Source organism: Papilio machaon, chromosome 6, assembly GCF_912999745.1.
Source record: "Papilio machaon chromosome 6, ilPapMach1.1, whole genome shotgun sequence".
NCBI classification, from domain to species: domain Eukaryota; kingdom Metazoa; phylum Arthropoda; class Insecta; order Lepidoptera; family Papilionidae; genus Papilio; species Papilio machaon.
The window spans coordinates 7,519,104-7,591,192 of record NC_059991.1 but is presented as its reverse complement, the minus strand read 5'-3'; the positions used below and the strand labels follow the sequence as shown (position 1 = coordinate 7,591,192).

Genomic DNA, 72,089 nt, shown 5'->3' with positions numbered 1-72,089 from the left:
TATATAATCTACGACCATTTGATTGTTAAAATCACGAGAATTTTTATCCATTTCCGAGATTTATTTCGTAATAAACAATGTGCTAGAACTATAAATTTTAAATCAAAATAAACAGAATACAGAACTGTACATCAATTATAGTTATAGCAAACGTCCTTGATCATATGTTCAATTAAAATGCTCCTTTAGTCCAAACATTAAAAGCTACTCGTTTTTTAGACTATAACATGTAAATGTTTGATTGGCTATATTTTTGGCACAATGCGCGGTCTCGCGGTCCATTGCGGTAGGAAATTGCTCGCAAATTGATACGTCTCGGAAACAATTAGACCATCGAGAGTCGAGAGGGCGCGTAATGACGCCGTAATCCCCGCGAAGACCCAGCCCTAGCGATCCGACCTTTGAAAGTACGGTTATAGGGTTCCTCACGATATAAATATTTTATTAATTTTTAAGAGCCTTGAGAACACTTTGATATTTTTAAAAATATTTCAATAAGCGATTAAATTAAAAATATAAATGGGAGAAATGGAGTAAAACTTTTTTTTTCTTTTGAATAATTAAATTAAGCAATCTTTAAAAAAGGTCATTAATTTTTTATTACGGCGGGAATTGAGACAAAAATATAAAATAATTTACTATCACTCCACTGAAACGAAATATCTTAAGATACAGTTTTATAAATTTCATATAAAAATTTAATTTAATCTAAAATACTGAACCCGCTCAATGATTATATGTTGTACTTAACTCGACATCATTATATCTATTACATAATTGTATGTGTAAGCATACGTACGACGATTTCCTTTGTAAGAAAGGTTCTGCTTCTTTGATATATCCGAGATAAGAGGATTACAAAATAAGACTTTCTTCAAAAAGTTCTTGTAACAAAAAGAATTAATATAGACAAAAACTTAAACTATAGAAATCGTTAAATACACAGTACGTATGGTATGTATGTAGAACTAACTACTACTTAGTTATTAATGAACTATTTAAATTAGTTCTTTAAACTATTTAAAAACTCAACGTCAAACGTCACATTTACGTTATTAAACTGAAATTTTGCTATAGCGCAAAAATACCTTTTTCTTTTCGTCATGTAAATGTTATGTAAAAATTACCAACCCATCATTCATCGGCAATCTTTTGCTTGCATCAAAACGGTCCCATTTACAAGTTGTTGTGTAAAAAATGTGGAAAGTGAATGAAAAATGAAAACATCACAACATGAATTTCCCCTCTCTCCCCTCGGCCCGTATCCCGCGGCGCATTGTCACACTACCCACCCGTCGAGCACGAAAATGATAATCCTCAAAGATGATACACATACAGACTGGAACGGAATATTGGAACGAAGTTCCTTATCGCGCGTTGTGAAAGGGGGCTAGAAGGAAAAAATTCTTACGAAAAGTTGTCACGACACTTTTTGCTATAGTAAATATGTTAACGAAGAATGAGCGCTACTTCACCATGGCAACGACGTGACAATATATAACGAAAATTCATAGAAATAAAATGTACTTCTTGTGAAGAATTAAGTTTTTTTTTATTCATGGAATAAACATTGGTTCCTTCACTAATTAATCGAAAGGGACTTCGTTCCATCCTGGTGTCCCTTGACACCTCTCAAGTTTTTTTTTGGTTATAAAATGTGTTCTACTAGTAATAGTTCCAGATAACACCCGCTCATTCCTATTGCAAGAGCAAGTTGCCACTTTGTTGTATATTTCGTAACCTCTTTGATGAAGTAAAATGTCGCATTATAGGTTGAGGGTTCGTTAAGGATTCCTTGGTAAAGCCATTTATTCGATTTACTTTGAGAACTTTAACTTACTAATAATTTTTAAATTATTAGTAAACTATATATGTTCTTAGTAAATTTTATGCACACTACTCTTTGACAGCTGGCGAATGCCGGATATGGCGGAAATTTTTCAAAAGTTTGTCGTTTCCTGCTTGTTGATTGTATGCATCCAAGTGGAAGAGCGATTCTTTGTGTGCCTCTCCCCGCTGCCTACTGAATTATAATAATACCAAAAAAATATAAAAACACTACAAAATAACGGCTATAATATTTTTGAAAAACAAGACAAAGGCGAGATATTTTTGTGGTTATATTTATCAAAATTGAAATACTTTGATACTAATAATTCGTGTATCATTTGTAAACCAATTTGACAACAAGTCCAAGATGCAATTTTGGAAAAGTCCCGCGTTGATAGTAGAAAAATATAGGTCTAAAAACTTCAACTGAACTAAATAAAATCCGCGAATCAATAATTTCATTTATATAAATATAACTTAAACAATACTTAAGTTACCCACAAAACTTAAGTTTGCCGACACGCATCATCTGACGCAAAGTTACACGGATGTTATCCCTCGCGAAATGTTCTGCAAAGGGTTACTGCCAGATGTTGAGAAATGTCACAAACTTTCCTACCCTTCAGTTAACTTTGTAACTTAAAATTAATAATATCAATGACTGTTATAGCAATTTTTATCGTTTTATGTGACATGAGTATAGCAACTGTTACTCATCTATATATATAAAAGAAAGTCGTGTTAGTTACACTATTTATAACTCAAGAACGGCTGAATCGATTTGACTGAAAATTGGTGGGCAGGTAGCTTAGAACCAGGAAACGGACATAGGATAATTTTTACCCCGTTTTCTATTTTTTATTCCGCGCGGACGGAGTCGCGGGTAAAAGCTAGTCAGAGTATAAACTATACAATACGAGAAAAAAAGCTTTTCCTGTTAAATATTGTATAGTTCTATGTGACGCACATTTTGTTATTCCTTGTAATACATATTTTAGTTTATCAAATGATATAAGAAAGCGTAACTTTCTTAGCGCTTGTCTCAGCATTTCTTCTCCCCCAGGGACATTTTCTATAATCCATTAAGTTGTCAAAAGGGAGATTGATATAACAAGATCGAGATCAAGTTACGTGGGTGCATTATTAACAAATTTCCTTGATCTTCAATGTCAAAAAATCTGAATTATATATGAGCTTTTGCCTATTAAGTCCAATCGTAGTACAGAACAGAAAAAAAATCTGCTCACTCAGTTTCTTATGACTATAAAGGAAATAGATTTTACGCATTAAGGCCACAGATTAAGTTAACAACAAGATAAATTGCTCAAATAAACATCTTAGAAATTAAACTCTTGTTTTTCTCTCTATTTCCACCCCGTTAACTAAAATCTTTACTAAATGTCGAAGTTTGAAACCGCATATGCGTTTCCAATTCATATATCTTCATTAAACCGTTAAACTTTCAGACGATGTCTAATTTCATATCAAATTTATCGTCTTTTAGATCCGGGATCGGTATTCTCACATAAATCTCGTCCGGCGCCGCTGTGGCGACAACGCAAATCGTTGTTTTGTGTCTATCTAATAAAGAAAATACTTGAGATATTATTGACCAAACAATAAAAAATAAGACTTTCAACCACACACATGTGTTAACAGAAGCTGTTTTGATGGTACATATTCTCTGTTGTAGCCACATTGACATTTAACGAAGGTCAAACACTTGTTGAACTTAACGTATGTTACTGTATTTTTTGAGTAATAAAGTATATTTTAGTTAACAAAAACATGAGCCAAAAATGCAGTATAGCGTACATTTTTGTTTAGTTCTATAAAAGATCTAGAACAAGTTTATGATTATTGGTTTTACTACTCTATTGTGTATTGTAACTTTGATCAGGAAAAATATATAAGCATCAAATTGCCGCATAGTTAAATGAGATACAACAATTATATTTTCTAGATTCAGATACAAAGAAAACAAATAAATTTGAACTTTCATTTTAATATAAGGCAGTTTTTTTTTTCGGAGGTTAACATGAAATATATAATAAATTATTTCTGCTCATCTAAATTTCATGTCGTGTGACAGACAGGGTTCATACATAATAAACTCTTCTCTTAACCTTTAACCTTTTACCGTAACCTAAATTTAGTGTTTTTTTTAAATATCCCATTTATATGTTAAATATTTGTATAAACAGCTATCAAGTAAAGAAAGGTCTACCTTTGTATATCAAAATTCATTCATGAAAATTATAACAAAAAAAAAAACATCAAAATGTTTTACTAGTTTTAATAATCTTGGGAAATTAATTAACTGTTTATTATTGTTCTGTATTACTTCTTTTTATTTACTTTTTCAAAGTTATTTCGAAAAAAAACCTTAACATTTGATAGATTGTTTAAATGAGAGCAACAAGATTGTGATTAATTCTTTCTGTCATCTTCTACGGCACCTAAAGAACGATATAAAGCAATGGACACTTTTAGATAAAATATCTCGAGACAACATAAAGAATAGACTATTTATTCTCTAGTATTTATTTCTTCCGAAATCAAGAAGAATCAAGAATCGAATGTTGATACATCGGACCTACTAAAGCAAAACAAAATTAAAAGAAGGTTTTTTTTATTGATTAATTTATTATGTTTCATTTACAAATTAGAAATCGTCTTCTTCAAAAATACCGATGACAATTTTTAAATTGCCTAAATCAAAAATAAGACGTGAGCAAATATTAAACAGATCTACACAAATTCTGAGACTGTGAAGTTAGCAACGAGTTTTACTATCGACTTTGATTCTTTCCGCGACATAAAATACGAGCGTTAAATGATAATTATTTTATTGTTCAAGTACAACGGGGCTGAGGATATAACATAGACTGTATTAACTAAGGAACCAAGTCACAGACGGTAGAGAGAAGTAATTTAGCGTTTTAGCAAAATGTTACTTAATTTTATTATTAAAATGTACTAAGGGCCTAATACGAGAGTTTGCGAGAAAGAATTCGTAACGTCGTCGACATTAAATTTATACAACACCCAACGACATATTTAGTTACATTACGAAAATGCATATCACATATATTTGTAACAGATTCTCTAATAGTATAAACTGTATATAGCATCTTGAAAAAAATACACCCTAAATAAAATAAATACCATTTATTTCAACGGTAACAAGTTTTACATCTTATTGGGAGTTAAAAACATGGCTAGAAATGTCGATCAGTATGTTAATATAAATTTAAGTTACTTTATAAGTTATATAAAATTATAATTTTACTGAAAATACTATTATAGGCTAAAGAAGAGAGAGGTCAACATAATGAAGATAAAATTATCTTAATATGGAATTTCTTAGGGACTTGTACCACAGCTCAAGTCGCCTGTCCTCGCGCTTCAATGAACACGAAATAGACAGGACCGAGGGGAATATTTTAAGGGGAGGGCTGATTTTGGACACTTTAATGCGAGTTTTGATGTTCATCGCTAATACCGAAAAGTTTCGCGACTAGTCATCGGAATGTACGCGATTGTACCAATACTATTGTTTTCGATAACCATTCAAACTTTTAATATATTAATTAAAATTGTATTCATTGAATTTTGTTGATGACTGTACTTTTTGGCCAGATAAGTGAAAAGTCGAAGTGGTTTTAAGTTGGCACGGAAATAATTAATGACGAGTATTTTATAGATTTACGATCAGCATTAAATTGTTATTATTTTGGCAAGCGACTTTACTTCGTTAATAGGCGTGGTATTAAAGTTTGATGATAAATACCTTCGCGCTCGAATTTCGCAGTTACTAAAGATTTCATGCATTAAACTTAAAAAGCCTTTACTAGACACCAACTAATTATGACTGGAAATTAAATCAAAGTTAGGACAAACAACGTAACTTGTTAAATTGGAAATCCATCCGAAGATTATCGTGAGCTAAAATAATTCTGTATTAAAACTGAATGGAAAATGACTTCTAAATCATTTCGAATGTTAGAAATACGACGAAGTAAACACAATGATAAATGTAAGAAGCCAAAAGTCAACTCGATATACCTTTTCTAGTCCCTGCGTATAACAAAAGTAGCAATGCGTCTGTAATCGCTGCAATCATCGTCGGTTCCGCGGCGCTGCACATATCGTGACGTCAGACCTCCCGCCGGCTTTCTTGCGCTTTTGTCTGCTGAGGGGACGCGCCCCGGGAAGTCAGCTCACATGTCGGAACATCGTTCACTGCCTGTTTTAAATGTCAAGGAATATATATCTAGTCAGATATGAGGAGATAACATGTTTTTTTTAAATACCATTTCCAATGTTCACATAAAGTAAATAATGTTTTTGTGCAGCTGGAAAATATTTAGGTGTTATGTGTGTATTTTGTTGTAGTTGTAAGTTTAATTATAACCTTGTCTTTCTTTGTGCAGTAATTGGAACTTGACATGTTATTTTTTTCCTCTATTCTTTCCTGGAGAGTCGTATGAAGCATCAAAGCATTTAAAAAACAATTGAACTCTTATTTGGTTTTTTAAATGCTTTAGTGCGTCATATCTTTAGAAATTTCCAGTAACAGCACGCTCACTAATCGTGAGTATGAAGATTTTGGTGTGTTTTATACCGAGATTTACTTCTTTAAAACTAACGGTAACAAGAGAAACATTATCTTCTGTCTACATATACCGTTGAAATTTGTACTACGGACAGTTTTGCTAGGAGGGTGTACAAACAAGTGTATCATAGCATCAATCGGGGTGGGCAGGCTCATGACAATCGGCGGTAGGGGAGCAACGAGTGCGTTTTCGTGTCGACTCCACTGAGCCGAGTTTTCGATCATTGAATGCGCCCTGTCTTATAACAATCCGCTTGATTATTTTTTTAATTCTCAAATGGCACCGATGGTTATATCCCAGATTTTTATAATGGAACCTATGTTAATACTTTTATTTTTTGTTTTTAATGTGTTAAAAGCTCTGAGGTAGGCTTCGATTGTAAATGCTTTACTTGTTTGTCGTTCTTATCTGAAGTGTGATGAGCTTTTAAAATTCTGAAAAGGAAATAAATACTAAAATATTTATTGACAACAAACAATTCAAGATAAAATAGGTAAGGAATATAGTGAAATTTAAATGCTCACTGTTAAAATTAAAGTTGCAAAAATTCAAGCGTCTTTCGATTTCTTACAAAATCAGAGAATTTGATTTTTTTTAGAATTAAAAGCGAAATGTCTTCGAGCCCCGACGTAAACATAAAGTTTCCGACGCCCGCTAAGTACGCTGTTAAGAGGTTTTTAAATTTATTCACCCTTCGATTTTCGAAGTTACTTCTCGCAAGTTTAAGGAAACTCGAGCGATTAAGTCGAAGTGAGTGCACAAAGTTAAGGGTTGAATTTGCATAAAGATCGACCGGAGGAATGTGTTATGTCCCAGCTCTCGCCCTATATTAGTCTAAGAGCTTACGTTAGTGCCTTGGCACAACTAACGATGGGTATTCGGTCTTAACACTTGGATAAGAAAATTTTGATTTTTTTTTTAATTACGAGGGTACAACAATAAGTTTTAATACAAATGCGGCAGTAGAATTAGACGGTTAGACGTATATTATGCTTTTTGTACACTTAGAGCCTTATATATTAGTTATCTATTTTCATAATATATTTTGACAGGTGATACTCTTAGATATTTATTGTTCATTCTTGAACCTTTCTTATCCTTTCCGCAACACTGATCTGATTGCATGATATAAATCAGCCAAGACCCGACCATAGACACAAAAGTACACCCTAATGGTGCAGAATAAGGTGTTAAAAGCACGATTTGTTATGCCATTGTACTCTCTATGGGAAATTATCGCACTTTGTCTACTGTCAAGAGCTATGATATTATAGATTTACGATATTTTCGGTTTTGTTACTAACAATTTATATTGCTTACTATTATTCTTAACTATAAATAGCGTTAATAGTTGCATTAAATACTTGTTAACCATTATATTCTTTCTTTTAAATATTCATTGACAACTGTGTTACACTTATTGAAACAACTAGCTCTCGCGCGTAACTCATCTCGGAATTAAAAAAAAATCTTCTAAGAATGTGTATGTGTTCCAGACTATGTTCTACATCTGTGCAAAATTTATCACGATCCAGTTAGTCGTTCCGGAGATACTTTCAAACAAACATCCATCCATCCATCTAAACTTTAGCATTTATAATATTAGTCAGATGAAAATGAAAATGAAAAATTATTTATTTACATCCAAAAAGATACAGTAAAATGTGTTTTTAAAAACAAAAGCCAAACTTACTGTACACAGAATAGTCGTCATTATTTTTCTAAAAATATTTTTGTCCTTTTCAGACTATTTAGGAAATAATTGAGAATACATTTTTAGTGATTGCTAGAAATATAAAACTAAACGGTGTGTAAACGTTTTTGCCAAATAATTTTATTTTGTTCAACAGTTTTCCATAGTTGAGAAATTCTTCTGTAATTATAAAACAAGCTTATATCAACCACTGTTGTTGTTCAACAAAGCGCAGGGTAAGGGTTGATGAATGCAAGGGTACACATTCACTAAAGTGATAATATTTACTAAAAAGTTTTGAATTAAACTACTTTTTTATTTAATTAATAACTTTCCTGTTTTATTGCACTTAACAAAACTTCATGTATTGGTACACCAGCATTCACCACATAGGCATAAAACAAGTTTGAAATCGTCCCTAAAACAATGTTTTCATGTGTTCTCTTTTTAAACCTTGCTATCGTAGAAATAATAAAACAATAGTAGTTTTTTATCAGTAACTACAAAATGCGTTAATTCACAATATTATCATGCATAAAAAATATATTGGAGGGAAACACTGTAATGTGAAGACAGCTTTAGAACGCCAACTATTGCTGGTTCTTTATAAGAAGTAGAGGGCTCGTGAACTAAGCGCTCTCCAATTAGAGGCCTCCTCGTGGATCTCTCACTAACAGGAGGACTTCAAATAGCGCCGCAGTCGACCGGTCAAGGTGCAGACACCTCGCAAGTACGGCCCTGAGCTTACATACCACTTGTTACAAGATTGCAAGATTGCGGCAACTCATCTGTCACTCTATGTTTCAGCATAACGTCATAGCAGACTAAAGTTACAACGTAGCTATTTAGATATGACTCTTGTATAGGGTATATATTTTTTAATTACGTCACATAGTTTACACCATGAAATTTAATGTATCGATATCAATTATGGTCATACCAAAACCGTTATATGATTTTTTTTAATTTAACATACCTACTCGTATATAATTGGAGTTTTTTTATGATATGTAAGTCATACAACGAGTAAGTCCTTTTGTTGTTCGTGTGATATGCCCCCGGCTGCAGCGTTGTGGAGTACTTAATGAGTATAATAAGTAAAATGTAGGTTATGAGCACCCAAATAATTGCTACGATGAAAATTAAAACTCGAAACAATAGTATTCGTATGCACAATAAGGCTTGTTAAGCCCCCTACGCACGCTTGGCAAACAACGGTAAACAGCAAACAGCAAACACCAAACATGAACGTGTGGATTGGTGTTTGCCTGTTTCGTTTTGTGCCAATGATCAGCGTCTCGGTGGTTTTTCTACACAAATCAAAGAATGTTCGACAAACGTAAGGATGCCTGCATATATAGGGTGTTTGTGTTCGGTGTTAGGCACGCGTTTGGCTGTTTGTAGTAAACACCAAGCGTCTGGAGCAGCCATTATATATTTTATAATTTTCTACTTGATATAAGTTGCTGTTTTAATTATACTTAATATGTCTCGAGTACATTTTATAAAAAATGTTTGTATCATTAAAATAGCGTAGTACAGGCGGCGTTGGCAATCTCTCATATCGGAGGCCAATACCCACTCTAGGTCGCTACGCCAGCGTAATATATAGCGTATAAAAATATTACTAAAGTAACTATTACATCAGGTTAGTGTGTAACTTTAAGAAAAGATATGTTAAGAAAAATATATAATGAAGAAGAAGAAGAAGAAGAAGAAGATCTTCTTCATAATGAAGAAAGATAAAAATTATATAATATTACTTATAGGTTAATTTTCTTAAATTCCTTTTATCTTTTATTTCAATCCAGTTCCTTTCATCAATTGCCTGGCGCCATTTCGCAACAACTTGAACAGGATATCCGGCGCGGGCACACAGACTGATTGTTTGATAGAACTTTCAATTAACTCGATATCGACGTCTTTGAAACTTAACTTATTTCGTATCTTTACTCTTTGATTACTTTAAATTATGAGGAAATCCCTTTTTTATAAAAATCTTGTTTTACAGAAATGTTTTTCAGTGAAATATATGTCATGTATGAATATTACAGATATTCAATTTGGCCCCGACGCACAGTTAGGGCATCGGCGTAACACCCTCATCTTTATTAAGGGCATTCTTTAGTGAAATGGAAAAGAACACCTGAAACTTTTGTCTCCTTTGCAAGTTATAAGCGATAGCGTTTAGTTTTACCCCACTATGTCTTTTTTTGCAGAATGTATAGTTTACGTCTGTCGACCGAACAAGAAAATGGGTTTTATCGAATGAGGTGTAACTGGACTCGTAATTTTTCCTGAAGGGTCGTAAAGGACATATAGTTACAGTTAATCTTTACTCGTTAGCGTTTTTTAAAGGCGACCGAAATGCTTACAGTTTTTCCTGTCGTTGTTGTTTAATTCCGTCGAGGTAGTTTCTTGATCTTGGTCTTGGTGTTGAAGTAACAGAAGATGACTTACCAAAACATAATGTCAACCTTTTTACGGAGGCGTGCGTTGATAATACTTCCGTATAATATTTTATTTTTGCATATAATATTTAAAGAGCGCTCGTGGCTCAGGGGTTAAGCACTTGACATGCAATCTGCAGGTCCTGGGTTCGAATCCCGCCATGTAACATGTGTTTTTCGATTTTCCATTTACACGTTCATTTATTCGACGTTCTTATAGTGAAGGAAAACATCGTGATGCAACCTGAACATATCTGAGAAGAAATTCAATGATATGTGTGAAGTCAACCAACCGGCACTTGACCAGCGTGGTTGACTATGGCGTAGTCACCCCTAACTTGGAGTAAGTTTCGAGCCCCTCAGTGGGGACGTATAGTGAGCTGATGATGATGATGATAATATTTTTATTCCTAAAATTAAAATGATTGAAACGTGCCGCTTGTAAATTGAGCGGTTTCAATACGTAGTAATGCAGAGGTGAGATCTCAATTATTAACCGATGCAATCGCCGCTGCTCGCACCGCCCTTACGTTAATACTTGAATACTGAGCAACTGGGTCAGGATACGTGAGAATATTTGAGTATGGTGCGTCGTAACAGGATGTTATTGAGAGTTTAGTTATTTATATATTTGAGATGATATACGAATATTGATGTTAACTCATCATATAAAAGTTTTTTTTAGAAAATATTCTCGCTTATATCTTTATCTTTTTAAAATGGTTTTGAATAAGTCCAACAGTCGTCGTATACAGGTGATTATTTTGACAGTGGTCATCCGTTCATATCCATACATCCATACAATGTATGAAAAACGTATCGTTTCTTTCATTTTCAAAGAGAGTGATAATTATATTTTTTTCAGGGGTGCTTCAGCAATGTAATCTCATGATAGATTCTGAGTGTGATTTTAATATAACAGCATCGGTTAATCATCAGTTAAAATATACAACAATAAGGATTGTAGTTAATTGTAAAATAATACTTTCTAGTGTAATTAACAAATCTGTCGTAGATCTTTATCAACGGTGTTTGCCCATTTAACATCATAAGTTGGACATACTCGTACTTGTGAATTAAAAAAAAACTCATATAATTATAATTTTTTACTTGAAAAAATGTTTAAACCACTACTAAAATCATTTTCCAATAATCTTATTTAAACAATACATTGGTTCATTTACAACACTAATGTTTTTCAAACATATATGTACCCTTCTGATAAAATATTAAGTTTCTATACAGCGTGCTACAAAACAATAAGTTTCCCTGATATTTCGTTATATTTATTAATGTTTTTTTTTTATTATGTGACTCATATTTTTATAGAACAAAGTAAACATCAGAAAAACACTCATATAATTAAAAACGAGAGAATTTTGTTGTTTTGACTTAAATTTTTTCTATTTCCCTTGATTATAATTAACATGATAATGTCACTACAACGAGAACACTATAACATATCTTAGAACCTTTTAAAATAATTCAATAAATCTAGCATTAGCAGTTTAGTCGTAAAAAGAGCTGTGTGAAATATTTACTAATAAAACTTTGTTTTCATCTAAATAAAATCTATTTAATTTTTTTAAATATAAAAGCATGTTATTAGAAACATCTGTAACAATTTTGGTTATGGACTTTTTACAGAATACAATTTCAAAATTATAGACATTTTTATCTTAAAAAAGTTAAACTGATTAGTATTTTTTTTATCGATTGACCGTATTACATTGACGTTATTTATTCTTTAATTTTCACTCAACTCTGCAATTACGTTAGTGTTCAATGTGTAAATTACTAAGTACATGTTTACACGTACATAGAAAAAAAAAACTAATAACCCTATTTTATATTTGATTAACAAATTATTGATCACAATTTTAATCGAAAAAAAAAAGGTTCAATTAGTAAAGCAACGCCTTTCAACAACTGTAGCACAATCGATTCTAGACATTTCTCTAAAGATTCTCGATAAATTGACAAGCATGTTGACATCATTATTCCTGCACATCCAAAGATTGAGGATGTTTTCTGTCGGCGAGCAAGTATTTGAGAAATAGTAATAATACGATGTGATCTTCAGCTTGTCCGCCAACAGCCGCCAGTCGTTACCTTTCGACGATTGCGTATCAAGAAGCTTACACAATATTACTCTATCAGATTTAGTCAGCATGTTACATCTATAATAATTATTGTCAGTATGTAAATTATTCCTTAAAACACTATTATTCTTGTAAACGAAATCATATCGACCTTCCTTCTTAGACAGCGATGAGTAGTTAAAAGGATTCTCTACGATGTTAACGGTATACCCATTTTCTAAGCCGGAGTAACTATAACGTTTACTGCTATAGAAATTTGAATTCAAATCGTTCGTTTTAAGATTGAAATTGACCGAATTCGATTGTTTTTGTTTCTGGTAAATCGATATACTCAATTCCAATGAGTTTATCGAATCTAATTGTTGTAGGACAAACATGCAATGCAACGAACGCACCGTCATATTCCATATGTGGGTGTACGATATTTCCTGATACGTCCCCCCGGTCTGTATCTTCCATCCGACGCCGACATCTCTGATGTTTAAACACAGATCGGAAGCGTTCTCTTGAAAGTGTACAGTCTTTGGTTCACAAAGCAAATAACCACCAGTACGTCTTTCGTTTTCAACACAATCGTAGAACGCGAATGGAGTATCATTAAATACGTGAACGTTCAAATTATAAAAACTATCGTCACTTCGTTTAGCGATGAAGAGTCCAACTCTAAGCAACTTCGCATCTAGTCCGTTGAAACTTTGTCCGATCATAACGAAGTCAGTCAGGAATTCGCATACTAAGTAAACTTTAGTGGGGTCGACTTGTGCGAATATCGGGCTGCCAGGTGTTTCTTGGCCGAGCGTCAAAACTTTCCTCCACTCCCTGGAGTTGGTGTCTTCGGGTCGCTGCAGGATCGATAGCAGCCAGCTGGTACTCTTGAGGGCGGCGCAGTGCGGGAATGACAGGATGACGCCTTTTCGGAAGTGGAAATTCTTCGGACAGCATCTTATAACCGGGCTTAGTTGAATCTCTCCTGTTGTGAAATATTTCAAGAGTTACAAACAGTATTAGTTAAGTTAATTAAATGAATTGTTAGGGATTATTTTATATCGTCAATAAAGAACTGTGAAGGAAATGAGTTATAATGAAAAGGAAATTGGCGATGTGCCAAATAAAATGTGGTGTTATTAATATCTCGTTTTAAATGTATCAATTAGACTACATAATAGATGAACAAATGTCTATAAATATTTTTCGTTACCTTTAGTTAATAAAATAACTATTTCTAAAGCAAACTCTACGTAAAGGTCAAATAATTTGACCTAAAATCAAAATATCTTTTGCGCCAACATAAATCGGAAGCTGACATTCAAAATTGAGGTCATAATGTCCGCTCGCAAGCCCGTTCGAGTTTCGACGACAAACTTAACAATAGACAAGAATATAGCAAACTTATAGTAGACCAAACTATTCAAGTTATTGCTATACTTAGAATTGTTCCTTTTTAATATTTCACGTACATTCTAGTCTGAGTCAGTTTCAAAGTTAGATATGTACTGAAGTAAAATAAAATAAATATTAATCAATTTTATAATATTTTCAGAAGATAAATCAAAATAAATCGTGTACATTCCAATTATCAAAATCAGCTTAAACGAAGAAAATTAACGACAACAATTTCCATCAATCTTCTATAGAATAAATCTAGAAGCATGGATCTTTGCAGGAAAATTGTGATAGTTATTGTCTTGATCTTTCTAAAGTCGAGCAGAAAATATTATCAAATCGAAACTACTAAACAATCCATCATATTGTATTCTGACATTTTCATTTCAACTTGCGAATGGGCATTGAAGCTAGTCCGATTCGCTTTAGACATTTGTTTGAATGCAGACCTCCGAGCAAACACTCATCGTGCACTGCTATTCACATCGCAAGTGAAAAGACATTCAACAAATAAACGTCTGAGTCCGACCTTTGTTGAATCCTTAATAGTTTTTCTACAATCAACTTGAATACCAGATATAATTTAATTGTTTTTAATATTAGTCGATTGCTAGGATTTTTCACGTTTTTTATTAATAACATTTTGGCATAAAATTTTGCTTTATTTAAAAAAAAATATGACTACATTATTATTTGAAATTGGTTGTTGAAACTGCTTTAGATAAGCCTTATATACGCTTATACTGTCTTATCACTTCTTGGGTATGGGTTTAAAAACATCCTTCACTCTTTTATCTTAATAGAACAGTAAATTAAAATTGTTTTACTGACGAATAAATAAAATATTAATAAATTTAACCTTCTTGCAGTAACGGTCGATTCCATTCTTCGTCAATAACTTCTAAAGAAAATAATTCCTCTCCCTTATCAACGATTCCATCAGGAACAAATAAGCTGACGCCACATTTTTCTAAATTCAACCAATCACCGTCACTTGTTATCATTTTCGATGTAGCTGTCTCCAAATAATTTATACTTAGATATTTTGAATCGACTGAAGCGTTATTTTTTAAAGATGGCGACATTTCTATACTCTCATTACCATACGATGAACCGGCTGAAATTAAAAGTATTAATTCATATATGGAAATTATAATTGAAGATATTGAAAAGCTTAAAGCAGTTAAGTAGACAAAACATCAATTTGAAAAATTAATAATAAAATGAACTTTAGTTTGATTCTTTTCGGCTAAGTAATTTAAAATAATTAAACGAACAAAAATCAGTTAATAAAAAAATGTCAAAGAAAACACTTTTCGTTATTAGGATTCCCAAAGAATCTTCTTCGCATAATAAAAAAGTCGGTGTAGCTTGTTGGTAGTTTAGATGTTCAGTCTACTTATGCATGGCTGGTGCAAAGTCCAGAACTCACAGCTCAAAAAGCAGCTAGAATCAGACCGATCTGACTCCACGTTATCCTTGCAAGCGTAATTCCTTTCGCTGGCGGTACACTCGGTTCTTACCTCGTGATCGATAGGTGATATATAGCTGAAAATATTCAATACTTTAAAGAAAAGTTTTTTTTTGTTGACTAGATATTTTAAAAGGCAGTTGTTTAGAATGTATACTGGAATATCTGTATTTTAAATTTTCTTCATTAATTCATCCTAATGTTTGTGGATACTTGTGAACATATATTCTATTCAGTTTAAAATTTGAATTGTTCAACGGACAATCTAAAGGCAGTGTGCAGTTTATATGAAAATTTCTTCAACAAAAGCTTATTTATAATTTAATTAACCGTCAAGCAATTTGTAATTAATTATTAAAAATATATATCAGACAATACTATTTAACAATCACAACCAAAAATGCTTTCAGCGTTAATACAATCGTTTAATTAACATTTAAACAAGTCGCGATAAAATAAATCCCTCATTAGGACACGTCGGTATTGCGCAGCAATCCGCCGCAGAGATCCATATCGCCATGCAGCGTATTCAGTAATTAATTACAAGTATGGACTATCGCTGGCCGATCGTCATTTGCATATGGAAACATGAATATTGAATGGCATTTGAATCGTACTATCAAGATCGTAATAACATGCAAATTTTCAATCTGATCCTTCAATAACTTAATGTTTTGGGATTGGTTGATGCAGCAAAATGAAATACAATATGGGATATTTAATGGAAGTGGAATGATCATACGTTATTTTGCAATATATTACATCATGAACCTTGTAATAACACTGTATTCCACACTGGAATAGTACATAAGTAGCAATAATTACAATAGAATGTAAGTACGTTCATTATAGATGCCTTTCGTTATTGAATGAAGAGTGAAGAAAATGAACTAGGAGAGTTTTCGTTATGATTATGTAATGTAATGTATAGATTAATATTATAATAGATTACAACTAATAAAGAAGTAATAACAGAGAAGTAAGAAGAAAGAAGAAAAGAAAGAAAGCAAGGAAGAAATGATTTTTATGGGGAACTGTTCATTGTTGAATTTACTTTTATAATACTAATATTATAAATGCGAAAGTTTAGATGAATAGATGGATGGAAGGATGTTTGTTTGAAGGTATCTTCAGAACGGCGCAACGGATCTCGATGAAATGTGGCATAAATGTAGAACAGAGCCGGAAGAACACAAAGTTATTAATAAAGTTTTTTTTTTAATTCCGTGCGGACAGAGACAATAAATTTTCATAACTAGACAACAATTTTTAAAAAAAATGTCCAACGAGTGTCGTACGGCGTGCACTGTCCACGCAACTCCGGGGACGCAAAAAAGAAAAGACTGTATGAGAATGTATGACTTACCTATTAGCTAACTGCGGCACTTCATACAAATGTTCATTGCGTGGATTACTAGAAGCACTTGTATGGCGGCGAGTCCGTCTAGAGTCCAATGTATGAAACTCTTCATGTATTGTCAAATCCGGTTGATTGGTCAATGTTCTTTTTAGTACGCTACCAAAGTATTGTGTACCTTGATAAAAAAGGAATCACTGATAAATAACTGCGTTAAAAAGTTTCTTAAATTAGTAAAATAATACTGACTTAAATTAAATCAAGATAGAAAAAAAATTAAGCTGCTACGATACGAATCATAGATTCACAACCTTTGGTACATCAAGTCGAAATTGATAATCTAATATTTAAAATAACTCATCATTATTTTCTGATACCATTTAAGTATTTGGTTACAATCAACCCTAATGCATTTAATACCGCAACAATTACGGAATAATCTATACAAAATGGTAGCGATTACAACCCTTGTTTACATTAGAATATACGTTCGTATGTTTGTTCATTATCATGACTCATAATAAAGTGAATCAGTAGCAGATCTACCCCATTACAATATTATAAACAACAAAAAGAACAAATTATTTTGATTAGTCATAAAGTAGGGTGCAGATACTATCATTAATTTTATCAAAAAAATAAAATTAAACATACCTGGAGGTGGTTTCACATACGGCGAATTTTCTGTCACTTTAAACTTCATATATTTTATACCCAATACAACAACAATTATAAATATTAGAAACGCAATTGATAATGCAATGAATAACGGCCAATACGATGATGCTGAAATAAAAAAATAATAAGTACTTAAATAGAATTAAAAAAAATATAAAATGTCATAGTGTTAACCAACCGTCTGTAATGATTTCAGATTTAGAAGTCCTAACACAATGTGTACATTGGGCTACTTGGTAATCCTTTCCTAAACATGCTGTCGTGGTCAGACATCGTCGTCGCCTAGTTTGGAGACAGTCTGTATCACATCTTGACCATTCCGACCATTGTGACCATCGTCCTAAAAAGACACACTGTATAGCCACAAGAAAAAAAAATTGTAATTTTATTTAATTGAATAAAACTAGATGTCGTCTTCCTCAAATTTCAAATTAATTGTTTTTTTTTAAATTAGATAAAGTTTGACGTACACATAGAAGTTAGTGAAATTTACCACCGAAAGATTTCATTGTTGCCATCAACTTGTGGTATTGAGGAATACGAGTATGGTGACAATAAAACAAAATAAAATGAACATACCCAATACAATATCTGAAGATTCGTCAGCTAACTCGTCCAATCCATCGACGTAAACATCTGGAAATTTTCGTCTCATTAAATATAATTATTTAACTAGTTGCAGAAGAACTGTAGTCTCAATGTCATTTTTAGGTTCATCAAAAAGTTTTGGAAACACAAAAAGACATTTCCATTCACTACAGAGTAAAATTTCGTGAAATATTACGAAAGGAAGCTTTTATTGAATAGTAAAGTTTCATGTATCCGATTTTTGTTCTATATTTCGCGTTTCATGTCGAAACTTGGAAAGGAATAATTCGACGACCCAAATAGCTAAGTTGCGAGAAACCGGCTTTCTACGTTGAAAAACATGTTGAGTCCCATTTCCGCGTCATAAATGTGCGCAGCCTACAAAAGTTGTTTCTAATAGACCTTTATATGTGCCTTTATGCGAATGCGGATGTTACATGAACTCACAATGGATTGACATGAAATTTATATACATAGGTGGGATGGACATGGATGTTATTTGTTATGCATAATTTAAATTAATTTACTAAACTATAGCTCAGGTTTTGAACACATCAACACCTAACATTAGAAGTCTTTACGCTTCTGATGTTAAGTGTTGATGTGATTGGAAAGTGAGCTGCTCCTTTGGCGCAATCCTGGCACTCCTCTTTCGCTAATCTTAATGTCTTCGCATAGATAACAACCTAAATCACAATCGATGCAGTCTTGTGTCTTCTGTACACTGGGTCCGATACAAGGCTGGCCTCCATTGAGCGGCCTCGGTGCGGTGCAGGTCCTCTCTCGCCGCCGTCCTGGGCGCCCCTCGAGCCCCTCTCGCCCCGCCTGCCCGGAGCAGTAGCAGTCAGTCCAAGTAGACCACGCTGTCCATCCACCGTTCACTAAAAGTACCGCTAACGTGAATTTCCACTAGTAAAACATCTTGTATGAAAAAATATTGGCTTTTCTGTTTTCCCACAGAGAAGAAATGAGAGGATATGTTTTGATCCGATTGAAACTGAATTCAATTTCATAGTCGCAACAAACTGACAAAACTAGACTGACAAGACCTTAATGAAATATTTTGGTGTGATATAAACATAAAATTGTATACTAAAGTTTAATTTTGTTGGTAACAAGAATTGAATAAAATTGAATACTAAAAAAACAAGAACAGTTTTTCTTTTATAGGATATTCACTTACCGAAAACGGTTAATAGCGCGGGCTCCGACATTCTTTTGCCGGCTAAATTTTCGGCGACGCAGGTGTAGTTCGCCATATCCTGAAAACAGTCTTTAGTCTAGACGGACGACGGTACTTTAAGTTCATACTATATGAGGCTCGCTCGATAGTAGTCAATTTTGTAAGCACCCGACCTTATTTTGTAGCGAAAATACAAAACAGAGTTGGGTTAAAACGATGTACAGAGGTCTTTTCAAGATAACATAATGGTCACAAATGTTTCCTTTGTATCTTTTTATTTTACTACGGTTACGTATTCTAAATATTTGATGTTGCACATCATTACAAATATCACATATTGATGGCTGTTTATAGTCACCAAATTAACAGATAACAGTTCAACAGATACAGATCATTTGAATAATATCAACAAAATAACATTTTTAGAAGTTGGAAATTTATTTGCTCAAATCTTTTCAATTGTATACCTTTCTTACAATTTGAATATCGTCAATGTTAATACTTATATAAAGAAGATGTGAAAAGAAAAAAAAAGTGAAGCGACATTTGTGGAACTTAACTCATTGTATCGTGTACCAGATATTCATTTCAGTGACCGAAAAAAAAAACGGAGAAACGCTCACATATTTGAATAAGCAATCGCAATCCACGAACAATGGCGTAACAGAATGCGGGCTTAAAAATACGGACGTAATTAATATTTTCGTTACGAATATATGGTTTTTGTTACTGATAAATTTTAAACCTTTGTTTCACTAGATTTTATGAGTTGACAAAACTTTTATATGAAATAAAAATAAAGTCTGAAAAAAATATCCAATTAACTTTTTGTTTTAAATACTTAAATTTGTAAAGGCTTTTGATCATTGTATTATATTTATTGTGAATTACAAATGAAAATAAATAAATGCAATTAATGGTTTCCTATTTACAAAAATTATAAACTATATTGATATGATACGAAAATATGAAAATAGTTGCCAAAATGGTGACATCTGCGATTCCTCTGGTATTGCAGATGTCCATGGGCGTCGATGAACACCTTGGTGATTCCACTGCTCGTTTGCCCCCTTCTCTTATATAAAAAAAACACACCATGCAGCTAATGTTTTGTTAATGACTGCGAAAAATCCACTTACCAGCAAAGACGCTTGTTTGATGACCAATTCACCTTCTTTGACCTGTACATTGTCATCTACGACTACTGGTGCTCCGTTCTTTAGCCAGTAGAGTTGGGCAAAAGGTGCCGCAGGTGGCGGCTCGCAGCGGAATGTTACTGACGAATATTGTTTCACCAGTTGTGACTGCGGTGATACTGAGAAATGCTTCTTTATATCTATGGATATAAGAATTATATTACACTAGCAATATGTCCCAGATGAACTCAATCGCGTAGTTTACAAGCTACAAGACCTTTTGATGATAATATATTTGAAAGCGTTTTTAATTATCAATTATGAATAAATGTAGTCCATTCTTCTTTTGTTTCTTCGCTTTTCATTCGTTATTTCTTTCAGTTCTGATTTGGTGTATTGCAATATTTGAACTAATTGCGAACTCCCATACGAACGTATAATAACGTCCATAACTATTATATCGTACTAGTACTGTAATATTCTTTATTACTCCACAGACCATGCTACTCTTAATATTTACGTAGCATTGACTGTTACAATATTACTGTTATAATACTACTGTCAATTGTCCCCAATCTCCCCTATCTAACAAGACAATTTTATGTCCCGATTTACGATGTACTTAACGGTGGAAAACATCCTTAATGAACCCAGCATGTTTGAGAAACATGTTTTCACTTTAGAACTGTGAGATAAAGATATCAGTTAAGTTTTAAAAGCTTAGTTAATAGCACATAAAACTAGCTTTCACGATGAACCAATTGATATGAAATAGGAAAAATAAAAAAGTACTACTTAGTTTTTAGTTATTCATAAGTTAATAAAACTGGGATGCTTCCTATAATACCTTTTTAGGCGTTAATTAAACCAAATAAACAGATTTTCATACAGACTAATCAATGCACACTACGATGATGTCAGATAACATGGATCTCAAACGATCTTTGCCCATCATAAAACAAAAGCACAGAGAAAACAAAGGAATGATATTCTAATAACAATATGAAACTATTCTTATAGAATAACTCACAAGCTAACTCGATGGTAGCCGGCTGACTCCTGATCTGACCCTGACTGGTCCACGCGAAACAGGAGCATTGGTACTTCTCGCTACCAAAGTACTCCTCAACCTGCTCCCTCGTCACCTCGTGTTCTCCTTCGATGATCCTCACGCCAGTTTGCGGGTCGACGAACTCGAAGTTCACAGCTTGAGTTTTCTCACCGTTACATTTAAAATATACCTTTAAAATAATTTTGTCTTAAAAATACATACTATTATACATTACTAAGATACATTTTTGATCTTTAAGGATTAATGAGGTGAAAGATTTCTATTAGTGGACTCGTGTCTCTATGGTAACTTAGTAATCAATTAAACAGAATATAAAGTTGCTAAAAATCCTGTCGTATACATGCAAATTTCCTAATACGGCGCAATTTATTTTTTTGTCAAATTTGAAACTACACTAAACTGTTGGATATTACAAAAACATAAACAGTTTTGATGGTCGAAAAATAAAATTTCTACTTACATCTAAAGCATTGGCGGCGCGGCATTTTAATGTGGCAGCTTTATTTTTGACGACATAAGTATTTTCGGGTTCCAACAGAAATATGGGAAGATTGTCTTTGGTCGTGTGTAAAGGGATTTTATCGTCGATCGGTAAAACATCTTGTGGGTTACCGCCGACATGAACATCTGATGTATCTTTATAATTCGCATCTTTATAATCGTAATCTAAATATGTATGTTCATCTTCTTCGTCCTCTTCATCAGTTTCATCATTGTTGGGGAATACTGGTGATAAAAAATAGTCTCTGGCCTCATTATTTGGATGATTCGAAAGTTCTAGAGGTTTCCGATTTATATTGTCTTTGACTATTTTATCTCCATTGTCATCTTGTTGATGAAAATCTACAAATGGAATTATCAAAATTTACAATAATTCTGTTTCATTTTAAGTTATTTCAATAATTTTATTAAAAACTTACAAGGAATAAAAAAACGGTCTAAATTATTTTAATCTTACGACTTTTTACACGGAAATTTTAAAAATTTAACCTTACAAAGAAATTCAATTTCCATAATGAACAAAAATGACTTTAACGATAATACGAGTAGTATATTTCAACACAAATCTTCACTTCGTTAGTTATAAAAGTCCGATAAAATTTGACTTACCTTTTCCCGTATTTCCATTTACATAAGTTGCCAATTGTATATATACAACTAAAAGTAATGTCCACACCTTTACTTCCATTTATACACAAAAACCTTGCGAAGTCATTTAAGAAAAAAGCTTCGTAGAAGCCATAATGTTCCATAACTAACTTCCAGATCACATTGTTTAAATCATTTATATTAACCACACAAAATAATATATAAAACAATTGATCTTACATCCTTAATAAATGTTAAAATTATTTACCGCACTTGTAAATTTAAATAGAGAAAAATTAATAATATTGTTACGTCGGAAAAGTTTTCCCGCTTCAACCCTCGTAGCGATAGGTGTCGACCCCGCAACGAATACGACTCAACTAAATACAAGGGGATGAATGAATGTTCCCAACTCTGATAAACTTTACTGCGCATGTTTAAAACTTGCGAACTTATATACATAATATTTTATAAGTACGTTTGGAAAGTTTCTACTTCAGGATTATCATTCGTATTAAATTGATTACTGAACGACTCATCTACAAATTAAAGAACTTTATTAAAAATTAATTAACTTCATATTGGAAAGTTAAATACGTGAATATTTTTAGACACAGTAAATCGATGAAACGAGATTAAGACAATTGTTTGATTTTTTTTTGCGAATAACTGTTGTTTTTTTATTCTTTCCCTCCTTTGTTTTTAATAGCAAATTATCTGCCAGAAAACTTTGCTCTATTTTTTTATCTGTATAGACGTGGCATATTTATTTCTATGGGTACTTTATGAAATGTCTTTTTAAAAATTGAAAAACATATTTATTAGTACATTTATTGTAAAATTATGTTTTTTTTTGTTGTAATTTTTATGAAGGTCCCTTGAATACTCCAACGAACAGTTGTTGATTTGATCCAAGTACGTAGAACAGGAACGGATGGTCAGCTTTTATTACTATTGGCTCCATGGACGATAAAGTAACTATTGTTAGAGCTGAAATGTAATTTTAGTAATATTTATTAATTCATTATGAAGTGACAATAAAGTACAGATCGCGGCATTTAAGTTACCTAGGTCAGAAGAGAAAGACTTACAGCAATTTACTTATTCTATAAAACCGAAACTCTCAAAAAGCTCTGTAAAACCGCCTGTGTTCAGTTTTATAGAGGGTTCTGTTTGTCGCACAGACCACGCAATATAGAACTGTTATTTGGTTTTTTAGTTTATTGTTACAGAAAAAATAACGTTGTATAATAAAAATAATGGTAACAATTTTATATTATTGTTATGTTTATAAGTGGAAATGTTTATACTCTGTGGTGATTAAGGTTGGACCATCATAAGGTTAAACCATTCTCGCTGATCAGTTTTGTAGAGTAAGTAAATGTTTACCATAAAACATACTCTTCTGCCCGACACGCCAACTCAAATGCCACGTTTTGTACGTTACTCGAATTCATATACCTATGGACTTCAATAGAAAGTTCCCATAAACAATTGTTGTGTTCCGACCATAATATAAAACAGAAAAGGATGGTCTGCTTTAAAAGTAACTTCGTCTACGAACGGGGAATATACTGTTATTTGGATAGCTGAAAAATTAATACTCTTTTTAAACTGCTCAAATGTTTTAAAAAACAAAAAACGGCGATTTTTAATGCTGTATGAAATTATTTTACTCTCAACTACTCTCTTATCCTATTCATTTCGTTAATCTAAAGTACAAGTGTCTTTAAAGTTACACAAATGAGATAAAATTAATTTATTCCATACTTCAAAGATAGTACTCGTAAATGCGACTTATAAAAATAATAATTCAATTTATTAAACAAATAAATTTTATTCACAGTCAATATAATTAAATTATAAATACAACATCTCTTGTGACATATAAATAATATTTTTATTAAAATTATACGAAAAGAAATAAATTATGATGCTTTCAAATATTATTAAATTATTAAATGTACTTAAAAAAATGCCCCGACAAACAACTGTTGCGTTTTGGCCATAATATAAAACAAAAACGGATGATCTGCATAAATTTCAACATCAACTTTCTCCGAAATGAAACCAATGATAGCTGAAAAGTGGGTTTTTAAATTTATACCGTTTTAATAATAGTCTTCACGTGATGCAATGAGATGTATGGAGGAGTAGTACATACTGTGCCGACCCTCCATAGGGATAAGGGCAGGTTGATGATGATGACGTGACGCAATGATACTTTTCACGCTTATATTTACTCTTTACAAATCTTTTCCTTTCAAATGATTCTTTGAAAATCATCCAATGTGTTTGTTTTTTAACAAAACGAAGATACAATCTTGGTGGATTAATTTTTGATATTGATAAAGTTAAGTACATTTTCTCCGTATGAAATCAACGAGAGATCACATCTTACGTCTTAATAAAAAATCTCGATGTTATAACGATGACTAATCTTTTTTATGAACTAATTCGTTTTAATTCGTAAAGAAATTGATAAGGGCATAAAAAGAAAGTTCGAACGGCAACACCGCATGTTTGCATCGTTTTCTGGTATCTCTAAATTTATTTTTTGCAATGGTAATTTTGACAAATAAAAGATTTGAATTCGAAGTAAAGTTAACAATAAAGTTAAGTGAACTTAAGTTATTAAAGTACAACTTACCAGAAGACGCGGCAGCCTCCGTGCCAAATTCATTGACATCTATGATAGCCTTCTGTATCGCCGCAGAGACAACTAGGGTTTCGTTTTTTACAATATTCTTTAGTTGTGATTTATCCCGTTTGAAAATTTTACTTATTCCTATCTGAAAATAATTGAGGTAAGTCTCCGTATGAACATTTATGCAACATAGTCATATTATTATTACATTAAATACATACCTTTTTATACAAATCGCGAAGATTCCATTCGGATTCGATTTTAAATTTAGGCATCGTTAACTTAAGTCTCGTTTTTTCCATCTTCGATATCGCCCAAGGTAACAGATTCGGTTCGGTTTTCAAATGTTCCAGTACTAAATCCAGTCCGTTTCTGTGCTTTGGAAGTACTAAGAGGAACGAAGCTTTGTCGCCATAGTATGGTATATTTACTATCTGTACGAATTGAACATAAATAATTTACAAAGAAAAAAAAAAGCTCGATTAATTGTATCCATATTGCTATATGGATGCGAAACCTGGAAGGTGACAAAAGCTTTAACGCAGCGGGTCCAAGTCTTCATCAATCGCTGCCTCCGACAGATCCTAGGAATCTTCTGGCCAGATACGATCCGCAACGAAGAACTCCTTGCACGTTGCAGAGAACAGCCGATTGGTCAACAAATAAGACGCCGCAAGTGGTTATGGATTGGCCACACGCTTCGTCGGGATCCCAGTCATATTCCCAGGGAGGCCCTGGAGTGGATCCCGCTAGGAACAAGAAGATGTGGTCGCCCTAAACAAACCTGGCGGCGCTCAGTGGCAGCCGACATGAAGACAGTCGGGCTGACATGGCTCGAGACCAAACGCAGAGCCCAAGATAGAGTGAGCTGGCGACGTACTGTGGACGCCCCCTGCCCCACTACGGGGACATAGGACTTTAAGTCAAGTCAAGTAAGTCAATTGTATCCATATGACGTAATAAAACTCAGAAAGAATACGAATTGAATGACAACTCACTCAAAAATCCATCAAGTATTTTAGACTCAAGAACGTCATGATTGACTAACAAACAATCACATACAATCACATTTATACCCTTTATTTTTGCCCGACTGACAAAAACTTAATGTTTTCAGCGACGACTGAGGCGTCATTCCATTTGTGTTCTTCCCCTAAATGTCACAGGGTACTGTCGGTTGGGTTTTTGGGTTTTAAATTAAAAATATGTAGTTTTACCTGCGCCATTAAAGGCATGCTGAAAGTGTACTCATAGTACATGGTGTGCGACATCATGGGTATCTCTCTCGTGCCTTTCGACGAATGGAAAGTCCCTACATTAACCCATGGAAAAGGGTATTTCCATTTACCCTAAAATGTTAACAAAATCTATCAAGTTAAATCTTACTTCTTACTAATCTTACTCTATAATTACATTACGCTTACTCGGATGAATGTTTGTTATAATGGATCTCGCTGAAATTTGTCATAGATGTAGAAAATAATCTAAAAGAGCACAATTAAGATATTTTTATTATTCCGCGCGGACGGAGTCGCTGGAAAAAGCTAGAAAGATAGTTAATTGAAAACTTTCCAGTAAGAGATTCAATTTCTTCAGACACCTAAGTACATTTTCACTTTTAGCATATTCAGTATATTTGGAAGTTGTGTTAAGGAATTAGATAACAAGACTTACCGCAAAGTAAATAGCATTAACAATGATCAAAGAAGCGTCTGAAGATATGTCATCAGATGATAGTATGGAGGGTATCATGCCATGGGTTTGCGATGCCACCTACAACAAGTATCAAAACAATTAAATAAAAAGATGCATTATTGCTTTTAGCGAAGTATTTTTTTTGTAAAAGCACCGATATAATGATTCCTAGGGGAGTTATTCGGTGACGACAACGAATACTTTCGAACCGATCAGGAGTTCTTCTTCAGGGTGATTTAGACTGCGCATATTTAGTATACTTAGTTTGTAATAATGTGTCATGAAAATTTAAATAAATTGATTACTAGGGGATTATAGATTTACTGCCATACTCAGATTTATATGGTATATTATCACTAATCACTAGGTCTTGGCTTTAATGTACGTGTAAGCGTCTACTTAAATCACTATTACTCTGTGTGTGGCAGTAAGAAGCTTTTGTTACAATCCGCTATATATATCAACAAGCAATTACTTATACGAATAAAAAGTACTAAACGTACGCACCCAGCTATTGATGCTATTTGCAGCTCTATGAGTATCCTCAAAGTCGACCTCTTCAGCTGAAGTATTGAAAATGTTTTTGGCCAATTTAGAAAACTTTGAACGGAGGCGATGTCTATTCGACACGTAAAGTTTGTTCGCTATGTCCAGAATAACGCCCGGTAAAAATTGGAGAATCCTGAGAACGGTCTTAAAATGAGATGCAAGCTGAAAAAAATACCAAAATTTTATGAAGAAATAAATTGCAAGAAAAAATTCAGTTAGTTTTTTTTCATAATCTTTTAATGTAGAGTGTGATTTGCTGGGGACATTCAACCTCTAAATTAATAGTATTCGTTTAAACGTCTTGAAAAGATAGATATTTTTACAATATACAATAGCCAAGGGTACGGTGCAGATAACACTTGTTTCTTTTATTCGTTTTAATATTTAAATTCTAGCTTCTGATATGTCTGTTCCTAACTAACCTATATATACCATATGCATATGCCATGCAAACAAATTGGGTGGTTATTTTTTTACATATTTGTCCACGAGTACTAGTTAAAACAGTGTGTTAACTGTCCCCGCTCAGTTTTCTGTGCAGTTGTTTTTCTTGACGTTTAATCTCGGCGTCCCCATTCCCACAAAGAGATCACAATTTTAATTATAAGCACGCGCTACATTTTCAAAGCTGTATTTAGTGGAAAGACAAAGTGGTGTTTTCATATATATTTTTTTAACTTGTCATATGTCCTTAATTGTAAGTCGTGTATTTTTTTCTGAGTGTGTGCCAGGTCCCCATCTCTTGTTACATTTAAAAATTTAATTACAGTACATATCGCATAAAACAAATTAAGCCAAGAGAAATATGTAAAATAATACATTATTTTTCTGAATTATGTGTTAGCGGTAGACTCTAATATTGTTACGAAAGAACATAAATATAATATTAAATCATTAAAATTAATTAAATAATATGCGTATCACAGTCATACCTCATCTGACGAAGTGTCATAGTCGTAGGACAAATCCGATTGCACTCCGATAGCTTTATTTAGTTCACCAAGTGTTTTACCCTCAGCTCCCAAAGCCAGTTTACCGATGGGCAATAAAGCAGAGATCGGAGAACAAATGATGCTTCGATGAGGCTTCAGTAATACAGCTTCCTAAATATGGAACATATTGTGATGTACACTTACTTCCGTAGTTTACATTTTTGCTCGTGCAGTTTTTTTTTATTTTAAGGAAGTCTAGAGGTAACATGAAATTACATTTAAAAGTGACGACTTTAAAAAATACAATACATTCCATTCCACTATAACATTTTGTATAATTTTACCTTAAGGTAATGGCCATGTAATATTCCTTTTTTTAATTGTTACTATCAACATGGGAAAAAGCATTTGATCTTCAATTTTATACAATGAAATATATAAATATAAATAACATATTTTACTATGCAAATTACAAATTATAAGTGATTTAATTAGCGTTCCTTAGACTTTTTTGAGGTGTGTATCAGAAAAAAACTTACAAGTCCGAAATTTTGTCTCACAGTGCCTCGAAGGTCAAAGTATTTGACCTCTTCACCCTCCTCATAATCGTAATCATAACCTGAAGTATCAGCTGATACTTTACATAAAAATGTAATTGTAGTAATTATAGAAACTGGAAGAAAAATGATAAACAAAGTGACAATAACCTAATGTAAATGAAAAAAAAAAACAAGAAATCCGACTGACTGTGACTCTTACAGATGATATGGCGCCATCTATTGGGTGCGCTTTAAAAGATTTTTAATTTTAACCTTAAGAACTGTAATGTTACATCTAACAATTTCTTATTTTAGAATACATAAATATTTTAGAAAATCGAAAGAAATTACGCAATGAAAAAAAGTTACGGTGAGTGAGATATGAACTCGTTCTTTTAGCTATCTTTATAGAATTTCATCTCTCAGTTTCACTATATCATTACTTTTGTGCCGATATAATATACCCTATGACACTCCGGAGCCGAAGACGAATCAATGACACCTCACTCAAATCGGTTCAGTCCTTTAGGCTCTAGGCTCTAGGGTAGGCCGTCAGAACTCAATGGATACACATACAAACTCACATACATAAATAAAAACTTAGAAACGCGTAAAAACATTAATTGCCCTTTTTGTCAGTAGGGTAATAAAGTTAGATAAATAAAAATAATGTTGACGGATAATAAACAGTGGCCATAAGTTGCATATTAAATATTAACAATAAAATCTCGATCTGTTAAGGTTAAGGTTTTTAAAACCTTGCGCGGACCCCACGTGAGTGGGATAAGGCCAGGAGATGAATTAAATCTCGTTTTGTGATGTATGTATACCCATTGCCGTTAAACGAACATTTTAACCTAAATACATACCAATAAAAAACGACTGCATATTAAAAAAAAAAATTATCTGTTAGAAGCGATTTTCATATCGTCTGTTCAAGTAGACATTAAATCCATGTACGATAAGCAATCCTTGCAAAAATCCAGCGTAAACAATTTTTCAATTAGACATTTTCATTAACGTTGCTTTGCTTGCTTACCTAATTTCATACGACTTAAATTTCATATAATGTTCAATCAATGTTGTATTTAACAATGTAGACGTAATAACCATGGTAAATTAATAAAATACGGAGACCGTGAACATTACTAATGTGAATAACGTGAATTGTATTAGGATATTTCGAATATGTTAATTGTGTTTCATTTTGCATTAAAAAAATGGAGAACAGAAATCGTAAATCGGAATCTATTTATCCGTCTTTCCCGACTTTCTTATTTTAGAGTGCAGTGCCATCTAGTGGAGCCTATCATTCGACATGGTAGTTTCAATATTCTAATATCTCTTAAAACGAGTAAGGGTAAACATGCATTTAAATTATTAAACTTCCATAAACAGTACTGTCGTTTAACCACTGCACATAATTCTACAAGTTCTCATTTTTTATATGCAAAAAATAGCGAAAGTCGGCAACACTCATTGTGTACTCTTTGGTCGAATCAATCGGCTTTCTACAGGTTTCTAATTTCTATGCTTTGTTCTATATTGTCAAATTCACAAATTCTTAAACAATTGGCCTGTAACGAATTGAGTAAGGTCAGTTTTAACTAATTCGGCTTTTTAAATCAGAAAAAACGCTTAAAAGTAAGTAAACTATTACTTTCCGCTCAGTTCAAGAAATAAAATTCATGAAAAATAAAGCGGTGTTTTAAAAATTCAATAAACAATTGTTGCATTAATTGATCCTTGTTTCAGAATTCAAAATGATTCCCAATGAGATATTTGCTGAAGATCTGATGAGTACTATTATAAGATATGGATTATATATTGGCGCAGCTTTTCAATTTGCATGCTTGCTGGCTTGCGTTACTCTTACGGACGAACAAAGCGATTCTCATCCATACGAAAAGGTAAAACATAATATCATTTTATTCGAGACCAAAGCAAAATCAAAGATAATTTCATCTAAAAGTTAAAAATCAAATGAACTGGACTAAGATGGCTTACATCAGGACTTTTTCTCTCCTTTCTTAGTAATAAATAAAGTAATCATTTTTGGAAACAAATAATGATGGGTAAATATAGTGAACTTAGTTCATAGAATGTATTCCGATAAACGCTCTTTAGCGCCTAGATAGGTTATAAATAAATCTGTAATTACTATTATTAATTTTTAGGACCTTTATCATATTCATTATCACCTTATTCACATTGATTGTTAGCACCTAAACAAATGTGATAATATCTTAGCCTAACCAATAGGGCCACCTTTTTTTCAATGTTGGCCAATTTATTTTTTACATTGTCTCCCGAAGCTTAAACTGCTTGACCAAATTATTGAGAAGAGTGAATGATGATTTGTAATCTTTCACAGAGCAGTGTAATAGAGCTGCAGGTTAATCTTTTTTTATTGTTTATTTTCAGGCATACACAGATAGTGATGAATGTAGCTCTGAACAATCTTCACCGGGGCATAGAGCCACCGTATCTCGTGCTCGGCGTCATGATAAGAAGAAACGTCGCTAAAAAAATGTATAGAGGTAACATTACTGTTTTTAAAAAATATTCTTATTGTCAAAACTATTAGAATTTATTATTAAATCTATCTATTATATTATCATAATTGTCATCGATATCTCAAAATATGAATTCATTCAAGATAATTTTTAAATATAGGATTAATTTATTTGTAAGAAGAAATTTCTTAATACCCATTCCAAGTAAATTTTATAATGTTATAGCATTCTTATATTCATATAAGACTATAACTATAGATGTAGTATTTAAATGAACTCTTTAGGTAGTTGCGACATAATTTTGAAAATAATTCGTTATTTAAAAAATGGTTTGAATCTGTTTTTTTTTTATGAATTTTAATCATCTATGTTCTAAAAGTAAAATATTTAAGCTTTATATTATATACTATAAAGATTTTATCTATATTTGTCTGTAATATTTTTGTTTATCGTAAGACCCACATTGGATTGCCGCATTAGTGAAGTATTGAGGATTAATTAATTTTTCTTAATTTAAATTTCAAATTGTGGAACCTCAATTATGCTTATATTTTACATTTATATGAACAAACAAGATATTCCAAATGTATGAAAACATTGTCTTATTAATTTTAGCCATTTTTATTTCGAAGTATCAAGTTTTTTTTTATGGAATAGTTGAAATGATTTGTTTGAATTCAATTTTGTAGTATGTTTACTTAAAGATTTAGTTTATAATATGAATCCAATTTATATTAAAAAAAAATAGTAATTGATCTCACTTTATATTTTCTGTATTTTGTAAAACTAAGGTATAAATAAAGGTATATTAAATCTCAAAAGCGTTTAATTGTTATAGTATAGACTAGAAACCTTACAATGTCTATTATTGCTCACTTATCACATCAAACCGTAGAATTCCTCTGCTGTAATACTCGAATTAAAACATATTGCCATCCTTAACTCTGACAAATCAGAGACAATATATACAGGTGACTGGTGATTACTGAAAGAGTGCATTAAGTACTCGATTTTTGTGAAGTTTTTTGAATAAAATTAGGTACTTCATATTTTTCCAAACTTCTCTATAAACCATTACAGGCGTAGTGGGACCATGTGTTGTGTAATTATTTACTTTCGGTTAAATTTACTAAGCAGTAAATTAATATTTCTTTTCAATGTTAACTTTTTTCTTATATGATCGTCAAACAGCCCATAACCATATTGTTATTGTCTCACTAGACACCCTGTATATTATTAAAGTGTCACCGCAGTGAAATTCTATGGTAGCAAGTAAAAAATCTCATATAAAATTATTCAACAATTTGTACATTATAAAGCCGAATATAAGTACATTAATAACATGAATAGAAATTTAATTCCATTATTAAATAGCACCAAGATTTATTTATAACTATTAATGTATATATAAATAAAAAATCTTTAATAAATATAATGAATATGGCACAATTTGGCATTTCAATATTTGTACTACATTTTTTTCTGTTCGTTTAAAACATCAATTTTTTAATTGTTGGTAGTTTTGTATAAATTCACAAAAAAAAATCTAAAATAACATTTCACAATAAAGCTCAAGTTTGATAAACATTTTTTTTTTTGCAAAATTGATAAAAATAAATTAGTATTTGGTATAATTTTATGTTAGTCATAACGGTGAACTTTTCATTTCACTGCCTTGAAAAAATTCTCTCGTGTTTATGGAGTAGATAAATTGTGACAGTTTTTTCTAGGTATTTGTGAATTCCCCATTTTAATTGCGAGTTATTTACATTTATCGACTATTTTGCACATATTTTTTAAATTGGAATTTAATTTTTTCTTTGACCTTGAAAACTAAAATTTTATTTAGACTATAAGACACGTTTTTTTCTTTATGTGCTCATATTTTTATACATAGAAGAATTCTAACCATTCATATAGGACATTGTTAATATATAAAGTTTCTATTCCGTGTTATATACTTGTTAATTGCGAAAGGGAGACATTTTGTACAATGTAATACTTTTAGTAACATTAAATGCAATATTTTAAAGCAACTAATTAATGACCTGTTAAGCTAAAATTGTGCGTTTTAAGAGCGTCCACAAAATCATTATCCGATAAAAATTGTTTGAAAGCTTCCAACTTTTCAAAACATATTGTAACACAACACATTTTCTTATCTTTAACACTGCAACAATTATCACTTGACAAATCAATAGATTCATTAGGTTTTTTACAACACCCTGTACTATTTTCACTTTGGCACGAACAAGTAAAATCATCTAAGTTCATTTTTGGTGTTTGCTCGCATTCGTGCAACGTATAAACACCTAAATCTTCTAAATTAGAATTATTATGTCTCCTGTGATAATGCAGAAATGTGTTATGGTTCGTATCGGTTGCCTTTCCACATCCGACTGCGCATTTCATTTCTGCGTGATTACATTTACAATCAACGCAAGAACATTTATCATCTGGACAGTTAGATTTAGCTGTTTCACTTGCAAATTTATCCCCACAATTATTTCTACATTCACCATCTGGATTGCAGTTGCAATTACTGCATGAACATATGCCCACATCAGCTGCAATTTGCTCCAAAGGATTCCTTTTAACAAGTTTCTTACCAAATATATTTTCCGTCCTCACAACATACATATCTGATGGTGGTTCATTATCAAATAGCAATGTATCTTCTAAAGCCAAATCTGTATTAAATAGTACAGAATTGGCTGGATTAATTTCTATTTGTTGTTGAACTCTTGATGGTGAAGGGGTATTCAAAAGTCTATCCTCAGATAAATCAGTTTCTTTCAGAAAAACATCTAATTCCGTATCAAGTTTCGGTGTTGTACCAAAATCGAAATTAGAAACTAGTTCACTATCGTTGAATACTTTGGGGCTAACGTCTAGTATAGTTGGACTATCTAGATCGAATGAATTTTGCGATGTAATATTTGCTGAAGGTGCTACTTCTGAAGTCAAATCTATGTAACTTTGCATATGCGTTGGAACAAATGTTGCCAGAGTGAATATACTCTCTGGTGCTTTCTCTTTTATACTCACAGGTGTGTTTTGTATAGACGCAGCTAATGCGCTAACATCAACCCAAGGAGATTGTACTTCTATTTCATTGGCTAAAGCTAATTCAATAGCATTAGATTTCACTTCTACTTTCTGGTTGTCTATGGATACTTCTGTTATTGGAATAACAGGTTTTAAATTATTAACATCAACCCATGTGTTATTATTAGTTTTTTTAGTGATATCAGGCAAGTCTAGATCGTTAAAATCTAATTCTACAGCTATATTATCAGCTTCGTTAAATTTAACGATGTTAGTTGGATTACCTAAAAGCAATTCTGTTATATCAACGTTATTATTAGGTAGTTGGTTTAATATGGTCATATCGTTTAAGCTGCCGTCATTTGAGTTAGAATCTGTTGTGATTTTCGAGAAGGATTCTAAGAGACCGTCCCAATTCATGCTATCGTTTGTCGGTTTGGTTGATTCGTTGGTCTCGATAATTTCTACAGCGGGAGTTTCGACTTCGATCTGAAAAATATGCGTCAAACATCACATGAGGTAGACTACGAAAAAAAAACTTCTAAAACGATACATATCTATTTCTTTTCGAATGTTACCTGTTGAGTATCAAGTAGAGGTTTCGATATTATCGTCGTGATGAAGTTTCTACCACTTCCAACAGAGGTTTTCGCTCGAGAGCCAGAGTGCGTCCGCCCGTGTGCCTTCAAATGATGCGACGCCGTGAATGATTTACCACAACCATCTGTTCTGCACCTGAAGATTACCACAGAGATAAAGCACCAATCCAAACTAACCATAGACAAACTGAAAATTACGCTAAAATTCATAAATTCCCAAATGTTTCTGATGAAACACTTTTTCAGCCACCCTTGTTATACAATATTACGTAATTTTATCAAATAATTTTTACAAAATAAATGATAAGGTGAAATATAGTAATGGCTGCCATTTTGAAGTTAATTTGTAATTTTCTGCCTTGGATTTAAAGGAGGTATATCATCCAACACTAACTTGTATGGCCTCTCCTGTGTGTGAGTCCGAATGTGTTTTTTAAGATCACTTAGCGTTGTAAAATACTTCGCACATCCATCTTCCTCGCAATTAAATGTATCACCGCTGTGTAGTCTTTGGTGGGCTTTTAATCTGAAACGACACGATTAGTCACAAAAAAGACGTAAAGTGAATTTTGAAAACTAAAGACTTCAGGAAAAAAAACTATTTGACTTTTATTTTTATTAGCAAATAGACTAGAAACTTATTTAAAATATTAAATTCTTCTATTGTGGTCTTCTATATTTACATTTTTATTCTAGCTGTTTAAATTTTTAACACACTCAAAAGTATCATTATACTTTTGAAGTGACATTTTGGCAAGACGAGTGATATTTACAAAACGTTCCTTGTCTTAATATGACAACTAAATAATATTGACACTAAAACCTGTCATCCTATAACAACTTATTTCAAGTGTGACATACTGACTAAAGGTGCGTTTCCACTGTCGATATACAAATTGTATATCCATAGATATCCATCAAATTAAAAATCCGTTTTACAATTCTAAAAATTTCTACTCCCAAAAAATTTAGTAGATTGTATTTCTTTACGCAAAGCTATTTATAAAATACGATCACTTATAACAATGACCTATGAATACAAAAACACCAACAAAATAACACTTGACAACAATTCCCAGCATGTTAGGCATGTACTACATAGAATATATGAATTGGCAGACCTCCAAAGACACCATAAATCACCAAGCAAATGTTAGCCACGTGATCTCTATTTGAACATTCACTGATTTATCCGACATGAAAGCACATACCATTTCATTACATATTCTGTTACTTTGAATTAATAATTTTTATATTCGAAAGCAGATTTAATGGTTCAATAAATCACTATAAAGTTTACAAGTTACAAGATAATACAATCAATTAACCTTTTTTATATTTTTTTATGTAATCATAAAAAAATTGCCTAAAAAAAACTCGTAATGTAACAAAATTTAGAATTAATTAAGAATGGCTAAACGCATGTGTGATCGTCCGGTGACGGCACCGACTAGATTCGGACCCATCGGGGGTCCATCTTAAGGGCGAGTGTTCATTTTGAGGACTTCGCGGTCGCGTCGCGTCTCGTACTAAGTCGAAACAAGTATGTGACGTCACCAGACGATCACACGTGAGTTAAGCCGTTCTTAATTAATTATTATGTCTCATGAAAGTTTAAACAATTTAATATGTAGAATCCTATTTTTTTTTATTTTTGTAATTCCTTAGTAAATATTTTTCTCATATTTATTTATTTATCTACAATTTACATTAAATATCTGAAAAATAATGAAAACAGAGATGTTTTGTCTTGCACATGTGTATCTGTATCACTCACCGCAATTTTCGCTTTGAAAAGACAGAGATAATATTTTGTTTTAGCCGACTTCAAAAAGAAGGAGGTTATCAAATCGACTGTACTTTTTTAATGTGTGTTACCACGAAGCTCCATCCCTGGTGTTCCGATTTTGATAAAAAATATTTCAATCGAAAGGTAGTGCTTGCAGATGGGTCCCATTTTTTATACAAGTTATTGGATAATGGAAACTGTTGGTCAGTCTATTTGATAAATATGTAACAAGTATAGTTCTATGACTTACCTGTATAATGTATTGAATGCTTTATTACAGTTTCCAATAGAACATACAAATGGTTTAGTTTTTGTGTGAGCTCGGACGTGAATCTTCAGGCTGTATGAGGTAAGGAAGGCCTTGTTGCAAGTTTGAATTGGACATACAAATCTATAATCACCTAAAAAGTGATAAAATGTTGTTGAAAATGTATTTTAATTTTATACTTTGATAAATTAAAATAAGTGACACCTTCAATTTATAATTTTCGATAATTAATAATATTAACCACAAAAAAAACATTGGTTATAAAATATTTATTATGGCAACTAAAATCTTACATCCTGGCTGAATGCCAAATTGCCTTAAGCCATTTTAAAAGCAATACCATTGGTTATTACAACTGAATATTGTTCCCTTCAATGTTGTTTACTAGTTTTGATTTTATTTTAATTTCTACCCTTCTGATGAAAACACTTACATATCTTATGTGATCTTTTAAAATATTTAACTTATTCTTTGGATGAGTTAATTTGTTACCTTTGTGTGTTTTCATGTGTGTCCGTAAGTTACCAACTGTGCTGTAAGTTCTTTCACATCCATCATATTCACATTTATATCTTGCTGAATTGTTTTCCTCCAATTTTCTTTTGGTCTTAACAATATTTGCTTTGTGTATATCAATGTTTTGTTTCTCGGATATTGATTCATTGTGTCTGTAAAATATAGATACATAAACATATTAAAATCTTCATTATCGGGTTATGTTTATTAAAACTGTTGGTAATCGTAAATTTATATTAATTAATTAACACTGATCAAATAAATCGTTTGCCCCCTTCTCCTTAAAAAAAAAACTGTCAAAACTGCTTCTTAACAAATTTTGGTCACTGGCAAATAACATGGTTTTATTCACTTGAAGCAAAAGCATATGATAAAATTACTGATTAACTTTTAGTATAGCTTTCTATAATTTTCACTAACAATTAATATTATAGTCCTACAAATGACATACAAAAGTAAGAAACAGGAATTTTATACATTTTACACATATTAACAATCTTAAAATTAGTAAAAGCTATAACTGAAATAGTAGAAGAAAAACAAACAGCCAAATTGGAAATCTTATTGATACATAATGTTGCATGAACCAAATATTTTTGTGCTTCATGGAAAATATATTAATTACTACCAGTTACCTCTTCATTATTACTTAATATTGTACCCTGATCATTATAAAACACAAAATTAGGATATTCATATCGTATCGTATAGTATCGTGATGGTAATGTACGAAAATAGAATGCCCAAAAATGAAACTTGAAGAAAAAGAACCCTTATAAACATTTCCACTAGTGGGAAAGAGATGGAAACATGTTGACAAACAGCTGATTGAAGTGTAGAAAATAGTTTAAAAACAAATATTAACCTATCAAATTATTATAATTAATGAGAAAATAAAACGATTTACAAGTTTATGCACCAAATATATCGTAAAACACTAACCTTGATGCTTCTCCAGAGTCTGTAACTAAGATTTTATTTTCTGAAGTTGCGACGTTTTCCACTTCTCTTTTAATTCCTTTGTGCACTTGAAAATCACTGAAACTGTCGTCAAAAGACTGGCAATCATTAATTAATTCACTGGTTAAATTAAAATCTTCCACCAAGATATTACTTTGTACGAGGTTATCGGAAGAACCTCTGTCACCGAGCCATGCGGCCATATTTGTTTCGATTATGGCATCTGGCATTGGCATATGACGATGACGTATAGAGTAGAGACCGTGTAGTCGCGCCACCGTCGTCATATCCAATCGATAATTGTCAAAACCGGCATGAGAGAAGTGCAGTGACCTCTCTGTAATAGATGGCGTTAATTTCAAATTATCTCAGGTGGAGAGAGCGGCCGGCTCGGAAGTAGGCGCCCGCGCCGACTCCCGGCCGAACTCCCGTTATAATTGAACAGCAACACCACTTGTCTGCGCGGGCAGTGCGCCGACCGCACGCCCTTCTAATAGCGCGAATGTGTCATCTTTACAAACGAACAAGATTTCGCATTTAAAAGTGTTCCACTAATTTTAAGTTTTATTTATATTTAGTGAAATAAAAGACAATTATTTTATCAAAATGTGCTCGAAAAGTATATCTTTCTATATTTATGTGGTAAGTATTTATAGTGTAATAAAAATAAGGTTTAAGTAAATAATAAAATAGTCCATGTCTAAGTAACACATTTTTATGAATAAGTATAGTCCTTAACTATGTTTGATTAGTTTATTAGAAAGTATTTAAGTTTAGAAGTTAAATTTTTGCCTAAAAATAATTATAAACCTAATCTTACTTAAACTTAAATCGATATTACTGACTCGATTGTTGATATATTTGGTTATACTTATTTGATAGAAGAAGCATTGGTATATAATTTAACTGAGATCTCTAAAGCTACACGGTCGACTGACTCATTGCCTATGCATTCAGAGCACACCGTTCAGGGAGATAGTAAGAAAAAATATGAAACCGCAGGTGAAGTTATCATCGCTTTACTGTTATGCACGAAGCGGTCGCTGTCTAAACGTTATTAACGTGTCATTAGTTGGAAGTTTGCTGACCGCCACTGCGTTCCATAATTTTGAAACAAATAAGATCATTTAAATATCAAAGGATATTGCAATACATAAACATAATTATCTCGTTTGTTTTTTATTTATATTTTTATGCTATTGACAATTTTACTTTTATGGACTAAAGCACAACACTTACCACCTTAAACCAAAGTGTAAGTATAGAGCTAGTAGTAAGCATAGAGGATGAAATTCTATTTGAAGCGATTCTGGTACACTTATCTACCTTTAACTTCATCTATAACTTCGTTTAAATTTTTGTCGTACTTTGGAATGTCACAAATAAAATTTGCCATAACCCATTCGACGAAAGAAGTAGGTCGTAGGTATAGTTAAGCTTTGGGAATTAGCTGTGAGTTAGCTATCTTGTCGTTAAAGTTCTAAGTTGACGTATTTGTTTTTTGCAAAAATTTCTTATATAATTTATAGCGGTCGTAAATTTTAATAAGCTGATTGTTAAAAGAAAACAAAAGCAAAGAGAAACAACAAATTATATTCATTCATGTTAAAACATTCCGCTACTTCTGACGACCACGATGTTGAAATACCGCAATACGTGAGATGTTTAATCCAACAGTTTCTACCGTTCATTGGAAGATTTGTAGAGAAAACTTGTGTCTAATTACGCTAAAAATAATACTTGCGTATTTTGCTAAGGAATTATACCAAAAAAAGAGCCATATCTTTTAAATTACTTGCTTTTGAAATATGGTATGTCCATCGCATGTTTAAGTTTTCGGCAGTTAAGTAAAGTTGGTAAAGCGGAAATTTATTTGATCATCAACAAAAAAAAAAAAACAATTATCGTGTCAATCTGGGTCCATACGTTTAAATGTTTCAAAATTCACTTTACTTAATTTGGCTTTTACTGGTCAAAAACTGGCGTATTTACCCCAAAGCTTGATGTTACGAAGCGTGCCTACTAACAAGATTTCTTTATTATTATACGATTAAGAGTGAAATTTGCCAAATCGTATAATCCAGACTTTCGCTGACAAACTATATACACGTAGGCATTATTAGCAACTCATTGTAAGCGCTACTCGGAATTCGAGCATCAAGATGTCTTAATACGTGCCACCCATACAATGTATCTGACAATCCGTACGCCACTTTCGCTTGCTCTTTACGCTATTTTCACTTTTTTAACTATTTGTTTAAATCCTTAAAAACATTACTTAGAAATTTCAACAGTGATATTATACCATAATTTTCCAAACAATTTTAAATCATTTGTCATATTTTGAGAAACAAGTAACTATTAACTGTGTCAACATCTAAGTAAACTTCTTTTAGAAAAATACAAATTTAATTATCTTACTAATATTATAAATGCGAATGTTTAGATGGATGGACGGATAGATGGATGTTTGTTTGAACGTACCTCCAGATCGTCCGAACGGATCTTGATGAAATTTGGCACAGATGTAAAACATACTCTGGAAGAACATATAGGCTACTTATTACGTTTTTCCTTTTGTTTCGTGCGGACGTAGTCGCGGGCGACAGCTAGTATATTATATATTTCAATTTCCACGTAATAAGCATGTCCTACATATGTATTTTGCAGTGTAATTTACATAAGCATGCTCAAGAATCGTTACCGAGTTGATAAATGCGTCTCGCATCATTTCTCATGCCTTTCAACAGTCGTTAATATAAATTTATGGATTTCAGTTTTAACTTAGTTCAAGTACTTTAACATTTTCTTTTATACTATTATATTTACTTTTTACATTTTTTATCTTATCATTCATACTTTCGTAACTCGTGTATTAATATGAAACGTACTCGTATTATAATTTAGAATAAAATTTGCAGTAATAAATTTTAAAATAATGTACGGTTATGTTAATGGTGTACAAAATAGGTATACTAATAGTGTGAGCTAGTAATCTAGAACTGTTGGAATATACATCTTACCTTACACTATTCGGACCTTTTACGTAACTCCAAAACTGTACATCGAGTTAACATTTCCATTCCAAATATCGATATGTAAAGTTTGCACTTACACTAAATTGCGGATTTTGTCGTCTGTTCTGACCTTAATTTTTCCAATATAACGTTACTTTATAACGGAACATGAACTTGAAATTGTTTGAACGATATGTTTATGCAAATACTTAATTTTGAAAATGGAATAATAACGATTCGACTACAGGTTAAAGTTAATAACATATTTCGCAACGTTAATTAACCTTTAGTTTTTACACAAAACGATGGGTACCGGGAATAAAGCCGCAATCGTAAAAATGAAAATGTTCAGGAAAAAATATTTAATGAAATTATGGAATAACTATAAAACCACTGAATATCTTAAAATAAATTATATGTCACCTTGTTCGTTATTTTTTGCCTAAAGTACTGTTGCAGTTACAAGATTGTATATTTTATCCAAATAGGAAAAAATCGGTAAAGATCATATTGCTACTATTTATGTCGAAAGGTTGTTCCCATAATAGCCACTTACAGCTTTGTTCCACGAAAAAAAAAAATGAATGTTGATACAGTAATAATATGTTACAGCTTTTTTCAGTGTATTATAGGATACACGATGGATACAGTAACCATAGTTTGTGTTCTTATTCCTTGAACTTGATGAGCGTTTTGTGGACGGTATTCATATTTTACTGTATATTCATCGTTGTATGTTTTTTTTAAATCTTTTATCTTTGCGTGAATATCTTATTTTTATTGACAGTGCTTTTATTATTATTATTTTTTTACTAGAAATATAAGAATGGATCATTTAAAGTGGTAGAAAAAAGAGCATTATGTTATTATTAAACAATCTTTTATTGAATCAAAGTAGCATAATTAAAATGACAAATTCGTGACTTTATAAGACTTTTTTACTTATATTATCCATGAAAATGAAGAATTCCTAATAAAAAAGGTACTTATGCTTAACTTTAAAACTTGCGCTATTTAAATTAAATTATTTTATAAAATGTACCTACTCTAATTATAATAAACTAAGACTAGTTTATTAGGAACTGTAGGAAATAAACTCATCTAAACCAACATTCGTATTATCTTAACATAAAAAAAAATTGGGTACCAAAATATTTAAAGCAAAATCACGTCTAAAGACTTGACTCCTGTAGCGGATCCTGTACCTCAGCAGCTTCGTGGGTTCCACATGCCAAAGATTTATAGAAATCGTGATAATATTGTGGAATATCATGACTGTTACAAAGACAGTAGATCAGAGTACAGAGGTGATGTACAAATCTGTAACAACTATAGAGGAATAAAGCTCATGTCACACAGTATGAAAGCTTGGGAGAGAGTGGTGGACGGAAGAATAAGAGAGGAGAGTGAGGTAACTCGGAACCAATTTGGGTTTACACCAGGACGGGGGACTACGGATGCCATTTTTGCTATTCGCCAACTTTGCGAGAACAGGCCTATAGCCTGTGCATAAAAACCTGCACATGGTGTTTGTAGACCTCGAAAAAGCATACGATAGGGTTCCGAGGAAGGTTTTGTGGTGGGCTTTGAAAGTGAAAGGAGTGCCTGGGAAATACCTGCAACTTATTCGTGCTATGTATTGTCGAGCCAATACACACATCCAGTCTGCTGTTGGCGATAGTGACAGGTTTAGTGTCTCGGTAGGCCTACGCCAGGGTTCGGCTTTAAGTCCGTATCTCTTCCTCCTGGTAATGGATGCGCTAACATCAGACATACAGGAGGAAGCACCCTGGTGTATGCTTTATGCTGATGACATCGTGCTTGTCGGGGAGGATGAATGCGAGGTGCAGAGCAGGTTGGAAAAATGGCGAGATAAATTGGAGAGAGCTGGTCTTAAAATCAGCAGAACCAAAACTGAACATTTGTTCTGCGATTTTGGTGGTCCGACCAGATTTTCTCCAATCGCTTTAAATGGTGTTGACCTACCAACCTGCTCCAATTTTAAGTACCTCGGTTCACTCGTCCAATACGATGGTGGTGTTGACCGGGATGTGAAAATCCGAATAAATGCAGGTTGGATGAAATGGCGACAGGTCACCGGGGTGACTTGTGATCCAAGAATGCCACCCAAGCTTAAGGGACAGATCTACAAGTCAATCGTAAGACCTGTCTTATTGTACGGATCTGAATGTTGGGCCACCAAGGTTTCGGATGAAAGAAGATTGCATGTAGCTGAGATGCGTATGCTAAGATGGATGTGTGGTGTGACAAGAAAAGATAAAGTTAAGAATGTGCATATCAGAGGAAGTTTGAAAGTAGCGCCAGTTATCGAGAAATTGAGGAGCAGAAGGTTAGCGTGGTTTGGACATGTTATGCGGAGGGATGATAATCATATAAACAAAAAAGTAATGAGATTGAATGTGGATGGCTATAAAGGTAGAGGAAGACCAAAGAAAGTATGGATGGATTGTGTGAAAGAGGATATGCGTAAGAAGGGGGTAAATTCAGATATGACGTCTGATAGAGATGTATGGAGAAGTAGTACATACTGTGCCGACCCTCCATAGGGATAAGGGCAGGTTGATGATGATGATGATGATTTAAGTACATGTCATTTGTAAAAAATCAGAAAACAAAAATTTTGACACAGGTACATTAATTCGAATCATGAACAGATGACTATAAAATTGTAAAATAATTATTGTAGATTATTATCTTCAGTAATACAAATAAAATAACTATAGTTTGGTAGTCTTGTGCGTGATTTAATATTTGCTGCCATTGAGTAACGACTCAACGATAGTTTAGTAGGTACAGCAATGTTTAGTGCGAATCTGTTAACATCAAAGTAGGTACAGTAATGTATAGTGCGTTTAATGTTTACATGTTTTATTCCCTGGAAGAAAGCCGTAATTACAATTGCTGGTCTAAAATTGAAACAAAAATTTCACTTTCAACATAACCGTATTGTTCCAGTAATATTTTTCTAAACGTTTACCAGGAACAAACAATTAATGTACAAAGTGATTTTTCTATTTTTGTCATTTTTCATCAGAATTAAGTAAAAAAAATATATAAGGTGTATTTAGGTCCGTAGATACCGAATCTGACTTAACCCGAAGACTGTCGCAATATCCATTGCGACATTATTCCAACTACCCATCGAAAAGCATTTTCAATGTCAGTTCAATGACATGTTACACACTTGACACAGATATCGGGCACTGGCACTTTCTTTCCGGTAAGTCTTTACGATTCGCCGCACATCACTAAAGTAAAAATTGTGCCTGTTATTTTCATTATTATTATTTATACTAGTTGTCGCGCGACTCCGTCCGCGCGGAATTTAAAAAAATGTAATAAGTAGCGTGTGTAGTAATGTAGTGTAGTGTTCTTCCAGACTATGTTTTAGATTAATTAATTAAGAAACGGCTTAACTCACGTTCGATCGTCGCGGTCGCGTCGCGTCTCGCACTGAAGTCTTCGGATTAAACACTCGCCCTGAAGATGGACCCCCGATGGGTTCGAAACTAGTCGGTGCCGTCACCGGACGATCAAACGTGAGTTAAGCCGTTTCTTAATTAATTAATTATGATGTCTCACGAAAGTTTAAACAATTTATGTTTTAGATCTATGCCAAATTTTAACAAGATCCGTTGAGCCGTTCCGGAGATACCTTTAAACAAACATCCATCCATCCGTCTAAACTTTCGCATTTATAATATTAGTAAGATTTAATATTCATTCAATTATCTCCTTGCACCTCTAATGAGGTGAACACTCTTTTCTACGATGTTATATTCCGTCTCCACCAAAATGAATTATTTTTATTATTCATTTATCTTTATTTTATTTTTATTTATTCTTAGCTTTGGGATTAGAACAAAGTCCCACAAAACTATATAAAATAATGATTAAAAATATATTATTATTGAAAATCTTGTATCAGTATATTTCTGGAAAATAAAAAATATTTCAACATCATATTATATTATCCTTTTAAATTCTCGTATGTTATTCATATTTATCGAAAGTTAAATAAAGTGGATTTAAAAAATCACACATAAAAAAATTCTAATATTGTGTTGATAGTTGTAATTAAAATTCAACCCATACAATATGCTTGGTTTTATGAATATAGAAAAGTACATTAAGCTAATCTAGGAAAATGGCAAATATCGTTTGTGACTGGTTCGTTGCTGTGAAACTTCACTCCCACAGTAAATGCAGTAGATTCAATAGATATCAAAAGCACTTTCTAAAAATTTTAGATGAATCATTTCCAATTGCACGTTACAAACAAAAAAAAATGAAAAGAAGATAAACCCGTCACGTTATAACAATGAGTCGTTCATTTCTTGTTAACTATACCGCTATGAAACAAGATAATCGTGAAACTACAGCATTGGATGCGTAGACTTTGACGGGACAGGTTTTGTTTGGCGCTGGCGGGCGGGAACTGTGTCATTCGGCCGCGACATACATACCGCGGCGGCTCACGTACCCGTACGAATTCGAACGACCAATCGTGGATAGTAAGCTATGAAAGTACCCAATTTCATTGATAAAAAATTCCAGTGCAGACTGATATCTAATAACCTTAATTTACTCTAGTTTTGGGCCATTGATTTCATGATAGACCTGATCTCCCACCTTATAAATTACGTCTCGAACACCTAATTCCCACCTTTTTTATGGAGCCAAGGGCCTACTCCAGTTGTTTGGTAAATTTAAAATTATCCCATTTATAAGCTGGCTAATATTGGGATAGATTTAGCTTTCTTATGTTATTATGATACATGTTAATTATGAAGTTGTTGGAGCTTAACAAAAACTAAATCGGGAAGTGTCGAGTCATGTCTGATGAGTGGTACCGTTATTCCGTCATCATCAACGCGAGCCGTTAAAACAATTTGTATGTTAAACTAATGGCCTCTCCTCCTCTTAACTGTGGTAACAACATTACATGATAGCTTCTCCAATACCGCTAGTAATGCTTGATTACCACTAGAATCGGAATGGCAAATACCAAAGTAATTGAAGACCCTGATCTTTACCTCAATGGTTTAACATAGTTTTAAATATACGCACTAGGCATTAATCTACATTTGTTTTTATTACATTTTAAATACATACGTTTTACTAATTAAACTTTGCTTTAATTACAGGCATTATTAGCAAGCAGTTTAGCAAGCGATTGCGGTCCGACGTTAAAATACGCGTGGGGAGATGCGCTGCTTGCGTCAGACTGTCCGGGTCCTGATGGTTCACCATATCCAAGGTAATTCGTGTATTTAATGGATCAGTAAACATGTGATATGTAAAGCTATCACGAAAATTAATGTAGACTTTTCATACTAAATCTACACTAAACAGTGTCATAAGTGTTAGTGACCACAACGACTCGGAGTGCTTCAGTAAGTAGAAGTATTAATTTTTAAGAAATTTGACATCACGATATAAAAGGACTGAATGACATTATTGTGCTACGATATCATTAATGGCAAAAGCTCTACACACAATTATTGTTATTATTTAATTAGAAAGAAAGAAAGAAAAAAAAAATATTGCCACACAAAAATATATATAAAATCAAAAAAGAAAAAACACACATACAAGGCACAAAGTGTGGCAAAAGGGAGCCAGCTGGGAGGCAGCAGGTGGACAGACTTAACTGCCCCTACGCTGGTTTTCAGCTGGCACCTTTATAAAAATAATAGTAATAATAGTAAATTAGTATTTTCCCCATAATATTGACCCCATATGTCTGAGTAAATAAACTTTTGTTCATGTGTAGCAGATGTACAATTTTATATAATTTATAAATAAAACAGTACAAAGGGTTTTTCTTTTTTCTCGGTTGTGATATATAGGTACATCTGAATTATACCACCTACTTACGCGTTAGTTACCTCCCAAAGGGTAAACTTGCAGTATTCTAAAAAAATGTTCAAAGCGACCTATTTTAAAACAGTCACGTCTGCAAACAAGATGATTGTCGTGTGTTTTTGAACTTGAAGATACCGTTAATGCTTTTGAACCCTCGAGACACGCACTCCTGCGTTCCGTGGGAAATTTCTCATAAAGCCGCTCAGAGCGTGTTTGTAGTTTTTAACGCTTACAACATAATTTTAAAATTACACTCATTGTCTGTCATCTCCACAGCGGAACAAAGTGAGTTTAATTTTCTTTATGAAGTTGCAATTGCAACGGTTGAGTGTTGGGTGGATGTAATGATAAAAACAAAACAACACAATTTTGCTCGTAACTACCGAAGCAGACCTTTCTCTACGTTAGGCACAACATCCTGTTTTAAAACACACTTTTATCTTGCATTGCCAGACCATTATTAGCGGTTAGTTCCACAGCGGTCTTCAAATAATAACTTAGAATTGAAAAATAAAAAAAGTGAAGTTGATAAATTATCACGATTCTAAATCCCAATTGCATTTATAAAACTTTTAGGAAATTAGTGTCAGCAACTTCGAAACAGGTGAAGCTATGAGCTCGTGAGTATCAAGAACATGTAATCCTGTTACAAATTGTTGGATACCTAACCTATAGGATGTTTAGTATCAAAACGCTAAATAACGGGGATGATGTCAAACATGTCAGTTTGTTTATAAAACATACAATCATTGTCTCAATTCAATTGTAATAGTAATTTCATCATTGTCTTCTCTCAATGTATATGTAATTGTTAGGCAAGAGATTTTGGCGATGAATATTTTGTCAACAAATATTTGATGACTACATCTACACTCAATTAAAAATCAATATCTCTGTCTTGATAAATTTTGGCTGTGAAAGAAGTAACAGACATGACTATCAACTATCAGGCTTGAAAGACGAAATACAAATTTTCACAGAAGAATATTCATAATATACTTAGATAAGTAAGACGTAGTTTCATCCATCGAGGTTCTCTCGCACTTACTTTATAAAAATGTATATCTTTCCACTCGACTATGCAGAATAAAACTAAGCAACGGAGCCCCTAGTTATATCCTAATAGCTATATTACTGCTTTGTAAAATATTTTTTGATGCACATTTTTAAACACATTACTGTTACATTCCAGACACCTGGTAAATAGAGCACTGAAGTCAGGTCCATGGGGCCAGTCTAACCGGCAGGGGCGAGGTCTGCGCACATTAGACCCTGCTATCATGAGGCGGGCGTTACTCGAAGCACACGCCGGCTACGGTGAAGCATCCAATGTTCAAGTACAAAACGGGAATAGAACAGGTAAAACTACTGCTTCAATATAAATTAATATATTAACTTTTATATAAAAAAGTAAATTGACTGTTTTTAATGAATTGATTGCTCGGAGTGAGAAAAACATATGTTTGTCATAAGTTACAAATGTAATATTTACTTATAAATAAAGGTAAAATACATAAATGTAAAGAGAAAGTACCTAAAATCTAGGTTACAAAGATAGTAAAAACCGGTTGGAACTAAAATGAAATGAATTGTTATTGGTTAGTTAACTTTTTTTACTCAAGAAAGTAATAATTCAAAGTTTGTATTTAAAAAAATGGTTTGTTATTGTTATTTTACGTATTATCTATATATATAAAAGGAAGTCGTGTTAGTTACACTATTTATAACTCAAGAACGGCTGAATCGATTTGATAGCTTAGAACCAGGAAAAGGACATAGGATAATTTTTACCCCGTTTTCTATTTTTTATTCCGCGCGGACGGAGTCGCGGGTAAAAGCTAGTTACGTATAAAAATGGTTTATTGTTTTTTACGTATTACGTATTAATAAAATGCAGCGTTCAGACAAAATTATGTCAAAGATATGATTGTGATACGCCTGCATAATTTACTTTTAAAATATAGATGATAAGCCATTTCAGATGTTGCCTTGCCTTAATTCGTTGAAAAAGAAAGCCATGATGACTCATAAAAATATTACCCATTAAAATTCAAACATCAGTCGCTTGAACTACCTCATAGTGAAAGCTCTGAATTACTCATCCTTGGCACATGTATTGAATAAATATTTGATACAGCCTTATAAAATGCCTTCTCACTAACTTCTATATTGTAACTACTAGATATGTTGTACACTTTGTCACTGTGAAAAAATTTACGTTACTACCCCATACGTCAGCTACTTTGCAATAAAAGTCCCGTCAATATCTGTCCAGCGGTTTCGGAGATAAGCCGGCACAAACGTGAAGTTGCGGACCGACAAATAAAAGTTATTGTAATTACATTATTGAATGACATAGATTAAGAATTAAAATGTAAGTTTGTTTATTGGATTTTAACGCTTTTATAAGCCTAAAAAATTCAATAGATTATTAACATATTTTTGGCTCACTTTGGTCGATAACTTTTTAATAAAAAATTTCTCTTATGCAAGCAGTTAAAGATTTGATTCTAAAGTATTTAGGTTTGAAGGCAGAAAAACGAACCACTGGTCTAATGTGACTCGAATATAAACATTATTTGTTATCGTTAAAGTATTCGATTGCTTTTTGTTCACTTATAACAATGTGTAATAAAATAAGCTTATAGAATCTTAATAAGAACGATGTCAAAGGGCTTTGTACTGCCCTACAAGAATCTAATTTGAATAAGTGAAAGTAAGCTAACTATTTGATTCTGATTTCTGGCTGATGAGTACACAGATAAACGAATTTCATTTGCATAACGATGTACGATGTTTGCGAAAAAAGTGTGCCATTTTTCTTTCCTGTGACTTATGGGGGCTGCATTCAGGAATGAGGCTTATGGTATTCAAACTTCTTTAAAGTCATCAGAATTCTTGCATTACAATTTTATACTAGTTTAGAATAGTACTAGTTTAGTTGTTTTATGGTTTTACCTGTTAGTTACTATCATAACATCCATTCAAAGAGAGACAAAGCCATAATATTCTGGATTCTTCCGACTTCATCGATTTTGTTTGAGTTTGAAGTGCCACGCAAAATGTTTGTTGCTGTTTTTTAGTTAAACACTTCCGTCATATCCACAGCTCGAGCCAGTAACATCCCCTCTGGTTTATCACCGGCCAACCCGCACAATTGCGGCAGCGCTCGCCTGTGTCGTACACGGTATAACACCACTGCGCCCATGTACGGCGTCTCCCTTACCTCGGGACAGCCCGTCACCATCGTGCAGAAGTTCCCTGATCTACTACAACAAGTCGTCTTCGAAGTGTGCGAGTGAGTATCAAATTACGTGAAATTTTAGAGCCAGTAAGAGCAAAATATATTTTGTAAAATGTCAATGAGCAAATTTATTATAGATATTGCCCACTTCAAGACTATCTTCTGATAGAAAGGACCAATTTTTATTTTTTACTTCCTATCCTTAGCTTATTAACGTACATTTATGAAATACTATCATAATAAGAGGACGACATTTTTTTAAACAAGTTTTGTAAACAAATATTTGAAACTTATACTAAATCTAATATAATGAGAGATCGAGCTGACTGAAGAAGGCGGAGATAGAAATTCGAGACATACTAGTAATGTCTACAGAACCAATTCCTTATGTGGTCATTCTTGTGGTTTACACAGTTGCAAGTACGATATATTTAGGTTAAATTACACAATAACAGGTTCGATAAGTCTTTTTACAATAACGGTTTACGTTTTTTTAAATTTCAGAACGAGTGAATGCTCCGTCCTCCGTGGTACCTGCACACAAACATACGTACCCTATTTATTCTTAGTATTACCACTCGGTCCAGTTACTCTCACCGGTCAGGACTACGTATTAGTCGAGTCTGGCTGCGTCTGCAAACCAGATCCCATGGTGTAGATATAGGTTATAATTCGTGGAGTGATGTTTGTCGTAAAAAGTATTTTGTGAATATCCAGCGAAAATTATTGGTTGTGAGATTGTGTCCAGAAAATTATATGAAATCGTTAGATCAATCAATATAGATTTGAGTCAAACATGATAATTGCATAAACTTGAATGTAGGAAAAATAAAAAAGGACAAAAATTACTTAAAAATTTTATATAAGAGATCAATCTAATGATTAAATTAACGTTATTTAAAGAATATACAAATTCATAAAAAAAAAATGGAGGCATTTAATAAGTTTATAACTGTTGAAAAGAAAGCATTTGTATTGCCATTACAAACACATAAAAAAACTTTAAAAACATTTCCGTAGAATGTTTGAAATAATATTGTTAAAAAATAAAATAGAAATAATAATCTGTAATGATATAAATATAATAAAGCAACTGTAAAATTGCCGTAAATCTTCGCATAATGATTTGGCGGCCATTTTGTGGACAAATATTTATTTTGTAAATCCTTTATAGACTGAATATGATTTTGTTAATTTATTATTTAGATATTTATTTTTAGTGCGGTCAACACTGTGCGTATTAACATAAATAAATCGGATTTATCGTTAATATAATAAGTTAATTATGAACAACGAATGTATCAAAGATAAAAATAAATTAAGATTCCGTCTTTTAATTTTGTTTTATTTTATATGATTTTAAAACCAGAAAATATGAGCTACAGTCATAAAATAAAACGAAATTCTGATTATATCTCATATCTCCCGAATAATTTAACACGGATTTCTTTAAATAGTCGGTATCAACATACAGAATCTGTGGTGGCGAAGTTAAAGGCTTGACTGGACCGAACCAAATTCTAAACGTCCAAGTCCCCCCCGTGATGTACTGTGATTTTTGAATTTCGAATTTCATATGTAGATTTTTCCGATGTTCTTACGGTTAAGGAAAACATACTGATCTAACCTGTACATATGGAGAAATTCAAAGATATATGTTAATTCAACCAGCGGTTGATTATGGTCTAGTCATCCCTAAATGGGTAGGCTCCCTTGGTGGGGCATATATAAGCTGAAGACAACCGATAGAGATAGTACTGTCCAAGAAAATGATGACTCGTTAAAGTAATCCAAGGAGTAATCCTTTAGGAATGAAAGGCAAATTATTGTGTAGGTATTATTAGTACCATTTTATTATAATTTCAATACAAATTTTTAATACAAAATTTATATTTACAGTTTGATTATTACATAGTATTCGCAATCTTATAAAATAAAATTTATTTTTGATCTTTTGTATGACTCAATTGTTTATTTTCTATTATAACCTAAGGTTTTTGTTATAACCTACTTATGAGCTATGTTGTAATAATAATGTCTTTAATCATATTTTCATAGTACATTTAAAAGTAATAGGATTGTTTTTTTTAATTTCTAAAATTACAAAAATACATAAATTTGAATTTCGTACAATTTCATCGTCTGTTATGCAATTTAAAAATGTCTCGTTTAATCATGGCACAAAAGAATTTATATAACTGACGATTTAAAAAATTTGAAATTAGAATAATTCAATTATAGTCTAACAAGGATATTTGGCCCGGTGAGATAGGCGTTGCTATTGCAATTAGTTCTGTCACAAAAGATGTAAAATCTACAGAGGAATACAAAATACCACTGAGTCAGATAACTTTGTCCGTCTTTAAATATAAATCTAAACAATGAACCGAAGTATCGCTGGTTTTTGACCAAAATCCCTATATATATCATAGTATCGTCATCCCTCTTATTATCTTTGACAAAATAGAGATAAGAATATGTTTTGTACAGAGACGTCTCAGAAACAAGCGAACAATCAGCTACTCGTGAGCCACAGGACATATTAATGTTAAAAGAATTTTTCTAAAATTGGATTTTGCTTATTGAAAAATGTGTTTAAATCATATCGATATAAATATATGGAAATTTTGATGATTAGATAACTAAAAAAATATTTTCAGATTTTTTTTAATTGTTTAAATTTTTTAAAAAAAAATCGATTCCTAATTTTAGACATTATTATTACACATGTAACTGTTTATGATCTATTGCTCGTAACGAGGATAGTACTGCGGGGAGACCTGGTGTTGAGGCTGCTGTTGGTGTTGCGGCTGATGTTGGTGCTGAATTTGCGGTTGCGACTGCTGGTGACCTAGATGCTCCAGACCCTGGGGCCTGGGAGTTGGAATCTTTACTACGATGTCGGTCGGCTTTCTTGAAACCTATGAAGGATAGATATACACATTACATAACATTAAAGTTCAATAATTTTATTATTTATGGATTAATTAAACGAAAAGTAAACAAATGAAATTGAACACTTCTTAAAAACCACCCTTTTCTTGCGTATTCTTTTTTTGTGCGTCTTTGTCGATTAAAGGTAAGCAACGCATCTTCAATTGCGATTGTCTAAGGGTAGCGGTCGCTTCGCTATTGCGACGAATTCTATTGGCTGCTTGTTCGATTGCCACCTTATAATATAAAAAAATAAGTTTTACTGTATCATAGTAATCAGATGAAAGACAAACCTCATTCTCAATTCGATAGCCCTTCCTCGAAATCAAATTCGCAATAGTTAATAATGGACAAGACCAAAATAACGTTAGCTAACTACAATGAAGACTTATGTCTTTGTTACCTCAGCCTTGAAACCCTCCTTAGGGTCGGCGGTGTAGGTGACCGTTCGCACAAAGCCATCGCTATCGACCACAGAGTAGGAGCCCTTGATGACATCACCGTCCCTCTGCTCCTTGCGGTTCTGGTAGTTGGTGTACTGGTCGTCGTTCACGTCGAACCCGAATTGGTAAGACGGATTAGGCTGGAATTAAAATGCAATGTGAATTATAATGTCGCACCTGCATTTAACGAAACTAAGCAGGCTTAGTAACAGACGGACATCTTTCCTGAGAAACATTTGATGTAGCTGTATTGGATATTAAAGTAATAAAAATAATTCTCGAATGCCTTAACAACTGGACTACCGGTAATAAAGTGCACATGTTCGTAAATAACTACAATATTATATATTATTTCTGTTCAATAATCTAAGAATATATAAGCCCATAATGATATAATACTCATATTACGTTGTAATAAATTTTATAACATCATTACTACTTCACATAACATCCAATTATTTTAATCATTGCATCGAATAATTAACATAAAACAATTTATATAACGCTATTAATATATCGTAGGCAAACTGTATATAATTGAAAATTGGATTATAAAGTGAAAGCGATCTATAAAATAATTAGTCAACATTCTATATGGATTACGTAGGATATACAAACGCAGCGTTATCGCAAATAGTACAAGTTTTAAGTGAAAGTTATAATGGTAAACCAGCTTTGGTCAGTGATCCAATTGAATAAAATTTTATATGTCTATACGAAGTAGAGCATATTGCAATATAAGCATTTGCACTAAAAAAACATTTATAAAATACAGTAAGTACAACATTGTAATGTATTTTATTAAGATATTTTACATAAAACCGAATGAAAAATGATATGAAAATGTAAATTCAAATAAAATATCAATGAATAAATTAAAACACAGAAGTAAAGAATGGTATAAATAACTTAACGTTAAGCACAGTTTAATATAAGTGCATATGTATATTTGTATATGTGTAATAAGGTGATGTTTTTACATGAAAACTACATAAATATTTTGTTGTGGGTAGGAAATAAACATCCTAGACTGTAACTGTAAGGCAAACATACGTCATAATCCTCAGGGGTGCGCTGAGGTCCCTCCTGCGCGTACTGCTGGCGATACTGCTGCGGTTGCGGTTGCGGCTGCGGCTGCGGCTGCGGTTGGTACTGAGGTCTAGGTTGGTACTGGTTCTCAGCTTGCACTTGGTAGGGCTAAAGATGACAAATAAATAGAAAGAAACGTGTGCGTGTCAAAAGTTTCAAATGCTGCAGCTGATGCGTTAAAGTAATAGACATCTACGGACACGACTGAGACCACGACATCATAGAAGTAAGTATTACATAAAGCGCTTTAAAGGTTCAAGTGTTGGCTGGTCAATGGTAAAGGATTTGATCAGTAGTTTTAATACAATAGTGAGAGAGTTCTATAAATACGTACCAATCTGGCGGGAGCTTGAGCACCGCCGAGGTGAGCAGGTCGCGGGATGATCTGTGTTTGCGCCTGCGCCGGCTGCTGGGCACCGATGTACTCCCTCAGTAGGTGTGGAGGGATACCTTCATCCTGCTAAAGAGAATGAACTTTATTGATCTATACATACTGTGACTGTCAATTAGTATATCTCACTTTCTTCGAAGTAATCTTGTTTTACGAAAATCTTATTTTGAGACACCTAAACATGTTACTAGAAACGCATGAAGAATAATTGACAATAACTTAAAAGTAGATTTGGCGAAGAATGGAGGAGGAAGGGGAAATCTATTTAATACTAGCTGTCGCCCGCGACTAAGTCTTGAAAAATTAAGAATTGAAAAAAAAATCGTAATAAGTAGCCTATGTGTTCTTCCAGACTATGTTCTACATCTGTGCCAAATATCATCAAAATCCATTGAGCCGCTCCGGAGATACAATTTCACCGGATTCAAACAAACATCCTTCCATCCATCCATCTAAACATTCGCATTTATAATATTAGTAAGATAGACAACGAATCTGTAAATGTGCCTATCGGCGCGGTCACTTCGCTATTTTGGCGAATTCAGATGGCCGCTTGCTCGATTGCCTCAAAAAACAAACAAACAGTTTATGTGCAATGACAACGTTTTATACACAGGTTAATCTGTTCACATATAACTGTGAATCATAAATCATTAACTCGATCTGCGGGATTATGTTGTAACGACTTGTAGTCGACACCTTAACTTACACAAAAAGGCTTTTAGAAAGTCTTACTGTGCCATTAAATAAGGATTAATAATTTATGAAATGATAAATAGGAACAGAGATTTGATTACTATTCCTGTAATGCTGTCTAATAAACTACATAACGTTCTAAATAAGTTCTTTGGGAGGGCTGGCAAAGTTTTCTACTTTGTTATATTTTGTAAAAATCTAATATATAAAATTCTCGTGTCACAGTTTCCGTTCCCGTACTCCTTCGAAACGGCTTGACCGATTTTTATGAAATTTTTTGTGATTATCCGGTATCTATGAGAATCGGCCAACATCTATTTTTCATACCCCCCCCCCCATTTTTTAACTGCGCGCGGACAGAGTCGCGGGCGACAGCTAGTTTACTTATAAAAATTAAATCTATGAATGTATAGATTATTAAAATGGATAGATAGTTAAATTACATTAAACATAATTATTTTTTTATAATCTTGTAAGGGATGGCGTTAAATACATGACACAATATGACACTAGAGAAATTGAGAAATGTGGAATTTGAATTAAAGAGAAACTTAACAATGGAAGCTTTTAACTCTGAAAAAACTGAAATAGTATTGAAAGCTTCATTTGCATTCAAAGCACAATTTACATGTGAATATTAATTTACGCGGATACTTGAAATGAATTATCTCGTTGCAGTCCGTAAAGTGAACCGACAACGAGACAAAATGGCGCAATGTTTCAACATCGCCGAAAAACTGTAACACAACGCAACTTGACCGGTTACGTCGCGCCCGATTTGTGTTCTGAAAACGTAACGCTTCCGTTGTTATGCAAATAGCGCTTTATGCTACCAATTTTTAACGAATTGTGTATATTTCAGACAATATCGCTTCTTATTTTGTATGGACTTATGTTATTGTTGTTTAAACGATGAGTGTTTAGTTTAGTTTCTTTATTTATTTTAGGAGTTCATCAGCAAGTTTTTAGCTTTTGTCCAGTAAGTTTTCACTTTAATAAAACTATATACATGTAATTTTCTGAATGAAATTGTTTACAAAAAATAGATTTTTTTTGCTTTCTTTTTTCTTTTATTTACTTATTTCTATTACTTAAGTGATTATTATGCAACTTACAAATTATTATGCAAGATAAGTGAAGTAAGTCGTAATAATTGAAAGTCTGAAATAATCTCAGCTTTTGATCGCTGCGCACGCGGCATTTTTAAACTAGAGCAACGTTTATTTGCGTAAACCGACATTTTTATATATTAACAGAACATTTATGTAAATACAAGAGCTAAATATAAACTTTCGATGATTAATACTTTTTTTATTAATGTATGAAGAGGAATTGGAATAACTGTGCAAAAAAAAAAAACTGTACTACGTTAAAGCTAACAAATAATAACTTAAAGACAATTACTTATTATCTAATGTTTTAGCGGCAATTATCTAACGTGAAAATATAAATGAAACATATATTTAACTTGACTAATTATGGGAAATTACTTGTTCAATTTTTTTTTCACTTTTTGATAATGGAATTAACTTATTTTACAATTTGAAATGACAAAACCGAGAGATAGAGAAGTTTTTTTTTAATTGACATTGTTTTTTTTTTTAAATTTGCACTGACATAAAATAACATTATTGTTGTTGTTGTACCTTACTCAATACTAACATGGATAGAGAAAGGAGAACAAATGCATGACTACAGATTACCTCGCAACTTAATACAGCGTGACTGACAGCAATCTGTCTATTAAATTATGCACATTACTCTAGACAACACATTCTTGTTAATCAAATAAATAAGATTAACTAATATATAATACAGTAAATAGAAATGTATTAACCAAAGGTTGACGATATCTGGTTTTAATTATTTTAAATATTTTGACAAAATATGTTTTAAGTATGCATACAGTATGTTATACTAGAGTATAAAGGTGTTTAAATCTTTGACAAAAGTAGTTTCTGCTATTCACAATTTATAAAATAAAATCCAGTTGTCCATTTTTCATTATTGAATCTTATGGTTTTAGTTTATATTTCTGAGAAAAATATTTCCGAAATTCAAATCTTGGAATCCTGAATTCTGATTTAACGACTAAACCGATCACAATTAGTCTGAAATTATCACAAAACTATTGAAAGAAACAACTATAAATATTACTAACTTGCTGTTGAGTTTGGTATTGGTGCTGTGGCGCCGCCAATGCACACCCCAGTACTGCCAACGTAATGCACTGACGCAACATATTACACATATATAATAAAAAATAACAAAAAAATATAAAGTCCACCACACACGCGCCAAACGGGTCGTATGGTGCGTGCAAGTAGCATTCACTTTATATACTCATAGCTCCATCCCTTCTAGTTCTTAGCGGGAGTAGATTTAAGCTTGTGTGCGTGATTCGAAATTTAAATTGGAGCATGTGTTGTCTATAGGCATAAAAATACTGACTAGAAATGTTCTGAGGAACTCTTTAATTTAAAAGATAATATAATTATATTATCAAAGATGGGGTAACCTTTCCCGTTTATTACTAATCGTATTAGAGAGATCCAAAATAACCTGGTTAACAAATTTATTGGTAATTGCTAACTTCTTTTGTTTAAATTTTCAAAACAATTTGTGTAATTTTAAGAATAACTTTGAAAGACTAGGATTCATAATCTTACTTTTACGATTATTTGCATTTTTAACAGATGTATTTAATTTAATATATCTGTATATGTAAAGCAAAATGTCTCAATATTTAAATACATTTATTATTTATTAAAGTTAATCAGATTAACTCGTTAGTCTCTCATTAAATCTTGTTGTTTCTTCTGACATAAGCCTAGCTTACTATAAAATAGTTTTCGGATAAGAAGGCATTATTTCAATGGTAAGGGTGATAAACGCTAAACTATAGACACCACAACTAGGGATAACCCAAAGATGTTTAATTTTATTACGTGTTTTTTGTGTTGCTTTTTTTTGGTTGTCGTTTTAAAATCGAAGTTAGTCTCGTAGTTAGTACACGATTATATTTAAATGTTTTATTAGTAGTTATTATTTAACGGCCTTCAGTTAGGTATAAATGTCAAATATGAGTCATAATATTTTGATGGAGAGCAAACTTTTTAACTAGGTCACCGCTCGCTCTTGTCCATTGTCTAAGTTGATTTTTTAATCCTAGAGAATGTATTTTCAATGTCGTTAAACTTTCTGTAGACGTCATTTCGACTGCCACTCATTTTGATCAATTAAAAAGGATTTTTTTAACTCCCTTAGTCCTTAATTTTGTCTTTAATCGATTTTTAAAAGCGAGGAACCGCTAGAAAGATAAGTCCAATGTAAACAAAACCGAACTTTGTATCAAAACGATCTGCAGACTATATCACGATAATTATTTTTCACCCGTATGACGAAAAAATCTTATTCTGTTCATTTAAAAAATACCTCACTGCCTCATAAATCATAACAAGTCACGATTTTTAAAAGGTGATTGAAACGAATAAATAACAATAGCCTTTCGGGCATAATGCACGACAACAGAATTAACTATTGCATACACCCGGCGTCAGTTGTCTAGCCTTACCTCACGTGGCTAACTATACTTTAACCTTACTTTTGCTTTTCGTGAGAAACAATTCGTTTCGTGAATTAATACAACGTTTTGATTAGGCTTTTGAGTTAAATTAAACGTACTAGGAGAAATATAATTATTTAAACAAAAGGAAATTTTAAAAAGGAAAAAATATTAATAAATTAGCCATGTTTCGAAAAAAGTGCTATAACTTGTTCCATTACACGATAAAACATTAAAAACACATGAAGAAATTTAAAAATTTGGTCATACATCGGTTCCGAATTCTAAAACCTATGGCAAATTAAAAAGACTTTGCCCACTTGTATTTCAAGGGCGAAAAAAACAACTGTCAAAAGCAGATTTACTTTGCACAGGCGTATTAAATGCACAGACGTAACTCAAGCTCAGACAATATCAATTACAGTAGAATCTGGGCCAATGATCTACATGTATTGGATAACCAAATTTTTAATTAAATTGTCCGTGTTAGTTTAATGCACATTTAAGTTTGTACCGACGTAATTTACTATTTTCATTTTTGGAATTGGCATACACTAAGATTGTCATTTGTTTAATTAAAAAAAAGTCATGTATAAACACTGACCTCTGTGCATGGACAGGCTATAAACCATGATATGTTGTTCCTTTTTGATTATCAGCATTTTAGCGCTGGCAGTTTTGGTTGACAGCAATGGTGAGGATTCGAACCAATAATAATAGAGACAAGATTAAGTGTCATGAACTTCAACAGGCGCGTTTAAGTAAGAATGAAGCAAAAGCTGAGTAGATGCAATTCGTAACCACATATCAGTATATATCACATACAAAAAGTTTTTTTTTATAAAACGTCACGTGTAAGAGGACATTACCTAAATGACAATTAACAGATACAAGTCAAGTTATAACAATTGTGCTTATATAGAAATGTTATTGGCCTTGCCATTTAATTAATAGCTTGATAAAAAAATTGAAAAAAGTCATCGTCAGGTTTCTTCTACATGGTCGCCAGCTTTGATTCAACAAGTTACTTTGTTTCTATAACTAGGCCTTAACAAAAATTATTCTAGAAATGCTACACAATTAAGTAGCTTATTCTAAATTATTATGTTTAAATGCAAAAGTTCAAGAAACAACGTAAAAGTTTATGTATTATGCTTTAAAACAACTAATCGATTAAATTCTCAATTCCCTCAAACTATTACGTGATATCTGTATACAAATTTTCTGAAAATATTTTTCACTTCCTATTTTGAATATTCATATGTTACCGGCTGACGTAAATTTAGACAATTCATAAACACACTAGCCATTATAAAGGAAAATTTGTGAAAATAAAAAAGGGAATGTATATTTCTGTCTGGAAAGCCTTTGTGCCATTTTTCTTTCGTGATAGAGTTGAATAATGAAAAGTAAAATGGACTCAATTTGGTCATTTTATCGTACGAAGTTATAAGAGAGAGATCGATTAATAACCAACAAACCGGAGTGGCTATGGCAGTAACGTGAAAATTATGTCACACTTGACTGAGAGATACCGACAAGCAGACAGTCGACACAAGTTTCTACATCAACATTTACTTTGTTCAAGCTAAAACCATCATTACTAAGTAAGACATAAGTACTATCCTTGCATGAACTTAAAAGATCATACATTGGTCATGTGAATTTTTAATTGTAAGTTTCATAATACATTCGGCCGAGTGAACAGGCGTGGTCGCTTTATAGGGCTAACTTGGCAACTAAAATACTTGCCAAGTAAAACAATATTTAAATTAGTACAGTTAGCATTTATACGTGCGCCTTGTAATAGAAAATATTCCTAGAATTTAAAGATAAAAATTCTATGTGCAACTTAAATAAATAATTGTAACGAATTATTGTATCAATTTATTAAATGACTTACGTAGCGAAATAGATAACTTGAATGTTTTGGTAGGCAATACTTTTTGTTACATTTACTTCATCTCCCTGACCTTGTTCCACTTACATAGGGTCTGCGTACCAGGTTCCTATCCTGCATATCAATCTATTTACTGTCATTGCTCTCGTCACTCCCATCTTGATCATGTCGCCTTTCACGCAATCTATCTCTTCCTAGGCCTACCTCTACCAGTGTATCCATCCACATTCATACTTAAACTTCTCCTTATTCCCTAATCGTAACATGTCCATACCACGATAACCTTTTACTTCTCAATTTTTCTACTACTGGTGCTACTTTCAGACTTCGTACTATACTCATTTCATATTTTATCTTTTCGCGTTACGCCAGACATCCATCTTAACATCGTTGCCAGGCGTCCGGATAAAGCCGGAGATTGGTAGGCTTTTTGTTTGCGTGTCCGGCCAAAATAAACGGTTTTCCAGCTTTTGTTAGGCTTTTTACATTTCTCAAACGAGAGTGTACCTATTAATACTGAGACAAAATCATAAACAATATAGGGTGTCCGACCTTTTTACCCAAATGTCCGGCCAAACCGACTGGTCTGTCAGACTAGTAGGTTTGGCGACCTGGCAACCCTATATGTATAAAACTATATATGTAGAGATAGAAAACAGATTCAAATATTACAATGTTAAAATACGCTGTTATTTACGGTTAAAAAAATGATAACTCTACATCTTTTAACAGTAAAGTATAATGAAAGAAAAATTGACCGCTGTACAATTTTAAATTACCTTCTTTTTTTAATTCATTCAACTTATTTGAGTTTATATCCAAGAAGTAAAATAAAGTGAAATTCGTCATTCTTTCTACTAAAAGACATCAACGATATAATATCTTGCAACAGTTACTAGATAAAGCTTGTTTGATATAATCAGTACGGCCTAATCAATTATTACGTTGTTGTATCATGATTCCTAATTAAAAAAAAACTCGAATGTCAGTCTAGAAACGAGGACAGTATCAATTGAACCGGATCTAGTGGCACTGTACCCTAATCGAAAGAGATTATATCACCCACAAAATCGACAATTTTATATTGTGAACACGTGCAAGTCTATTCTCAATTAGATGTATATCTGTAATACACAGATAATAAAAAAATCCTTATACCGTACTTATAATATGTGAAGAACGTTATTTCTTTTTTCGAGTTGGATCTTTTTTTCCGTAACGTAGCAAAAAAATGTTTTATATAACATATTTTTCAAATAATAATCATTGACTTGACCACTGTGTAATTCTTTTTTACAAAACAATATTTAAAAAAAAATTATACGACGTGGTTTTGAGATCAACTTAAGTGTATTGTATACTATAACAATTGTAATAGCTATTGAATAGTCTAGAATTCAATATAATGTACATCCTTACTGTAATTCTGTATATGTTTTACTTACAAATATAATTATGCAAAATATACATGGAACAAGAATTAAAAATAATATTAGGTCCTTACATATGAAATTGGCGTTTTTCGTACTGGCCACTTTAATCACGAATTTCTCCTCTTTGGTAAGGAATTCCAAATTCAAATTTGTACAGCTATAGACTCACGTATTTGTGGTTCGATGACCGTCATTCATTTGTTTTTTTTTCTTCTGTTTTTTTCTGTTTGCATCACTCATTTTACAAAATGGAAAACTTAAAATATCGCATTATTTACGAGTACGAGTTCCGCCGTGGCACTAGTGCTGCGGAAACGACTCGAAGGGTGAATGATGTGTATGGCGGTCGTGTTGCAAAAGAAAACACAGTTCGTTTTTGGTTCCAACGTTTTCGTTCTGGAAATTTCGATCTGCAGAACAAGCCCCGTGGACGGCCTGAGACTCAAGTTGATAATGAAGAGTTGAAGGCTATTGTGGAAGCGGATCCATCGCAAACCACGTCCGAGTTAGCTGCTGGCTGCGATGTTAGTGATAAAACTGTTTTAATTCACTTGAAGCAAATTGGGAAGATTAAAAAGCTTGAAAGGTGGGTACCTCACGAATTGACTGAAGCAAACTGTCAAACGCGCGTCGACTGTTGCGTTACATTACTAAACCGGCACAATAATGAAGGTATTTTAAACCGAATCATTACCTGTGATGAAAAATGGGTTCTTTACGATAATCGGAAGGGCTCAGCGCAATGGTTGGATCCTGGCCAGCCAGCCAAATCCTGCCCCAAGCGAAAAATAACCCCAAAAAAGTTACTTGTAAGCGTTTGGTGGACTAGTGCCGGTATTGTTCATTACAGTTTTCTCAAATCTGGCCAGACTATCACGGCTGATGTCTATTGTCAGCAATTGCAAACCATGATGGAAAAGCTAGCGGCTAAACAACCTAGGCTGGTCAATCGCTCCACGCCACTGCTGCTTCACGACAACGCTAGACCACACACTGCGCAACAGACGGCTACTAAATTAGAAGAGCTTCAATTGGAAAGTCTAAGACATCCTCCGTACTCCCCGGACCTTGCTCCAACAGATTACCATTTTTTTCGAAATTTGGATAACTTCTTGCAAGGGAAAAAATTCAACTCCGATGGGGCAGTCCAAATCGCCTTCAAAGATTTTATTGATACCCGTCCGACTGGTTTTTTTAGTAAAGGGATCAATTAACTACCTATGAGATGGCAAAAGTGCATAGAAATGGTTCATACTTTGATTAATTAAATATATTATATTAAAAAATATTCGACTTTTTGTTCCTCCCATACAAAACGCCAATTTCATATGTAAGGACCTAATATTTTATACATTTAGATCTTCAAAAAAATTTAAAAAATTTGTAAATAATACAAAAAAAATACGCACAAGAAGTCCAAAAATAAATTTATTGTTAAAAATCTATATCACAATTCCTTAAACTATAAAGCAATAAAAACAACAATTACATCAACAACAACAACTAAATAAATAACATAACAAAAATCGTAAAACGATGTTATGAAGCGTACTTGTTTCCCACGTGATGACGTACACCCCATTTGTAGTTGGCGTTTTTGTCAGTCTTCACGAATGTGTGGACAGAACCGGTGATACCGCTGGTCTCGCGACGGTCTTGGTCCAGATCGTGATCGTGGTCGTAGTAGCCTCGCTTTGGTCTATGCGCTTGAGGCTCCTCTTCACGGACCGGTGCTAAAAAGAAATAAAATTTTATTCTAATTATCTTACTAATATTATAAACTAGCTTTTACCCGCGATTCCGTCCGCGCGGAATAAAAAAAAATGCACACAAGATAAAAAAAATCCTATGTCCGTCTGCTAGTTCTAAGCTACCTCCCCATCAATTTTCAGCTAATTCAGTTCGACCGATCTTGAGTTATAAATAGTGAAACTAACACGACTTTCTTTTATATATATAGATAACAATGTTAGGATGTATGGATGGGTGGATATTTGTTATTTGTTACCACCACGTAACTCCAGAACAGATACGAGTATATATTGTAGCGTGTTTTTTCTACACGTTTATTCTCAATACCAAGTGTTGTTCTTGCAAATTTGCCTACTTTAATAACTGACCTGGAGCATTATGATGATGGGCGTGGTGTACTGGATATGGCGGTGGGGCAAATCTTGTTACCCGAACTGGTGCTCGAAGTCTATGAACAGGGTAGAAGGGTCGTGACCACGCTGCGGTGCTAATCACCGTACAAGACAGCAGTAACTGGAATTATAACAAAGAAAAAATTTATTACGCCGTTAGACTAAGTAAAAATAGCTGAATAAAATGTCTTGTGCAAGGTTCATCAAAGAATTGAAGCAAGTTTTTAGCATTAAAACGGACGAAATTCTTGACAAAACGAAAGGCGTTGGTGAGCAATGTAACGGAAAGAATTGGAGCGTTTATTGCGTTAACTGCTCCGAAATATGAGTGGATGAAAACATTATTTTTAATTATTAAATCGTTAACTTCAACTATATTGCGTTTCGCGAAATTTGCAAAACTTTAACGGCTACATTAGTAAGATGTTAAGATTGATATTTCAATGTTTATAAAATATTTCTAGCAAACTTTTGTTTATACGATGACTGATAAAGTAATAATACAAATTTATACTTTTAAATTAATTTTGTAAACAGATTTTAATTAAATTACAAACAATCGTGAAAGCTTAGTATCAAAATAAATGACTCCAATATTATTAAAATTGGTTAGTACTTCCACGTAATTTTTTATTTTCAGAAAGTTATAAAGCTGTGTCAAGAATCATAGACTCATGACCTTGACACAGTCACTTACGGTCGTGATCATAAATTTTCTACGGTATTCGTTTTATTAAGTCCTTTATTTTGAAGAACAATTAATATTATTACTTACCAAAGTGTAGCGATCCATTTTGTTGCCTTTATTGAGACAGCAATGGTTGGAACGATGTCGATCATTCTCTTATAAGCTAGAAAGAAAACGAATTTTAAACACTTTCTATCGGTCGCATTTTACGCTTCACAGCACATCGATGTGCACCGGATGCTATGGATTTTGTTCTAGTTCCCGAATTATCTTAGATCAAAGAGTTAACCGCTCAATTATGTTCAAGATAATTCTATAAAATGCGTGGACTTATAAATCAGATTATATAGATCTTGTCTATTAATTTAACAGTTTCAAATTAATTTTATACTGGCTGCAATAACTTTTATATCCATCAGATAATTGTTTACTAAAGTTCTAGGTACCACTTTGTAGAAAGGGAAAAGCTTTGTAACTTACCGTAAATTGTACCATTGGAATCGTAAAATATTGATATTTTAATGTTATATATAAATTTTGACACTAAATAAATTGAACTTTATCTAAAAAAGTAGGTAAATAACCGGAACTTTCCACCCCCGAAACAATTGTATTTTCTGTATTCATATGTTTCGACAGTGGAACTCCAAATGTTAAGGTATTACATTTTATAGGGTAAGTAACGTAGATATGACTTTTGACATATTTAAATATTTAACAATATTTTAACATGTTATTGACTCAACATTTAAATGTAATATTAAAGAATTTAAAGCGTAATAAAAGCATTTATAATAATAATAAATTATTGATATGGTCAAAATGTTTTGTAATTTTTATTGCATTGCAATCACTTGTGTTTCAGCGACGTTTTTATTTGCAAATATCAAGTTTGAGCCAGTTTAATAATGTGTTGTAATTAATTATACACGACATGACCTTGATAATGTATCAGTGTGTAAATATCTTTAAAGTATATATACATTCTGGTAATAGCTAGTTACAAAAATCAATTTATATCCATTTCAACTGCTTAAGGCACTTTTTTAATTCTTACTGATTCCGAGTTCTAGGTACCTTAAGAAACTAGGTGCATATTTATCTCATGTCTAGTATACAAGGACATAATATTATTTGAATAAATCTTTTATTACTTATTTGCTTGACTGTACTGTATCACATTTTCGTGCTCGAATGTATCGATGTGACATACTTTCGTATCGATTCGTTTCACAATACTTATTGTTCGTAGCCTAATTTATATCGAGTCTAGTGTGAAAGTAGCTTTATTGTTTGCTGTAGATTCGATTCGATCCCCCGTATTATTAGACGAAATTTTCTTGCTTTAGAGCACCCTAATTTTGTTTTGAATGAAATACACAAGGAACACTTATACTTATCTAGCTGTCTCTGTAGCGTACGTGTTCTTCCAGACTATGATCTATATCTATGCCAAAATTCAGCGAGTTCCCTTTAGTCGTTCTGGAGATACCTTCTAACAAACATCCATCTATCCATCTAAACTTTCGCATTTATAATATTAACAAGATTTACGTATTCCTATGTATTCTATGTTACATAGTCCATGACTGCCTTTGCTTAAGAGAGGTCGTCAACAATCTTACGATTACCATTAACATCTGCAACAAAAGAATTAGTAACGTGTTTCTAACTTTTATAATGGGCGAAAGGAAAGAAAAAACGGCGAAGGGAAAGGGTTCCGAGTCATTTCGTGGTATCCAATGAATTTTTAAATTGAATCTGTTTTTTTTCTTATTTCTTTACATCGTTATTTTTTCTAATAAGGATATAGTAATTTACGTAATAGTTTCATAAAGTTGCGTAAAGTTCTAATTACACGGCCGTTGCGCATAATTAGTCGCTTTCCTCTCCGGCTCTCCGACACGCCATTTTAATATCCGATCGCTCTATTTGTTTTCTATCGCTTCCGAAATTATATAAACAGTATTACGGACGCCTACGGTGCGACTAATTATTTTTTAAAGTCTAATATTCTGACTAGAACTGAAATTCTGATAGTTCTTACGTAATTTCAAGTCAGCAGTATTTTGCGTTCTTTAAGTATTTTTCTTTCAAAATGGTGAGGGGTAAATAATCTACGAAATAATTAAAAAACAATAAACACACCTAGAAGTATGAATAAGAATATAAATCGATTAAACAGGAAGGTGTCTTAATTTTACTCTGTGAGAGATCTTCTTTCCGCACTACGTCTTTTATATAGACGTTTCTCTTTTAATCGTTCATTGATTTATCAAACAGTACAGATTATATTATTATAAATAACAATTATTATTATCCAATACATATTTAAAAAGGTTAGCGTGGTATGGGCATGTTATGAGGAAGAAAGAATCTCATGTGGCAAAGAGAACGTTAAGTATGAGGGGTACTACGGTAGAGGTAGGCCTAGGAAGAGATGGATCGATTGCATGAAAGGTGACATGACAAAAAGGGGGTGACAATGAAGATGACGGCAGACAGATTGATTTGGAGAACAGAAACCTGGTGCACCGACCCTACGTAAGTAGTACAAAGTCAGGGAGATGATGATATTAAGACTGACAAATTAAGGCACCATTTTTGTCTTCGTCAAACATGTAAATTAAATGAATTATATCAGACAGGTGATCAGATTCCAATTAGAAATAAAATCTTATTCAATTTAATCTTAAATCTTATTAGTAAAAATTAGCTTTAACATATTAAGGAATCATTTACACAATCTCCATCCATCGTATTTAAATTTAGAAAACTGTTAGGTATAGTTTGAGAACCACTATCACTGGCCGCGGTTGACAATCGCTATTCCGCCATTTCTACAGCTCGTATAAATTAACTTACCTTTACAAATCTCACTCACCGCCTGTCAACGATTCACGATGACACAACGTCTCACCAACACCATGGTAGTCATTAATCATTATTCTAATCATTAATATTTAATCATTAAAGTTTGTTGTACAAGTGATTGTAACATAGGGGTTTAGTGAAATTGCTGTATCAATTTATCAGTGTCCTATTTTATTTGTAAACAAAGTGTAAACGATGTGTTAGTAAAGACTATGTAATGATGAAATTATAGTTATATATTTTTATCATTAATTTTTAATACATATTTTGTGAAATTGTGACACAAAGTGAAGTGATATTTTCTAAAATTAAAAGTTAATATTATATAGTACTATGGGAAAAAGTGTTTTGCAGAAATTTACCAGCTGTAAAGGCAATGTTGCAGAGGTCTATTCGGCGTGTTAGGCTAAAGTTTTTGACCTCAAATATTTTTTTTGTTTCAGAAGTGGTTGTGGTGCGTTTTCATATTATATTCCGGGCCAACATGGAGTCCAGTAAGATGTGTCACAGTTAGAACACCGCCAAAGAATCCAACTACAGTTGAAGCACAAGCAAAATTCTTTCAGTCAGTATTTTAAAGTAATTTTTAAAGCAACTAACAAATTAACAGTTTATACACATCGCGTCAAATTCTCAAGTTGACCGTAAAAATTAATCTTAAAGGTAGTCGTACATAGTCTGTTTGAAGCTATAGGTACCAACAATTCAGCGTTGTACAATCAACAGTTGACTTTCGCCATACATGTACCGTAGATGGCGCTAAATTGCCGGCCGGCTTTACAACCGCTTGAAGTTTGTAGGCTGACCTGATGGTTTGTAGCTTCAAATTAAGTAAACTGACATTCTGTGAGGCAGATCTGGATTTTACAACAATATTGAGAAGTAGACTAAATTTTTTCAGTTATTTTTTTTTTTTAATTTTGAACTTAAGTTTTCTCACGAAACTTTTTTAATTTACTTTTTCCTTAGTTCATAACAAAACAAAATATACATTTATACTAAAAAGTAAGTAATAAATGACACATCCAATCCAGGAAATCAAACAGTTATTATGTTACCCATGCCTTACAACCCACTTGTTTACATTATAAACAATGCTGTGTGCAGTCTGAAGTAAAAAACACGATTATTGTTATTATTTTAAATATAAATTCTTATTACGAACTATATATGTTTAGAAACATCTTATTGTGTGCTAGACAATGGAAAAACCATGTTTTCCGCATTGCAACTGTAAGAAATGTAATCTAAAAATGTCCGGTAATATTGTTATTGTTTATTTTACTTACTTGGAGATCAAAAATTTTTATTCAATGATTTACTTTGTAGGGACTTTTTCTCAGTACAATTAAGTCCGTACAAGATCGAATTCGGACATGTCTGTGAGGACCCGAACACTTGGGAACAACGCTACGAGAAGAAAGATTACAAGAACCACAGGGACATGGGCAAAGTAACCGAATTCATGTTACGCTTTCTTTCTTTATCTTTCTTTAACATGTTTGTATGTTTCTTTCTCTGTCGCGCTTCGCTTGGCTTGGACGCAGATACAGACATTTGCCGTCCCACGAGGACTACGATCAGGGTCATCGTTTGGGTAATGAAGGTCACTTCACCGAACGGCACGAGCGAGCTCGGCCGTCTACAGGACTGTACTCTGCTAAAGTATGCTTCTGCTTACCTTTCTTCTACTTCAGTAACTTTTTGCTTTTTAATTTTAAAGCTTCATCATTCTCATTAACAAACTTATCTTGTTAACTTAGTTATATTGCTTAAACGTTGTTCTAATGTTACTTACCTCATTAGAATTTATACTTGAATTTACCTTCTGATAAGAAATTTAAAATGTAAGAGCGCTACTCAACGAAAGGACAGATATAATTCAAAATTCAATTCTATGTTTTTAAAAGTTTTCAAGGTAATATTATCTTATGTATTATTAGGTCCGTTGGGGTGATAAAAAAGGAGGCTATGGTGAACACTACTGGGACTTGAACCACGCAGGCCACGCGGGAGACCACGGCGATGAAGGTTATGATAGTCCAGACGACAGTTCGTACCACGAGGACAGACACGAACCGTATGAAGAACCCAGTGAACAAGTACACAAGTATGATGAAGACGGGTATGGACCTGAATATCCATCGAAGTACGATGAACCTAACAGAGCTAAAAGGGCAAATATAAAGAGAAATGTAAAGAAAGCCAGAGGTGAACAAGATCGCCAAAAAGCTCAGGAAAAAACCAAAACCGATGAATCCACAGAATTAAAACCAGTTGATGAATATGAAGCTGAAGCCAGTGAAGAAAAGGAAATATTTGAAATGAACACAAAACCAAAATCCCAACGTATAGAAAAAGAACGTAAATCCGAAGAATCAATACAACCAAGAGAAAAGAATCAAGTCGTTTTAATTTTAAGTCAAAAAGAAATGAATACACCAGAAACTGGTGAACAGATGCCACGTACCAAAGAAGAAGCAAAGCATTACGTTCCCTATGAAGGAGGAGCTGGAGTGAGACAGCATCAGTATCCAGAAGTTATACGGACCACTGCTCCTCGACTATTTCTAGAACCTTCAACTGGCCATGTTGTAGATAGAGCCACCGGACAAGCGTACGTTTTGCAACCCCTTGTTCAAAAACCTAGTTCTCTTTAAATGTAATTTTACTTTAGAGTATAAGTGTTATTTATTTAATAATTAAATGTCTGTTATTTGAATTGGAATTTTTATTATTCGCTCTCAACTGTTATGTATTTTTAAAGATATAGGTAAACATACTGTGTAGAGAAAAAAGAAGACATCTGTATTACACCAAACGGAAGTCCGTAAACTCTGCTTACATCTATGGGTTTCCAAATTTTTATGTTATATATGGATTCCGCCGGTATATTCCATGAGAACGACCTTCATCGTAGTACAGTAGGAGCTCATAACAATGAACCTTAAAGCTTATCTCCACTGTGATTGTGTTCTATCTAACAGTTTAGGTTCCGTTATGCGGGCCGCGGCCCCTTTCCCTCGCCAGTCACGACTTACGATCGGCCCTAACGTCTTTTGTTTGAAACAAA

At 32.8% G+C, this 72,089-nt stretch overlaps 7 protein-coding genes across 7 annotated transcripts; 3 read left to right on the top strand and 4 right to left on the bottom strand.

Annotated features, from left to right (window-relative positions):
- Positions 1-12,440: 12,440 nt before the first annotated feature.
- LOC106714459 (netrin receptor UNC5B-b) lies at positions 12,441-22,893 on the bottom strand. Its single transcript, XM_014507511.2, has 13 exons — positions 22,673-22,893; positions 22,023-22,405; positions 21,521-21,731; positions 20,494-20,690; positions 19,355-19,433; positions 18,858-19,052; positions 18,163-18,219; positions 17,762-17,923; positions 17,560-17,691; positions 16,915-17,083; positions 15,510-15,625; positions 14,937-15,194; positions 12,441-13,664 (listed from the first exon to the last, which is right to left on the bottom strand). Exons 1-13 carry the CDS (start codon positions 22,749-22,751, stop codon positions 12,493-12,495), a joined length of 3,210 nt encoding a protein of 1,069 aa, XP_014362997.2. The 5' UTR covers positions 22,752-22,893; the 3' UTR covers positions 12,441-12,492.
- A 7,645-nt stretch (positions 22,894-30,538) lies between these two features.
- On the top strand, positions 30,539-31,596 carry LOC106714465 (protein anon-73B1). The gene is made up of 3 exons (XM_014507519.2): positions 30,539-30,657; positions 30,769-30,923; positions 31,438-31,596. The coding sequence occupies exons 2-3, from the start codon at positions 30,777-30,779 to the stop codon at positions 31,537-31,539; spliced, it is 249 nt and encodes an 82-aa protein (XP_014363005.1). The 5' UTR covers positions 30,539-30,657; positions 30,769-30,776; the 3' UTR covers positions 31,540-31,596.
- Positions 31,597-33,488: 1,892 nt separating this feature from the next.
- LOC106714468 lies at positions 33,489-39,087 on the bottom strand. Its single transcript, XM_014507522.2, has 6 exons — positions 38,692-39,087; positions 37,726-37,901; positions 37,216-37,366; positions 35,571-35,702; positions 35,156-35,312; positions 33,489-35,066 (listed from the first exon to the last, which is right to left on the bottom strand). The coding sequence occupies exons 1-6, from the start codon at positions 38,994-38,996 to the stop codon at positions 33,570-33,572; spliced, it is 2,418 nt and encodes an 805-aa protein (XP_014363008.2). The 5' UTR covers positions 38,997-39,087; the 3' UTR covers positions 33,489-33,569.
- Positions 39,088-39,160: 73 nt separating this feature from the next.
- LOC106714469 lies at positions 39,161-51,799 on the top strand. The gene is made up of 5 exons (XM_045678296.1): positions 39,161-39,351; positions 46,895-47,007; positions 48,808-48,974; positions 50,724-50,913; positions 51,364-51,799. The coding sequence occupies exons 1-5, from the start codon at positions 39,316-39,318 to the stop codon at positions 51,515-51,517; spliced, it is 660 nt and encodes a 219-aa protein (XP_045534252.1). The 5' UTR covers positions 39,161-39,315; the 3' UTR covers positions 51,518-51,799.
- A 1,749-nt stretch (positions 51,800-53,548) lies between these two features.
- LOC106714463 (endocuticle structural glycoprotein SgAbd-2) lies at positions 53,549-58,730 on the bottom strand. Its single transcript, XM_014507516.2, has 5 exons — positions 58,574-58,730; positions 55,660-55,785; positions 55,290-55,433; positions 54,197-54,376; positions 53,549-53,780 (listed from the first exon to the last, which is right to left on the bottom strand). Exons 1-5 carry the CDS (start codon positions 58,661-58,663, stop codon positions 53,604-53,606), a joined length of 717 nt encoding a protein of 238 aa, XP_014363002.2. The 5' UTR covers positions 58,664-58,730; the 3' UTR covers positions 53,549-53,603.
- Positions 58,731-64,849: 6,119 nt separating this feature from the next.
- LOC106714454 lies at positions 64,850-66,307 on the bottom strand. Its single transcript, XM_014507507.2, has 3 exons — positions 66,230-66,307; positions 65,431-65,575; positions 64,850-65,043 (listed from the first exon to the last, which is right to left on the bottom strand). The coding sequence occupies exons 1-3, from the start codon at positions 66,245-66,247 to the stop codon at positions 64,850-64,852; spliced, it is 357 nt and encodes a 118-aa protein (XP_014362993.2). The 5' UTR covers positions 66,248-66,307.
- A 2,663-nt stretch (positions 66,308-68,970) lies between these two features.
- Positions 68,971-71,676, top strand: LOC106714455. The gene is made up of 4 exons (XM_014507508.2): positions 68,971-69,072; positions 69,460-69,581; positions 70,346-70,469; positions 70,960-71,676. The coding sequence occupies exons 1-4, from the start codon at positions 69,046-69,048 to the stop codon at positions 71,674-71,676; spliced, it is 990 nt and encodes a 329-aa protein (XP_014362994.2). The 5' UTR covers positions 68,971-69,045.
- Positions 71,677-72,089: the final 413 nt, after the last annotated feature.

Bases quoted from the DNA above. Each gene is read 5' to 3' on its own strand.
- LOC106714463 (XM_014507516.2), bottom strand. From the start codon at position 58,663: ATGTGTAATATGTTGCGTCAGTGCATTACGTTGGCAGTACTGGGGTGT. The intron at 55,786-58,573 runs GTTAGTAATATT...CATTCTCTTTAG, and splicing joins AATACCAAACTCAACAGCAA to CAGGATGAAGGTATCCCTCC. The intron at 53,781-54,196 runs GTAACAAAGACA...TATCCTTCATAG, and splicing joins AGGAGGGTTTCAAGGCTGAG to GTTTCAAGAAAGCCGACCGA.
- LOC106714469 (XM_045678296.1), top strand. From the start codon at position 39,316: ATGTGCTCGAAAAGTATATCTTTCTATATTTATGTG. The intron at 47,008-48,807 runs GTAATTCGTGTA...GTTACATTCCAG, and splicing joins GATGGTTCACCATATCCAAG to ACACCTGGTAAATAGAGCAC. The intron at 50,914-51,363 runs GTGAGTATCAAA...TTTAAATTTCAG, and splicing joins GTCGTCTTCGAAGTGTGCGA to AACGAGTGAATGCTCCGTCC.
- LOC106714465 (XM_014507519.2), top strand. From the start codon at position 30,777: ATGATTCCCAATGAGATATTTGCTGAAGATCTGATGAGTACTATTATA. The intron at 30,924-31,437 runs GTAAAACATAAT...GTTTATTTTCAG, and splicing joins ATTCTCATCCATACGAAAAG to GCATACACAGATAGTGATGA.
- LOC106714468 (XM_014507522.2), bottom strand. From the start codon at position 38,996: ATGACGACGGTGGCGCGACTACACGGTCTCTACTCTATACGTCATCGT. The intron at 37,367-37,725 runs GTAACAAATTAA...ATCACTTTTTAG, and splicing joins ACACATGAAAACACACAAAG to GTGATTATAGATTTGTATGT. The intron at 35,067-35,155 runs GTAACATTCGAA...CATATTTTTCAG, and splicing joins CTCTACTTGATACTCAACAG to ATCGAAGTCGAAACTCCCGC.
- LOC106714454 (XM_014507507.2), bottom strand. The intron at 65,044-65,430 runs GTCAGTTATTAA...ATTTCTTTTTAG, and splicing joins CCATCATCATAATGCTCCAG to CACCGGTCCGTGAAGAGGAG.
- LOC106714455 (XM_014507508.2), top strand. From the start codon at position 69,046: ATGACACAACGTCTCACCAACACCATG. The intron at 69,073-69,459 runs GTAGTCATTAAT...TTTTTGTTTCAG, and splicing joins AACGTCTCACCAACACCATG to AAGTGGTTGTGGTGCGTTTT. The intron at 70,470-70,959 runs GTAACCGAATTC...ATGTATTATTAG, and splicing joins ACCACAGGGACATGGGCAAA to GTCCGTTGGGGTGATAAAAA.
- LOC106714459 (XM_014507511.2), bottom strand. From the start codon at position 22,751: ATGGAAGTAAAGGTGTGGACATTACTTTTAGTTGTATATATACAATTG. The intron at 19,053-19,354 runs GTAAGTGAATAT...CGGTACTTTTAG, and splicing joins CGCGCTATTAACCGTTTTCG to TGAACGGTGGATGGACAGCG. The intron at 18,220-18,857 runs GTTGTTATCTAT...GAAAATTTCCAG, and splicing joins CTGCATCGATTGTGATTTAG to ATGTTTACGTCGATGGATTG.